The 69434-nt window shown below is 37.4% G+C and overlaps 6 protein-coding genes, 3 long non-coding RNA genes and 1 pseudogene across 13 annotated transcripts; 4 read left to right on the forward strand and 6 right to left on the reverse strand.

Moving 5' to 3' along the window:
• Positions 1-2006: 2006 nt before the first annotated feature.
• Positions 2007-4283, reverse strand: LOC137730229 (thylakoid lumenal protein (Mog1/PsbP/DUF1795-like photosystem II reaction center PsbP family protein)). 2 transcript variants are annotated; one of them, XM_068469297.2, is made up of 6 exons: positions 3887-4283; positions 3691-3794; positions 3394-3505; positions 3038-3265; positions 2834-2929; positions 2007-2573 (listed from the first exon to the last, which is right to left on the reverse strand). In XM_068469297.2, the coding sequence occupies exons 1-5, from the start codon at positions 4179-4181 to the stop codon at positions 2865-2867; spliced, it is 804 nt and encodes a 267-aa protein (XP_068325398.2). In that variant the 5' UTR covers positions 4182-4283; the 3' UTR covers positions 2007-2573; positions 2834-2864. The 2 variants fall into 2 exon arrangements, with proteins under 2 accessions (XP_068325398.2, XP_068325397.2); XM_068469296.2 differs by lacking the exon at positions 2007-2573 and having other exon boundaries at positions 2653-2929.
• A 226-nt stretch (positions 4284-4509) lies between these two features.
• On the reverse strand, positions 4510-8677 carry LOC137729331 (Exostosin family protein). Its single transcript, XM_068468251.2, has 8 exons — positions 8204-8677; positions 7813-7959; positions 7636-7700; positions 6962-7031; positions 6052-6270; positions 5297-5440; positions 5076-5211; positions 4510-4961 (listed from the first exon to the last, which is right to left on the reverse strand). Exons 1-8 carry the CDS (start codon positions 8645-8647, stop codon positions 4732-4734), a joined length of 1455 nt encoding a protein of 484 aa, XP_068324352.2. The 5' UTR covers positions 8648-8677; the 3' UTR covers positions 4510-4731.
• Positions 8678-10231: 1554 nt separating this feature from the next.
• On the reverse strand, positions 10232-12435 carry LOC137727534 (glutathione hydrolase 2 pseudogene; annotated as a pseudogene).
• Positions 12436-12771: 336 nt separating this feature from the next.
• LOC137729250 (putative transcription elongation factor SPT5 homolog 1) lies at positions 12772-21379 on the forward strand. Of its 2 annotated transcripts, none has more exons than XM_088677821.1 (22): positions 12772-13338; positions 14887-15122; positions 15206-15349; positions 15474-15632; positions 15701-15784; positions 16007-16077; positions 16168-16525; positions 16645-16800; positions 16910-17007; positions 17088-17136; positions 17248-17400; positions 17494-17637; positions 17736-17829; positions 17971-18129; positions 18205-18253; positions 18334-18428; positions 18586-18664; positions 19108-19162; positions 19251-19368; positions 19488-19631; positions 20561-20661; positions 21042-21379. In XM_088677821.1, the coding sequence occupies exons 1-22, from the start codon at positions 12984-12986 to the stop codon at positions 21285-21287; spliced, it is 3147 nt and encodes a 1048-aa protein (XP_088533947.1). In that variant the 5' UTR covers positions 12772-12983; the 3' UTR covers positions 21288-21379. The 2 variants fall into 2 exon arrangements, with proteins under 2 accessions (XP_088533947.1, XP_068324223.2); XM_068468122.2 differs by having other exon boundaries at positions 20564-20661.
• A 1248-nt stretch (positions 21380-22627) lies between these two features.
• On the reverse strand, positions 22628-38315 carry LOC137728840 (acetolactate synthase 1, chloroplastic-like). Of its 2 annotated transcripts, none has more exons than XM_088677823.1 (4): positions 37975-38315; positions 37743-37873; positions 37460-37506; positions 22628-25032 (listed from the first exon to the last, which is right to left on the reverse strand). In XM_088677823.1, the coding sequence occupies exon 4, from the start codon at positions 24791-24793 to the stop codon at positions 22799-22801; it is 1995 nt and encodes a 664-aa protein (XP_088533949.1). In that variant the 5' UTR covers positions 24794-25032; positions 37460-37506; positions 37743-37873; positions 37975-38315; the 3' UTR covers positions 22628-22798. The 2 variants fall into 2 exon arrangements, 1 of the variants encoding a protein (XP_088533949.1); XR_015952314.1 differs by lacking the exon at positions 22628-25032 and adding an exon at positions 35498-37342.
• A 1238-nt stretch (positions 38316-39553) lies between these two features.
• Positions 39554-43054, reverse strand: LOC137729167 (alcohol dehydrogenase). The gene is made up of 9 exons (XM_068468015.2): positions 42765-43054; positions 41606-41742; positions 41326-41372; positions 40883-41208; positions 40701-40783; positions 40538-40613; positions 40286-40443; positions 40013-40174; positions 39554-39863 (listed from the first exon to the last, which is right to left on the reverse strand). Exons 1-9 carry the CDS (start codon positions 42967-42969, stop codon positions 39747-39749), a joined length of 1311 nt encoding a protein of 436 aa, XP_068324116.2. The 5' UTR covers positions 42970-43054; the 3' UTR covers positions 39554-39746.
• A 1224-nt stretch (positions 43055-44278) lies between these two features.
• On the reverse strand, positions 44279-45387 carry LOC148693316 (uncharacterized). The gene is made up of 2 exons (XR_015952134.1): positions 44722-45387; positions 44279-44559 (listed from the first exon to the last, which is right to left on the reverse strand). It is a non-coding gene; the product is annotated as an uncharacterized LOC148693316 (long non-coding RNA).
• Positions 45388-46438: 1051 nt separating this feature from the next.
• Positions 46439-47119, forward strand: LOC148693317 (uncharacterized). The gene is made up of 3 exons (XR_015952166.1): positions 46439-46647; positions 46742-46885; positions 46986-47119. It is a non-coding gene; the product is annotated as an uncharacterized LOC148693317 (long non-coding RNA).
• A 5552-nt stretch (positions 47120-52671) lies between these two features.
• Positions 52672-55165, forward strand: LOC137727942 (alcohol dehydrogenase). The gene is made up of 9 exons (XM_068466807.2): positions 52672-52913; positions 53012-53148; positions 53407-53453; positions 53568-53893; positions 53992-54074; positions 54162-54237; positions 54375-54532; positions 54642-54803; positions 54905-55165. Exons 1-9 carry the CDS (start codon positions 52877-52879, stop codon positions 55019-55021), a joined length of 1143 nt encoding a protein of 380 aa, XP_068322908.2. The 5' UTR covers positions 52672-52876; the 3' UTR covers positions 55022-55165.
• Positions 55166-64203: 9038 nt separating this feature from the next.
• On the forward strand, positions 64204-69318 carry LOC148693318 (uncharacterized). Of its 2 annotated transcripts, none has more exons than XR_015951903.1 (2): positions 64204-64711; positions 68938-69318. It is a non-coding gene; the product is annotated as an uncharacterized LOC148693318 (long non-coding RNA). The 2 variants fall into 2 exon arrangements; XR_015951902.1 differs by having other exon boundaries at positions 68984-69318.
• The last annotated feature ends 116 nt before the right edge of the window (positions 69319-69434 follow it).

The raw sequence follows: 69434 nt of genomic DNA on the forward strand, positions 1-69434 counted from the left end.
AGGATTACATGATCCTGACTTCATTAAACATTGTACCAATCTTAAACTAGGAAGTCCTAGTTATGATTGATGGAAGATATTCGCTATAGATGACATGTACACTTGTGCCATATCATTATGTGCCACGTCATTAGAAGCTTACAAGTTAAGTTAAGCGGTTGTAAACAGAATGTATAAAAAGGGATTTTCCCTCTCTTGTAAAGTACTGTTGCTTTTTCTGAGAAATACAAGTTGTCTTCCTCTCTAAGTTTCTTCTTTCCGATCATCTTCATTTCTTCTTTCTACAATATTGATCTTAGTGTTAATAACGTGGAAATACTGGCATAAGCTAAAACCTAAGCTTTTTTTTCCCTTCACTTCATAAATACTAGCATATGCTACACATTTTGTGTGTATGAACACTTTTTATTTTTGTTTTTAAAATGGGAAGCAAGAGGGAGAAAGAGTGGGAGTGGGAATGAGAGATTTTTGTTTTATTTTTTTCGTTTTTTTTTTTAATATTAGATATATTTAACAGCACATGTAGGTGAGACTTTAAATAAAAACCAGTAAAGTTTGGATATGTAAAATTACATTATTGCCCATCATTTTTTTGGTATGATATAAGACAATATAGTCACCCTTTTTTAATTGACAAAAAAGATTCTATTATAGGTAGTTCTATACACACACATGATTATTTGTTTCTTTATATTTCGCCAGGATGAACTCTCGTAAGGGAAGCAAATTCTTCATTTTTGGCTAATTTCACGAATTCACGCAGTATTGAAATTAATTGAATTATTGGATTTGCTTGATAAACAACGTAGTATTATGTACGTAAATTTGTGTTAGAATACGACCTTATGCAAGTTACGTACGTAGTTTATCATCAATCTTCTTCAAGTCAAAACATGTTTTTTATTGGTCTCTAATAGTTTTATTATGGTGGTCTTTTTCGCACACTCATTTTACTTCTCACATACCATGTTAATTTCTATGATTTGATATTTTTCAATTCATTTTATCTCACGGCTGGAAAATTAAGAAAAATGTGGAGAAGGTAGAGACAATTTTATTCACGAAATGATACGAAAATAACTAGTTTCAAGTCAAGTTTTGTTAAATCACATGTTATTGACTCAATCCGTTAAGCACCCGTTAAACAACAAGTTAATATAAGTCAACATGCGAGTAACCAGTTTCAACCTATTTATAAATCACAATTGATTCTTGATAATATTTTTGGATTTTTGGTGTGAGATGAAAACAAAAATATGGATAGGAAAAGATTTATAGGAAGGAAAATAAAAAGATAATTTTTTTTTTTATTTTAATTTTACTCCATCAAAAATTTAGGGTTGTTGGATTAAATCATTGTTGGAATCGTACGACTAGACGCTTGCCACGTGTATTGGACTATTCGCTAGATTTGCAATTGACCATTGTGGCGTGCCCCACACAAGGATACTGGAGGCATTATTCTCTCTCCAGGCACGTGTGGTGCAAGTGCCTCATGCAAAAGAGAGCTTCCCTTTATTTTTTTAATAAACAATAGCGTTAGTTGGTTCACTCTTAATTGAAAGGGGACGGAATCAATGGGGATCTGGATCTCACACCATGGTGCAGCAAATGCATAATTACTTTCACTTACTGTGGAAAAACGTCATATGCACTGCCTTACTCCTTAAGCTCCTGCAAGTTTTTTTGTTGTAAGAGGAAAAAATTGATCAAGAATATTAGAAATGCAATTCAGATTGCCTCAAGGATTATGTTTGAGTGAGCAATTTTCAAGTTTCAAGGGATAGAAAACAAATTAGTAAGAACCGGACCACAAATTGTTGACTCACTTCATTTTAATTGCAAGTAGTGATATTTCTTCACTTGTAATTTAGAGGTTTTAAATTTGAATCTCGTAAATGACAAGTATTAAGTTCGAATTTCGTAAATAACGAGTTTGATACCAACTTATTCTTGTTCACTTGTATTAAAATGTTGTAAATATTTTGTTACTAAAAAATGTCCCATTTGACCGGAAGCCAATCTCCCTCCAAATTGCGTATCCCTTGTATTTTTTTCAGCCACTGCATTCTGATTCCAGTGGCAAAGTGGAAACAAAGTTCGAATCACAAACCATGCCACAAATCCCACATGAAAATCCCCACTACCCTCCTCAAAACAACCAAAACCAAATCCCCTCAAATCCAAAGTACCCCAAACAAATCCATGATTTCTGCACAACAAAGCAAAAACCAAATCCTACAAATTGGTCTCTTAAATTCTAAGGAATCACCTCTCTCAACTCTCAAGGATCACCCACGGAGGCGCTTCTCGTGTACACCCGAATTCGTCAAGGCCGTGCTTCTCTTCCGTGCATAGATCATGGGAAGGAATTGCACGCTGAGTCTATCAAGTCTGGAATGAATTCTGATGTCTTGGTTGGCACGTCACTGGTTGACATGTATGCGAAATGCGGGCAAGTTTTCAAGTCCTGAGAAGCATTTGAAAAAAAAATGCAAGCTGAAGGCTTTAAGCCAGATGAATTTACTTTTGTCAGCGTTTTATCTGCCTGTGCTCAGTCTGGGCTGTTGGACCTTGGCAAGGATATACATTCAATGTTAGGCCATAGAAGTATAAAGCTTAGTCAGATAGTTCTGAATGCACTTGTAGACATGTAAGCAATATGTGGCGATTTGATGTAAGCAATAGAAGTAAAAAGGGATTCTGCACATTCAACACAATTTGCCAATGTTCGTAACAACGAACTCATCTATGCTGCAGACACCTTCGTTCTTTTCCCCTTGTGTATATTACAAGTATGAAAATCAAAATGAAGAATTTCATCTGATGCTACCTCATGAGTCGTGTTACAAAAAAAAGATCACTTAGACGACACGAAAGGAGTCGGCTATTTTTTTCAAGTCCTTGTAATGCCTCTTCCACTGAAGACCTACAAAACCCAAAGCAAGTGTACGGTTACTTTGTCTTCAGGTATGGCTACTGAATCATTTATTTTTTCATAAACAGCAGCACGTCAAAGTGGAGTAAGTATCCTTACCGCTACCAGTTACGTTAAACAAGTACAGGCGGTTCCCAGCTGCGGTTGCTGTTATCAGAGCATGAGGTGGCTCCAACTCATACTGGTAATATGTTCTTCCAGAGTCTTGTACGACATTTATGCTCATAACCTTTCCTTCAACATTTTCGCCAATAACTTCCGGTCCAAATGCGTTGATCACTGTCTCTGGACGTCCAATTTTTTCAATTGTGGCATCTCCATCAAGATCTGCGCAACAACCAAAGTTTAGATTTCATGTTTAAGATTGATTCAACTAATAGAACTGCACTTGCGTCTAAGTTTTTAGGTCCTGTTGCTGAAAGAAACTGAGAAATGTTGATTGTTTCAAGACTCACTATCTGCAAATCTCAGAACGGGAGCAACAATGACAGAAATGCGTCCCTCCTTGGGGCTACCAAATCTCAAATCGATCTCTGTACCGCCTAGATCCGCTATTGATACTGGAACCTGTTGCACGGAATCGAAGACAAATACGTAAAATTGAGGCAGTTTTCAGACAGAAGGTAAAACACGATTTCTTGGGGGAGAAGATACAAGACAAGAAAACTCAAGCTTGAATCTTTCAGTGTTCTTTAGCAACACAAATATCATGTACAACGTAAGCTCTTGGCTTTAACGGATTGGATTATTACCTCTTCCCAGTCTTGAGGAACTGAAAAGAGATAAGGGATGATAGGGCTCCAACCAACGCCGTGCCCTCCGGACTTCTCATCCGGTCTCCGGTATGTCCTCCAACCTGTCTAAGCATATACTTCACAGTGAATGAGACTGCAGGATTTTGTTGCTAACTTGCTATGAGCAGTGTAAGATGAAGGAAAGGATACCAACCTTGCTCATCCGGTTCGGACAGACCGGGAATCCGGCCGGCCAGAAGACCTTGTTTCACCACTGCCAATCCCTCTCTCGGAAAACCAAACACTTGAGAAGAAAGCAAAGAAACTCCTGCGGACAGCAACACTGATCGTCTCTTCAAAATCCCGGAGAATTTATCAGCTTCTCCCTCAACGAAACCATTTTCTGTTGAACTTGAGGCAGCTTTTGTCCTGCAAGTTCCACGTTCAAATGCAGACTGCACAACCAAACTGTGCGAAAATCTGCAACTGGTAAGCAAGGCTGTTGTCATTTCCTCTACCACTTTACTAGCACAAGAAACAAGCGATAATTTCAGTAAATTTTTCAGCTTGCGACCAGATAAATTTAAGACCAATAGAACCGTGTGGAAGTTGAGGTTCTCGGTGCTTCTGATTTTTTGAGTATTTGTGGTGCACAAATCTTGGATTTTTCCAAAGAATACACGTGGAACTTTATATCATTTGTGATAAATTAATCTTCTTTTTTTTTTTTCTTTTTTTTTTAACAAAGAATAGCATTAATATGTCAAATTGTTAGTTATGAGCAGAGAAAGAGATCGATTAAAATTGAACTGACACTAAAATGCATAGACATGATTGTTTTCCGCAACTGCACTAAAATATCATCTGCAATAAATAAAGCCCATTGGCGATTACATTATTATTTTTTTTTTTTATACAAGGAGGGAAATTGAAAAGTATAAACACTTTTAACTATCAATACACAAAATACAATAAATTTAGATATGAAAAAAATGATATGAATTTTAGAACGACAGAGAAACTATAGAAAGAAGTTTTACAGATGATTCCATGCCATAGTCAAGGCAAAGGCATCGGCGGTCTCCAATCAGAAAATTCTACCAAGTTTCTATTTACAACAGATCCATTGTGCAACCAGAATGTTTCCGTCGACTGGTGAAACAGCCTCACTTTCCTCTGAAGCTCCCAAAGAATCCCATGCATTGCCGAACACGAAGCTGATTCTGAAGCATACGCCCATAAACATCGTACTTGTCTGCCCCGGCTTATCATCCCCTCTATATTTTTATCTGCAGGAGAGGTATAACGAAGAAGCAAAACATTAAAAACAGAAAGAAGAAAGCTTCGATATGCTGAAACAAAATTTAACCCAGTGTAAGATGTGATGGAGTGCTGCATTTGACCTGGTATTGACTCTAGGTACTGCAAAAGCTCGGGACCTATTAAAGTAGATGGCCATTTAATTGATATCTGGGTGTAGTCTACAACATTTTGGAAAGGCAGTTCCACTTGATCTGATAATATCACAGGGACACACTCCTGCAGCAGCAAGAAAAGCATTAAATCTATGACCAAAAGACTTATATGTAAAAAGCAGAGTGAGAGAGAGATAAGAGGGAGAGACCACAAAAAAAGCCTCGTAAAATCGAAGAGTCCATGATGACTCCCCGCGTGGGGCAAGACAGAACTTGGCATTGCGCAGGTGTTCAAAGTAATCTATCCTTCCCAATTTTTCAGGGCCACTGAACTTCAACTCCGGACATTCCAACTGTTTATAATATCAACAAGCATATTTGAATCTCTCCTTAATAACAGAGTAAAAGCTAAAGTACTAATTTACCAATTAAAGATAATGATGTCCAATGGTACAAATCAGGCACAAATTCCACCAAACCAAACAAAACAAATGCCTAAACTAAAGGAGAAGGTCTAGGTCTTTAACATAGCGAAAGTCTAGCGAATCAATTACAGCTCAAAGCCAACGTCCAAAGTCAAATGTTCAGTTCAAAGATTAAATTCCAAGGGCTTGCAGACCTGAAGGTTGGTGAAACATGAAGTTGGTACCTTTTTTGTGCCTTCACAATTTCTTCAATCCACATAAAAATATTTCAAAGATTATACACAAGCTATTTGTATTTAGTGTTCACAAGTTCCAACTAGTTATGTGCTTATCAAGTAAATGCACCAAATGTGCTTTCATTTGCTTAGTTCCACAAACTTTATAAGTGGATAACCATTTAACAGAATCAACAAATATCTGGAGGGTAAGTAGAATCCTACAAATATTTAAACTTCATATTTGAAATGAACACCGCATCAAAGCTGGAAGAACATCACATGCATAAAATTCCACAATTCATGTCATACAAGGAAATACACCTTATCTGGAAATTTCTTTGAAAGCTCTATCAACTTAAGACGGCCAGCCTTTCCTTGTGCACGGCCTAAATAGTTTGCTAGATACTTCCGCTTTGATATAGGCAAAGGGTGGACCAAGGTGGGCCCATTTGTAGTCAAAACGTCCTCAACATTTCCGGGAATTATGATATCTTTCCACGTATTAAAGGCACTTGTATCTTTCTTATCAGTCCGATCACCCTGCACTAACATATATATTAACCATCTTTAATGCAATGAAACAAATTACAACTAGCATAGCAATGCCATTACCAAACTGCTTGAAATGTGGAAACAACAGACACCAAAGAAACTTGTACATCTTATATATGTAACATGTTACATGTATGATCTATATATGAAAAACAAAGAAAAGAGTGACATTGAGACAAGTTGAATTTTATTTTCTTAACGATAACTTATTTCAGGCGGAATCTTCTAATATACGTCAAATATTGGATATGTAATACTACCGTATATTAAAGCCCTCTCAACATATTCTAAGTTAAACAGTTCAACCATGCCCTCTTTTTCTCTGGACTTTCATTGGGAATAGCAACATAGCTTGTGACATTCCAAACACATCTAGCACTAAATTTAATTTTGTTTTGTGCAATAGAACCATTTATTCAAACAAGGTAATGTTTAATATCAAATAGTGATAATACAAAAAGGCCCGAGGTTTGACAATCAAGGGTTAATAACACCACAACTGTGCCTCTGACATGTACAGATTCCTAACGTGGAAATTGATAACATCACCACCATGTTTGAGGTTAACTTGATTGATACAAAATAGTTATGTCCTTAATGATAATTTTAGCCAATCAGTAGCACTGCAAAATTTGCAGAATACCTTAAGCATAAAAGATAAGCTGGAATACGGAAATACCTCAGGGGTTAGAATAATGGAACGATTTATAAATGTTGCCCAAGATCTAAATAAGTGAGCTCCAGCACCACTGCAGTTGAGAAAGCAAGAAAGTGAGCATCATTGACAGAACAACTTGAAAAAGTTTGATATATTATTTTCAGAAGAACAAAATTTTCATAAGTAGTAACTTTTGACAAGTCCATCGCATTGTTATGATAAACTTTAAACAATTTTCTCAAAATTAAATATAGGGAAATATAATAAACTTATCACATTTTCCATGGAATCTTCATGCAATTGAAAGTCCGAAATCTTCTTTTCCATAAAAATGACAACAAAAATATAATGTTTAAGATCTGATTTCTTCCTTCTATCATAAAAGGATCTGCAGGATTTAAGCGTTTTACATCCCAAATCACACAAATAGGGCAATACCAGAACCACTCAGTTAATTCATTTTACTGACTGAGCTAAAGACTCATATTAGTTGTTTCTTTTTAGCCTTCTTCCAACATTTGTGCTCAATATTATGTCCCAAATATTGCTCTGATACATATACACAACAAAAAACAACTACCTGTATAGTTATGCTCATCCCCCAAATTAAAGATTTAACGCTGGCACAAGTTATGATTTCAGACCAAAACCAAAACGAAAAATCATTAATGACAATTAGGAAACAAGTTCTATACCTTGAAAATACAAATATGTGGTCACGGCCACCAGATCGCCTGAAATATGGCATTTGACTTAAGACCTGCAAGGAAAATTTTGACGGAATGAGCATCACATAACAAGATTTAAGCTTTAGCAAAGATACAAGAAACGCCTAGGCTTAAAGTTGTCGAAGGAAACGAAAAAGAATTTACCTTCACATATGTCTGGTCAATCTCCTTATCATTAAGACCCCCCATCATCCGAACGCATTTAGTATATGTAGGCACAAAAAAAAGGTCTGCTTCATCTTTCTTCCTTGTCCGGAATCTCGAATTTAGCAGTAGCCTGTGTATTTTAACCTACATTTCATAACTAACCACATTCAAGGCCACATATCTGATCACATACTTGCAATAAGAGTTTCAAAAAGTTTCCTTTTTTCATCAATTAGCAAGTTTTTCAGTGACAAAACACAAAATCCGTGACCAATAATTCTACAGAAATTAAATTCTCTTAGAAATTTAAGTTCATTAAACGACTAAAAAATTGAAGAAATTTAAATTTCAAGCAAAGCAAAAAACAGTGGGAAAAAATAGAAATTACTTGAGTGCCCCACTGGCCTTTCAAGCAAGCCTTGGGGTCGATGACACCATCGCGGCCGCGCATCAATGCCTTGAGGCCGTCGATCTCGCGGTCATCGTAGACGTAGATCTTGAGGTCGAGTTGGGGGCCGTACCCTCGTTGGGGCCACAAGAGATCTCGGCCGCCGGTGACTTGGACGGAGCTCCGTGAATTGGGGAGGAGATCTACGGCGGGGAAGTGAGAGGCGCAGGGGCGGAAGGAGCGGTTTAAGAGACTGGTGAAGAAGAAGGTGGCGGCGACCAAGAGGAGGGCTCCGATCTGGTGCGTGCGGGTGCAGAGAGGCTGCTGGTGGTGCTGCGCGCTGAATGGTCGGGCTTTGTTGTTTACGCTTCCCATTTTCGGAGTGGGGAAACGATTATCATCAGTGTTGGTCCTGCTGGATGGCAGTGGGGTTCTTCTGCTCATGGGGAAGAAGGGAACGAGTTGAACTCTTCTGTCACAGTTTTATCTGTCCCTCCCTGTCCCTGTCCTATTTGGCTGACACCTGTACACATTTTACAAAACCGCTTAACCCCGCTAAAAAACTTGCATAAGACGTCAGCTGCTGTTAAGCATGTTAAGCATAAAGACGCATCACCTTCAACGATATTGTTATGCTTGTTAATCGCAATTCAAGTTCAACTTTGATAACGACTTGCCAAATTTTAAATTGTATGGATGAAAAATGTATCAAATAATCAATTTTGGAAAGCGATCAATAAAATGCCATTTTTTATCTCATACCTCTGCATTGTAATTATAAGACAAATTCAAGTATACGCTGACAACGTTTTTCTTTTCATGAATGTTATTTTATTAAGGAACTGTTTGGATTATCACTTCCATAGCACCAGTTCAGAAACCAGCAGGAAACCACCTTTTTCTTGAATCACTCACTGCCACAATCTCCCGAGTGCCTTCAATTTCCTTCAAATTCTTCATGCGTTGAACTATAAACTGGCAAATAGCTTCATAAGGAAAAGGCTTAGGACATGGCCCTTGTTTCGCAGGGCTTTACTGATTTGAACAGGAACTTCAAAGTGATTGTCAGTCACAATAATGAACCACATTAGGTAGTAGCAGCTTAGACAGAAATGCTTCGGATTAGTAGGATTAACGAATAACTAGCACAGAAAGCTCAATGCAAGAAAAAGCTGAAGTGGGACTGTGGCAATAAGTTGCATATCAAGGATAACTACTATCTTGACCAATCACACTGAAATAAATAGAAAATAAAAAAGACAGCCCTCAAGTCCTAGTAATCAGCTGCTCTCCAAGACACTGTTGCCTATAAACATTGGTCGAGTTTTGAGTAGCATTATATGGTATGGTCGAGGTCATAAATCAACGAATTCTATGACGTTGCAGTCCTGCAAGGGACGTGCTATTTATTGAACACAGACGACATAAACTAACTAAGAAAAAGATGATTTAAACTGCATATTCAGAACGTTTAGAAACTCGACAGTACTCAAGAACTTTCGGTTTAAAGTCAAATAACATATCTCAAAACCAATGTGGTGTCTTCGGTTTAAAATGTCACTTCTCTACAACTCATTTCCTGATGGACCTTCAGTTTAACTAGACGAAAGTTCAGGTGTAATTGACAAATCTGACCTAGTAATGTGGAACACTTTCTTTTAAGCATTCTCGACCATTGATTCGCTAGCACATGATCAATCTAATTGTATGCCTAAAAACAAATTTTTTCATTGATATTTTCCATTGCCTTCATATATATAGTTCTTGTATCTTCCCGTCTCTCTCCCATCTACTATTTACATCGGTAATGCATTACCTTTAGGACTATAGCAGGTGTCATGGACGATAATGGCCTTTTTCCTGGCCTGATAAAATTGGTTGGTGCTGGTGGTTGTCTTGTAGAATCATTTCTAGGTATAGAGAAATCCATTTCATTGTTTAAGAGTATTCCAGTACTTGACGACAGTACATGTGCACCGAAGTATCCATTCACGGTACTAGTCATGGAGATGGCATTTTCCTGAGGATCTATGACAGACAAATGACTAGTGTCGTGATCATCGATCTGACTCCACCTAGTGTCTCAGCAGATACAGGCTTCCTCAACTTAGCTCTATAATTTTACAAATCCTTCATTGTTAGTATTCCTCCAAGCTTCTGAATATCACCAACCACTCTCAGTCTAATCGATCAATTATACAAGGCTATGGGACCAAACTTTGAAATTTGACCGAGTGTCTCTGCCAGTTTCATGTTACGGCATGTCTCACCTGTTTTCAAAAGAGTCCCATTTAATGTAAATATATGACGAAGTCCCTCGTCTGCAAAGGTTCCTGATTTCGTCTTAACCATTTGCATGTGGAGGTATGGTGAAATCATGAATCCTAAACGAGCAGACGAGCAGCAGGTTTACAAGTCTCTCCCACGGAACCCTTCCATCCACGTTTAATGTAAAATACAAACCTCAGAAGCAAGCAGGGGGCAGTTTCTCTTATATCAAAGGCTTGTGCTTCACCGCTGGCTAGCATTACAAGCATGAAAGCTCCGCTCCAAGCCCACTTGATGCTGGCACAACCTCCAAGCACAGAGCAGCAACTACTGATGCATCAACGGCGTTGCCACCTTCATGAAGAACATCCATCCCAATTCTAGAACATTGGCGATCATCAGTGGCGAGGTGCACTGAAATGACCCTCTCGCCTACTTTTGGTGAAACCGCTCGTAGCATCAAAGCTTGAGAGGAACACAAGTACAATGGTAAGCAACAACAACGGCATCAGATCTGCAAGTAAAGAATCAACAAGAGAAACATAATCCGATCGACAACTTTTGAGTCTCAAGTCTCAACCAAATGAAAATAAATTGGCAACAGCAGCAACATAAACACATTGTCGTGAATTCATGGTAATTAAAGATTCACTTCTCACATTTGACTCCTATTAGGGTAAGGCTTTGATTGTTACTCAAGCTATGATCAATTTATATATCATAGAAAGTCTGGTATTTTTTTTGGCGGTGCTATTCACGCATTTTTTTTTACCTTTTGCACGCCCCTTCCTAATTTTCAACCGTTGGATCGAATGAATTGAAAAAAATCAAATAATAGAAATGAAGAGAGATGCGTGGAAGATAAAAAGGGTGTGTGGCCACGTTATCCTTTACCAAAGTTTTCCCAATGTAGTTTGTACACAAATGAAATAGTTAAATGATGAAATGGAAAACACATGTACTAGATTGGCTGGCTTTGATGCTTTCTCTTCTTGTATTTTTTTTTTTATAGAAAAATGTTAGCAACCTTTGCACTAAATTTTATATTTGGACCTTTTCACCTTTTCAAATGATACGCGTAATTTTTTATATAAAAAAGGACCTTTAATGCTTTTCAAATTATATTTTCTATTTTTCATCATTAATTTCTAGTAAAAAACTTTTTGTGGAATAAAATGACACGTGTCATTAGAAAATGTAAAAAGTTAGTACAAAAATTGCTAACACTCTTTTTATACGCTCTTCCTATGTTTAGGCCATAACCATTGCTAAGTTAGCAACCGTTCTTATTCTCACAACGCTTATCATGTATAGAGTATGTGTAGTCGTTAGATTTCGTACGTAGACTAACATGTCATGATACCATGAACAAAATTGTAGTTACACGCTAAAATCAATTGCCATAACTTTATGAGCAAATACAAAATGCTCAAAAACGTAACAAATAAATGCTTCCGACTAGTGAGTGGGCGTAATTCAATCCATAAGCAATTAAGCATCCATTCATCGTAGGACCAAGGACCCGGGATTGATGTCAGTGTATAATCATTGCAGAAGAGGAACACTTATCTCTTGTTCTCCCCATTAATTGGAGGCTACTGCTCTCTCTGCCAAGCCGATGAACCTGATATGAATATGCACACCGAAAACAAGGTGCTCTTAAAATATTATGTATAATTTTGGATAGATCCGTCAATCAGTATAAATTGGATTGGAATCAGTGTGAATCAAATCGTATGATTTTAATAATAAATTTAAACGAAATCGTATCAAACCAAACCGTTGATATTTTTCGATTCCAATTTAAAAGTAAAACCAGGCTAAACTGAATTGTGCCCACTCCTAATCGTAAGAGAAGAAAACAAATGATGCAATAATTCATCAATCAACACCCAAATGTCCACGTTTGAATGAAACAAATCATGGAAACATATTTTAAATTACAAAAACTACCTACATGACATTTTTCTTTGATATATTTGATGAAATGTTGAAAGTATGTGGAATAGGATGGTTTCTTAGTTGAATTTGGATTTAGTTTTGAGTACTAATGGAAGGGAAAGTCAAACAAATTGAAAAATTTGAAGCGGATACTTATAGATACTATGGTTAGAAGATATAATTATGAAATAGAGATTCATGACAAAATAAGTACGAAAATATCTAATAAGACTTAGAAAAAAAACTTTAAAGAAAATATATAGAGTACTTTGAGCTAATAAAAAATTTAACGTAAAATTGTGCGCAATAACGTTTTATGATCCATACCACCCACCTCCCATAATAAGATTGGTTTTGTTGTTGGCGGTGTTATAAAATTAATTAGAAGCAAATTAGCCAATGTTCATGTAATTAGTTTACTATTTGATTTTGGATGTGGTTTTGGATTTAATGAATTTGATATGAAAGGGATGGTAATATAAACACATTTCTGGTATTCGCGCGATTGGCAACGCCACTCTCTCCTACCAAAACCCTAGACCCCCAAATTTGATCCGAATCCATCACAGCCATGGCTCGTCACAGAGACGAATATGACGACGAGATGGAGGAAGAGGAAGAATACGACCCGGACCAAGCTATAGACGAGGACGACGAGGAGGAAGAGGAGGAACGAGGAGGAGGAGGACGGCGGCCCAGTCAGAAGCGGAGGAGATCGGATTTCATAGACGATGTAGCAGAGGAGGACGATGACGAGGAGGAAGAGGAGTACGATGAGGATGACGAGGCTTATGGTGGTGGTGGTGGTGGTGGTGGTGGTGCGAGTCGTAAGAGGAAGAACAAGAGGCCCTCTGGGTCGCAGTTTCTCGACATTGAGGCCGAGGTCGATACCGACGAAGAAGAAGAAGACGAGGAGGGGGATGATGGTACGCTCTACTGTTCCTTTTTCTACTCTTGTTTTGTTTAGTTATTAACCTTTTTGTTGGTATTTTACAGAAATTTTGTTGCTTTTTTTTTTTTGAGATTTAGGGTTATGAATTTGGACTGGGCTGGAATTTAGGTTATAAGCTATTTTGGCATTAATGAATGTTATAGAAATTTTAGTCGACAAATGCTGGTAATGAATTGTAAGTGATTCGGGAACGGTAGTGTATTAGTATTGTGGGAATCCTTTGATTATGGTTGTACTTAGGTTCTTACAAGTTTCAGACTGATCAATGTCTTCTTTTTGTTCTCTTGATATTTCTTATATAAGTTTGAACTACGGTTGTTCCATACGAAAGTGAATTTTGGTGTTAATCACGTCTATTGATAGATTTGTTTTACTGGGATTTGTTTTCATTCATAGTTCTAGTTTCTTCTTTTTCTTTTGGTTAAGCTTTAAATGTTATATGGGTGTATTTGAAGTCTTTGGGCCTTATAAATAATCATCTGATTTTCCTTGTTCGTCGGATATCCAAGTAAAGGTGCAAAATGGTATCATTATGAGGAGAAATGAGTTTAGTACTATTCATGCCTCCTTTGCTGGAGTTATTTTTCGTGGTCCCTGTAATTGCGGACTTATATCCACTGAATAATCTTTGCGAGTTTTTATGAGTTATGTCTTGTAATATGGTTCTTTTTATAATTAAATGCCATATCGTTTGGGATGCTAAGAAATTTGACCTTCTAGAAGACTGGCTTGTAATGTCACTATCAAAATTATGAAAGATTAGGAATTATGATAAAAGAGGTCTACGAGAAGGACTATGGGAAGAACTCAATTCGTAGGAGGCATGTGAATTCTTCGTCCAATTTCCCTTCCTCTACACCGGGAGCTGAAGTATACACCAGTGGCCCTTAATCTGTTTAGAAACTCGTGTTCTCGATAGAATTAGGTTATAGGCCTTCATTTCAAAAATGTCTAGAGATTAAGTATGGCTAAAGGTCAACTTTGGCCGTTTCTTTAGTTTTTCGTTTTGGGGGGTTTGTTAACTTGGCAAGAAACCATGAGAAAACAAGCTTGTCCTTTTGCTAGGAAGTTCTTAAATAAGCTGTGTGGGGTGGTGACTTTCAGTTGAGTAATGGAGGGACAAGTGTCTCATCACAATGAATAATGCTATGTATGTTCCTGTTAGAATCAGAGATAAAATAAGAAAGTGCTGTTGAATTCAACCATTTTTTCTTGTTTTTTTCTTTCAGTTTTAAGTAATTTTCCATGGAATTCTTGTCTTCCGAACAGTTTATGTGGATATCTGTTCAAATTTAAATAATTAAATTATTTTATTAAATTGATTTCAATTGATTCTGTGTATGTTTTTTTTTCCCCTTCTAAGTAAGGTTTATAGAACGGCTGTAATTATCTCTTCATGCGTGTGTGCATGATGATTAATTTCCACCTGAGTTTGATGGGGATGTGGAGTAAATAAGAAATCATGGTGATTTTCTTTCCATTCCCATGTATTGGTGATGATTGTTAAATTGTCTTTGTGCAGACTTTATTGCTGATAATGCACCTGATCTACCTGAAGAAGAGGATGGTAGAAGGATGCGTCATCGGCCGTTGATGCAAGAAGATGAGCAAGAAGATCTTGAAGAGATTGAGAGAAATCTTCAAGAGCGGTATGGGAAGTCAAGTCATAGAGAGTATGATGAAGACACCACAGATGTGGATCAGCAAGCTCTTTTACCTTCTGTTAGGGACCCAAAGTTGTGGATGGTGAAATGTGCGGTATGGTTATTTCTCTTGCATCATAAGGTCATAGTTCCAATTTTTGAGGGAACGCTAATGATTTATTTGCTAATGCTTACCAGATCGGTCGTGAGCGGGAGGTAGCTGTTTGCTTAATGCAAAAGTATATCGATAAACCTGAACTGCAGATCAGATCTGTTATTGCTCTTGACCACCTTAAAAACTATGTATACGTTGAAGCGGACAAAGAAGCCCATGTGAGGGAGGTATGCTTTTGTTGGCATATGCATAAATTTGTGATGGTTTATGTATCCACATAAGGCTAAATTTGACATTTGCACCATATGGAAATTCTTATGTCTTTGATTATTGTATTTGTTTTGGTTTCAGGCTTGCAAAGGTCTGCGCAATATATTTGGCCAGAAAATAATGCTTGTTCCAATTAGAGAAATGACTGATGTTCTTTCGGTTGAAAGCAAGGCTATTGATCTTTCTAGGGATACGTGGGTCAGAATGAAGAGTGGGACATATAAAGGAGACCTTGCCCAGGTAGGGATGGTATTTTTCTTACAGTGTCCTGTGATACTTTGTCTAACTGCTACACTTATTTTCTATAGGTTGCGGATGTGGACAATGTGCGGCAGAGAGTTACAGTTAAATTAATTCCAAGGATTGATTTACAAGCTCTTGCAAATAAAATGGTAAAGTTCGTCTTATATTTTTTGTTGTGTCTGTCCAAGTCTTCTCTGTGTACATGTGTAATCTTTTTATTTTCATTCCTATTTTATCCATTTATTGAAGTATGCTTTCATCAAATTGATTCTTGGAATTATCATTTTTTGTAATATTTCCGCCTCCCCATAAGCATGTATTATCCAATCACATTGATCAGGGTAATTTGAGATGACTTGTTTATGACACAGGATGGCAGAGAAGTTGTGAGAACAAAAGCATTTGTTCCTCCTCCACGTTTATTAAATATTGAGGAAGCAAGGTAATACTGTAAAACTTTCTTACAATGGTGTCTCCAGTCAATGTATTGTTAGATTAACTTCTTACACTGCCCCTTGTAAACTTTTTTCAGGGAACTGCATATTCTTGGAGATCGTAAACAAGATCGGATGACTGGTGATTATTATCAGACGATTAATGGCATGATGTTTAAAGATGGTTTCCTGTATAAAGCAGTATCAATCAAATCAATTAGTACTCAGAACATACATCCCACGTTTGACGAACTTGAAAAATTTCGGAAGCCCAGCGAGAATGGTGATGGAGATGTTGCAAGTCTGTCAACTTTATTTGCAAACAGAAAGAAGGGACACTTTCTGAAGGGCGATGCAGTTATTGTTGTCAAGGGAGATCTAAAAAATTTGAAAGGATGGGTTGAGAAAGTTGAGGAGGAGACTGTTCATATCAGACCTGAAATGAAAGAACTCCCAGTAAGAAGTACTTATTGTGGTGTTTTTTGATGTGATATCTGAATTAATTTTCAATATTCCTATTGATCTATTGATTTAGTGGTGTGGCTACTTGTTCTTACTGGGATTTGATTTTCCAGAAAACACTTGCCATCAATGAAAAAGAGCTTTGCAAATACTTCGAACCTGGGAATCATGTGAAAGTTGTATCTGGCACTCAGGAAGGTGCAACTGGTATGGTTGTTAAGGTTGAGCAGCATGTTCTCATCATCTTGTCTGATGTAACGAAAGAACATGTGAGTATTGTTTTCCTCTGTCCTTTTAGGAGCAAAGTCATGGACTTCAGGAATAGTTTTCTTGTAAAATAGTAATGTGGAATTTAAATGATGTTTTTCTTGTTTGAAGATCCGTGTGTTTGCTGATGATGTTGTGGAGAGCTCTGAGGTGACATCTGGTATTACCAGAATTGGGGCGTATGAGCTTCATGATCTCGTGCTACTGGAGTGAGTTGCTATTCCATGGTGACCAGTCATCTGTATCATGCTTAATTATTTAACTTTAATTTGTCTTTGATGTGATGCAGTAATAATAGCTTCGGTGTAATCATACGCGTAGAAAGTGAAGCATTCCAGGTATGCACTCAGTTTATTTTTTATTTTTGACAAACATTTCAGGTCTTTAATCTCAATATACAGTCTATCTCGTGCTCTTTTGTGCGTTTCATTATTATTACCTGTTTCCAGGTTCTTAAGGGAGTTCCTGATAGACCTGAGGTTGCCCTTGTCAAGTTAAGAGAGGTCAAATGCAAGATTGAGAAGAGTTTTCCTGTGGAAGTTAAGTATAAACACAAGGTATCTGTGAAGGATGTTGTGAGGGTCATTGATGGCCCTTGTGAGGTGAGATGAGATCTATATTGCTTGTTTGGTTTACCTCATTTTTATATTTTGTTCATCTCAGGCTATATATAACCACCACTTTTGGCATGATAGGGGAAACAGGGTCCTGTGCAACACATATACAGAGGAGTCTTGTTCATCTTTGATCGCCATCACCTGGAGCATGCAGGCTTTATCTGTGTTAAGTCTCATAATTGTGCTCTTGTGGGAGGTTCACGTGCTAATGGCGATAGAAATGTAAACCCTGTGTGCTCTTTTTCTGTAGATGTGAACTCTGTATTCTTTTTAGTTAGTTTTGATTCTTGATACTTTTATCCCACTCCTATGATCTACAGGGTAACTCCAATTCACGATATGACCACCTCAGAACTCCTCCTCGTATTCCTCAGTCCCCGAATAGGTTTTCTAGAGGAGGACCTCCATCTAACTGTATGTTCCAGATGTTCAATGCTCACTGCTCTCTAATTTTTTTCATATTATGCTTAAACTTTCCTTGTCCTTCTAACGACATTTTCTATATATATATTGGGCTATATTTTATTGAAAAAAGTTATTACTTCTATGGTCCAGATGGAGGAAGGAATAGAGGTGGACGAGGGCATGATGGCTTGGTTGGGACTACAGTAAAGATTCGCCAGGGTGCCTATAAGGGTTATCGTGGACGTGTTGTTGAGGTTAAGGGACCAAATGTACGGGTTGAGTTGGAGTCCCAAATGAAGGTTGTTACAGGCAAGTCTAGGATTTCTTGTCTCCTTGGTTATTTGTGTATCTTTCTGGGCCATAACACTTCTGTTATGCTTGCAGTTGATCGTAATTGTATTTCTGATAATGTGGCTGTTACCACACCTTATCGGTAATTATACATTTCACTTTAGTTCTTTTTTCCCGGTATTTAGCATGCTTTTTGTCAACTCTAATATAGCTGTTTTCCAGTGATACATCTCGCTACGGTATGGGAAGTGAGACTCCCATGCATCCTTCTCGAACTCCTCTCCATCCATATATGACTCCTATGAGGGATGCTGCAGGTTTGTTATTTAATTGCTGTGGTTGACATTTTTTTTTATAATTAAAATGTAATCTCTGGTTTGAGTTCTGGTATTTACTTCATTATTTGGACCATATCTTATTTGGCAGTGACATTATTGGACTGATATACTTATTCATCTTATGTACTCCTTGCAGCAACACCTATACATGATGGCATGAGGACTCCTATGCGTGACCGAGCATGGAATCCATATGCACCTATGAGTCCAGCTAGGTTTGCGCCTGAATAACTATTTTTCTTTATTTATTTTGAAATTTAGTTGAAGTAATAAGCTCTGCCAAACGTAGTTCATAAGGTTGGGGTAGCAAATAGACAAGACTAGTAAGGAGGAAAACAGAGGAGAATAAAGAAACGGCATGCACTCAATTTCTTTAACCCTCAAAGGCGAAACAGAGAAACTTTATTCATGTTGATTATACACCACTTTATTTCATTAATTAAACTCTATTATCTAGTGCTCATAAGAATCGGATTTGGATTAGGACTCTAAAATGGATAAGTATGTTTCCAACCAACCACTTTTCATTGCATAATCATTATATCTTCAACAACTCAAGGTTTTTTTTTTTTTTTTTATATTTAGTCAACAAGTGCCTTGTGGCCAAGTCTTTGGTTGCCACTGATGTTTCTTTGATATTTGATGGTGAGTAAATCAGGGATAACTGGGAGGAAGGAAACCCTGCTTCTTGGGGTGCTAGCCCACAGTATCAGGTCAGTATGAATGCATGTGTTCTCATTTTGGGTAGGGATGTCTGTATCCTTTTTTCTGCTTAAGTAGCTGTAATTTGTTGGATTTCAGCCAGGAAGTCCTCCTTCGCGGGCGTATGAAGCACCAACTCCTGGTTCAGGTTGGGCAAACACTCCTGGTGGAAATTATAGTGAAGCTGGTACACCGAGGGACAGTAGTTCCGCTTATGGTACGTTTAGTTTTCGTTTCTTTGAAACAAATTTTGTTAAGACGTGTTTTTCATTGCATAGATCCCTTTACTTTCTCTTATATTTATTCTAAGTGGTTTATTTTATATCCCTCTTGCAGCAAATGCTCCGAGCCCTTACTTGCCATCAACTCCAGGTGGCCAGCCTATGACACCAAATTCGGCATCCTACCTTCCTGGAACCCCTGGAGGGCAGCCAATGACACCAGGCACTGGTGGTCTGGATATGTTGTCTCCTGTTATAGGTTTGAAGCTCAGTTCTTCTATTTTAATTATATTGTAGTGCTGAATTAAACTGTTATTTCCCGTGTTGTGTACTGGTTGCTAAGGTGTAAGCCTAGGTGGTAATGGTATCCCTACAACAATAACGACATCAGAAACTGTCGTTATCTATTTATGGGTACAATCACATGGGGGTTCTGGAGTATTTGGCATCCTAGAGCTCTTTAGGAGGCTGTTGTAGGAGTTGTAACTGTTCATTGGATAATCTGTCGGAAGATTTTATTTAAACTAATAACAAATTGCTTGGCCCTCATTTGTTTGCTCAAGTTACTCTTTGATCAACTGTCCTTTTTGTCTTAAATCAATGAAAATAATAGATGATAACATGTCACCAGGGATAAATGACTGGGCTTGGCCATTCAGCCATGGTGCTGTGAAAGTGTTTGTTACAGAGGCTATGCTTAGCAATTGCCTAGTTGGACAAGATTGTTAGTGGCTAGGGTGAGGATGACAGGAGAGGGCTGGACAAGTTTGTCGAACTTAGTGCTTAAACGAAACCACATAAATCTGTAGTAAGGAATAGTATTATCATGGTATGTATTACAGTGGAGGAGCTAAAGTAAACAAGAAATAAAATCTTTAGAGAGAGAAACTAAAAACAAAATGTTATCGAACTTGCCCTAAATTTTGATTGCCTGAGAATTTTTAATGCCTAAAACTGTCAATCAGAATGAGGAAGTGGCCTATTTATCGAGCTTGTACAAACGTTGAAAAAAAATTCCTATGTCCTCACATGGTTTTTGAAATGGGTTGTTTGGGAATGTAATTCGCTGAACAATCTTGGGGGACGGGAATGTTTGGGAATATATTTATCACACACGTGTATATGTATGTTCTTGGCTTTGCTAGAGTTCTATACTCCACATTTGAGTTCTAATCTTACATCTTCTAGCAGGTGGGGACAGTGAAGGACCATGGTTCCTCCCAGACATATTGGTCAGTGTACACAGTTCTGGAGAGGAAACTACTGGGGTTGTGAGAGAAGTGCTTCCGGTATGTCATTAAACTATGTTCCGAAATTTTGAAATTTTGAAATTTTTGTGATATTTACCAAGTAAAATGATATTTTGACCTGTAAAGGAATGGACATAATGGATTTGGTGAGTTTTACAAATTATAATCTACAAGTGAATGTGCATTCACTTACGACTAGTTGAGATATGAACTAGGTAGGACAAGAGATAAAGAGTAGGCTATGAAACTGTTTTGGATTTTTGTTTCGGATGCCCTTCGTATGTTATCTATTAACTGCCTGAGTTTTGTCGGAGAATGATCTTGTTCGATGTTTATCATTGAAATAGATACTAAAAGAAATACTGTTTAAGTACCTACGTAATTATTGGAGATACTGAGTACGATGTTTCGTGGTACAGGATGGCTCCTGTAGGGTAGCTATTGGGTCGGGTGGCAACGGGGAAACTATAATAGCACTTCCTAATGAAATGGAGGCGGTGGTACCGAAGAAAAGTGATAAGATAAAGATCATGGGTGGGTCACTACGAGGTGCGACCGGTAAGCTGATTGGTGTTGATGGCACAGACGGAATTGTGAAGGTAGATGACACTCTTGATGTTAAGATTTTGGACTTGGCTATTTTGTCAAAACTAGCCCAATCGTAATTCCGTGGGATCGAATAAAATTTCAATATGTAAATCATCATTGATTTTTTGTAGTATTTTTCTTTTTGGGAAGCAAAAGGCCTTGATTGTTCTGTGTGTGTGTGTGTGTGTGTGTTAGGTTTGGTTTCTGGTGGTTGATTCTATTTGTGGTGGGTTTAGATAGTAAACCTCTCAGATAAGAGTATGGATTTAAATAGAAAAAATTATTCAAATTAAGGAAAGATGGAGGTCAAATTAAGGGATGGAAATACTGCATGCAGACGGAGACTAAAATTACTATTTTCATCCGGGAAAATTGATACCTGTTTCTTGGAGTCCAAAATGTTTGGGCTCATTGTGGTTTATTCCCAAACCTAAACTCACTTCTCAATTCAATTGTCTAATTTGTCTTTTCCTATTCATGTACTCATTTTTATTGCTTTCTCTTTTCAATTTTTAACCGTCGGATCCAATGAATTCAATGATAAAAAATTTACAATGATTTGTGGGAGCTAAAATTACGTGTTACTAAATCGTGTATGTAGTGTTCAAATAGAAAAATATTGCAAAATATTTCTTTGTTAGGTTAAACCTCATCCCATTCTGTCATGTCTACGTACCAATAGCTCCTTAAGACCATCTTCATTTCTTGAGTTAAAACCTAAATTTTAGAAGCAGGTTTTCTGCTTCAACATTTTAAAAATATTTTAGTCCGAGATTATTAAATAATGAATTTAAAATAATTTTTTTTCTTAAAAGTAACTTAAAAAATAAAAAATAAAAATTTTATGAACCTTTTATCCTAAAAATATTTAGATTTTGATAAATATTGAAAAATCACTAAACCAACACTATGAAACTCGTGGAACACCATCCAAAAATATGAAACACATGAAATTTTTTTTTAATAATTATTTTCGCCATTAGATTTAAATTTAGATTATTCGATTTTTTTTTTTAACGGTTGGATTTAATCATATTTGATCTTAACCGTTGAGTCTAATGAATTTATAAATATAGAACAAAAAAAATACACATATATGATGGGCATCTCACTAACCTAAGGAGAATTCTAGCCTAAATTTGCTCTAAAAATGAGTTTTAAGTTAAAACTCATATTGACCCCAAGAGTTGGAACAAGTTGGGACGAGTTTAAAACCTAAAGTTTGAGTCTTACTGCAAGGGTTGAAATAGATCTAAGCCTTGCGTTTTGTTGACTGGCCGTCCCTCCGAACCCACCTGACTCTGAGTTGCACAACTCAACTCTCTAAATTTTTTGGATTTTGAATGATTTTCAATTGTTGGCATATGCTTCCTTGTAGACGTGTGTGTGTGTGTGTGTGTGTCGAGTACAACCTACATTTGCAGGTACTGAAACAAATCATAGAAACGATAATTCAAAGTACAACTTGTTCAAGCTAATTCAGACAATTACATAGTAAGCAACTCAAACACTTTAAAAAGAAAGCACATCTCAAAACTGTGTACATAGAAAGGATGGAGACCTGTCCTGGCCTGCGCTGCCATCGAAATCAATAAGACGATCTTCCATCACCTTCGGTGATCACATCTTTGAAGGCACCGCCGCTGGGGATCATAGGCAACACATGCTCTTGATGGGGTACTATTACATCCAACAAGTACGGACCAGGAGTGTCCAGCATTTTCTGAATTGCCTCCTTTAGATGTTCTTTCCTCGTCACCCGGGCAGCTGGTATCCCGCAAGCCTCTGCAAACTTCAGCATATTAGGGAATATCTCCGATTCATTTGACGGGTTCCCTAAGTAAGTGTGAGCCCGGTTTGCCTTATAGAACCGATCCTCCCACTGAACCACCATTCCCAAATGCTGATTATTCAACAGCATTATCTTCACTGGCAGATTCTCCACTCTTATGGTTGCCAATTCCTGGACATTCATCATGAAACTTCCATCACCATCAATGTCAACAACAATTTCATCTGGATTTGCAACCGCAGCCCCAATAGCAGCAGGCAATCCAAAACCCATGGCACCTAATCCCGCGGATGTCAACCACTGGCGAGGCCTCTTGTATTTGTAAAACTGAGCCGCCCACATTTGATGCTGCCCAACACCGGTGCTTATAATTGCATTCCCCTCAGTTAATTCGTCGAGAACCTGAATTGCATACTGTGGAGGAATGGCTTCCCCAAAAGTCTTAAAACTCAACGGATACTTCACTTTCTGCTCATTCAGCTCCTCCCTCCAAGCCGAGAAATCAAGTTTAAGCTTGCTTCCTTTGTTTTCCAATGTCCGGTTCATCCCTGCCAGTGCCAATTTCACATCCGCACAAACCGAGACATGAGGCTGCTTGTTCTTTCCAATCTCTGCAGAGTCAATGTCAATGTGGACAATCTTTGCTCGGCTAGCAAAAGCTTCGAGCTTGCCCGTGACACGATCATCGAACCTCACCCCAAAGGCAAGCAACAAGTCAGACTTATCCACAGAATAATTAGCGGACACAGTGCCGTGCATTCCAAGCATTTGGAGGGACAGTTCGTTGGAGCTCGGAAAGGCACCGAGACCCATCAAAGTACTGGCAACCGGGATCCCGGTAAGCTCCACAAAGCGCCTCAGCTCCTCGCTAGAGTTCAAACAGCCGCCGCCAACATACAAAACGGGCCTCTTGGACTCAGAGACCAACCTAACAATCTGGTCCAGGTGGGAGTTGGAGGGGGACTTGGGCAACCTAGACATGTAGCCAGGCAAACTCATGGGTTGGTTCCAATTGGGAACCACAAGCTGTTGCTGTATATCTTTCGGGATGTCTATCAAAACCGGCCCGGGCCGACCCGAGCTGGCCAAGAAAAATGCCTCGCTGACAATCCTTGGGATATCTTCTACATCAAGAACAAGATAATTGTGCTTGGTGATGGATCTCGTTACCTCTACAATCGGGGTCTCTTGAAATGCGTCGGTGCCGATCATGCGGCGGGGGACCTGTCCCGTGATTGCCACCAACGGCACGCTGTCGAGGAGCGCATCGGCGAGGCCACTGACCAAGTTGGTGGCGCCGGGGCCGGAGGTGGCGATGCAGACGCCGGGGAGGCCGGAGGCGCGCGCATATCCCTCGGCAGCAAAGATGCCGCCTTGCTCGTGGCGGGGGAGGACGTTGCGGATGACGGAGGAGCGGGTGAGGGCCTGGTGGATCTCCATGGAAGCTCCTCCAGGATAGGCGAATACATCGGTGACGCCTTGGCGTTCGAGGGCCTCCACGAGGACATCAGCGCCTTTTCTGGGCTCGTCAGGGGCATATCGGGAAGTGAAAGTTTGGGGGTCGGAGGAGGTAGTGGCGGTAGCGGCGGCGGCAGCGGTCGGCTTGGGTGTGGGTTTAGGTTTGAGGGAATTGGAGATGCGGAGAGGGCGGAAGGGACTGGATCTGTGAGGAATGGAAGAAAAGGGTAGGGTAAATCCGGAAATGGTATTTTGGGAAGAAGGCAAAGGAGGAGGAGAGGGTCTGGAGAAGGAGGAGGAAGGGGATGGAGAGATGGCCGCCATTTTTGACATGGTGAGGGAGATTGAATTGAGTTGAATAAAAAAGGTTGTCTTCCTTTCTTCCTTTATTGCAAGCCGCCCCGTTAGTGACTTATTCAAAGATTGGGTTTGTGCCTGTTTGATGGGCTTACAGGCCCATTCGTTGAGCTAGTTTTCCACTTGGCTATTTCTGTTGTTTCCTTGAGGCACTGAGAACCACAAATCGGAGGTAAAATGTCTGTTTTGTGTGGCCTCAAGTTCCTTCAAACTGTCTGCCAGATTTGCAGATTTGTTTGGGGTTCGGGATGGTAAATTCGATCCATAATAATTAACGAAGGAAAGTTATTAACACTTTAAAAATTTTATTCTACATTTTTTAAAAATGTATTTTTTTTCTTTCTAATTATAAAATGTTTAAAGTGCTAAATTAGATTTTTATAGTGCCAATAATAATTCTCTTACTAAACCTCAAAATTAACTGAAACACTCTTCATAAGCACATTATGCTTCATATTATGCCCTTGCTTAATTTGTGTTATTATAGATCAACCATGTTTTTTCGGTTTAGCGTTTGCTGCTTTAGATCAACTCCAATCTTTGTACCCTCAAAATCTCAATTGAATGTACTCTCCTAAATTCCATCAAAATTCATATATTTATAAATTCATTACAATCCCTCAAAATTTTAATTGAATACTCCTCTCAATCTTCCCTATGCGTATCCAATTCTCGCAAATGAACCTTTCTTTCTGATTTGTTGTGTTAATTGCTCATATGCTGTGACGCAATTCTCTGTTAAGCAAATAGAACCCATATAATATAAAGCTGCAAGTTTATTATTTTTTTTCCAGTAATATAATTGTTTTCTTTTCAATCTGGTAGCTTGGTGAAGTGGGTATTCTCCTAAAATTTACTGTAATATTTAAAATTTTAGTTGTTGTTAGGATTCTGGATGAGTTTTGGTGGGTTGTGATTTATTTGAATCAATTAGATGGCTTTTTGAGCAATGATGGATTAAATTGGTTTTTTCTGGTTTTTGTGTTTAGTGTATCTTTCTTGAGTTTGAAGTTGTATTCTTTCTAAGCAAGGATGGAGCTAGTATAGGCCTAGGGGGCGGGTTGCTCCACCTAGTGTAGCGGTCCTCTGCAAAATGTTTGTATGGTTTTGCGTTCCAACTAACCCTAACTAAACTATAAATAAAAAAAAATAGGTAGACAACTAAAATAAGTCTAGCTTTTTGCATCCCCAATGTCCCCCACGTGATGTGACGTAGAACTTTTAGCGTAGGAATTTGAAGCACAACTTGATAGGGGCAAGGTGAAGATGAATAGGCCATGATTTAAATGGCATTCAATATGTATAATTAATCATGCGAATTACAAGTAGAATAAATAGGCAATGTAAGCGTTGCCTTAAGGATCAACTTTTGTATTCCTGAGTAATCAATATAGTCTTTTGAGAATTCTCTCATTTTGCTGGTGGACTCCAATTGAATCATTAAGGGTGAAGGTGAGGATCCTCTGTATATCTTCTTGCTGCATCATGATGACAATTAAACAAACAATTAATTTTACTTAAAGGGGTTATGCATTTTGGGCAAGACAGAGGGAAGGAGTGGCGGGTTTTTGGAGAGGGTGAAGTTAACGAAGTGAAAATCTTGGAGGGGGTTAAAAAAAAGGACTGATGAACTAGCTGTCCGTGACTATCTAGCCTTCAACGTTCAATGTAAAAGCTCCGTTTTCAACATAGATCAGCGTCTGCTTGTCCGAACTTGCGCGGTGGAGTCACTGACAGAGGAGATAAGAGGACTCAAACAGGAAATAAGGAGTTGCATAGACTTGTGGCAAGTTACTCAACATCCATGAGAAGGAAGCTTGACCAATTGCAGGGATTCGAAAGTCGGATTCAGAATGATCACCAAAGGTTTGTGGCAATATTCCGAAGGCAACTGGTACCTACCTCTTCTGGAGCCACGAATGGAGCTGGTGGTGAGGCATAACCGCCGCAGTTTGTTGTTTGATGATGCCATCATTCATTCAAACCTCTGGCTCTGTCCCTATTTCTCGGCCATCAATCCCAGCACAGCAGATAACATCATAGCACCCCGTTATCCTATTTGGCAGTTAGATTGGTTGGATGATGCTCTCAGAGGACAAATTGTCAACTAGATGGGCAAGTATCCTTGCCTACCTCTTTTGCAATGTCTTCTTTGTGGTGTGTTTCTGATCTTGTTCCTTAATTCATCCTTCCCTCATGGTTATATGTATTTGTTGTTGGTTGGTTTTAGTAGTTGCTATCCTTATTCCCTAAGTAATTCATGGTTGAGTATTCAAGTACTCATGTTATCTTGCTTATCTTACACAGTTTAGTTGCGTTTGAAATTGAAGTGAATTTAGTTGATATTTATGTTCATAGTTCTTCTTTAAAATACATGTTTTGGAGAATAGATGTGTGTCGCAATTAGAACTATAAGAGTGGTGTGTTTCTGAAGTTTTACCACATTATATATATATGTACATGTATATGTATATGTATATAATATTATATATCACCAATATTGAGAGGGATTCCTCATTTGATTATATATCACGAAAGACATCTGCTGATACAAGTAGGCTTTTTGTAAAGCATGTGTAGTTAGTTTTCTTTTAATGGTTCTAATACAAACAGAGTTCCAACTACTTTTTTGTAAAGCATTTGTACTGGTTATTTTTATAAAGCAATCGTACATTGTTTTAACAGACATTGCGACTTGGCATTCATGTCGTGTTTCCTGTGTTCGTGTCGTTTTTGTGTTATACCCGATATCTTAACGGATCGTGTCGTGTAATGACACACCCCGTCCCGAAGGAGGGCATGCTGGCCGTCACGTGAGAGTGACGTAACCATTTACACAGTTCGGAAGCTTTAAAATATACAACTTCTAAAATGAAACACCCGAAGGTGAGTCCTTATTTGGTCCATTCTGTCAGAACACCGTTGAATTTCCTCGTAGTCACCACACCTTTGCAATTCTTGAACCTGGAGGGGCGCAAAACAAAGTTGAGTGGGTCAGCAAAACAATTCTTTTCCAAATCCAAACACTTCTCAAAACTTTGTAACCCCTCGCCGTAAAACAAGTATAATTTCCCAGAAAATAAACATATATACGTATGTACAAATATGTCAAACATGCTCCAAAATATGCCATTCATGCTTGAGAATATGCCATTCATGCTTGAGAATATGCCACATTAGAATCTCATAATAAATGTAAGTGCTCAAGCATAACTCATAACAATAACATATAATCTGGCAGCCGGGAGTCACCTAACGTGACCTGTACGGCTGCAGATAGAGCTCAAATCTCAACTCAATATCTGAATCTGCACACAAGTCGGAACCACCTAACGTGGTCTGTACGACAGGCTGGGTGTAATATATATATGTATGCTCTAGTGCTACGATCACGTGAAGCTGTGCGATAAATCGCGGGTCACCTACAAGTCGGAACCACCTAATGTGGTCTGTACGACAGGCTTGCACCTAACTTGGATCCAAGGCGAGCATGCGGTGCTGGTGAACATACACGTGAAGGCTGTGCCCTGGCCTCGGGCGGGAGCACTAACACCGGGGGTGCAGATTATGAGCTCTCTAAACATCTCAAACTACTACTGCATACAAACATGAATACCACTTACCTGGCACTTACCTGTGCGTCCACAGCACCAAATACACATATATAAATGTATGCCACTACTAATGCATGTGATGATAGTATTTCAAAGGTAGCTTACCTGGGCCTCCTCAGCACCATGCAACAGTATGCATAATTATGGTAATGCACATATTAAAATATGATGCATATATGACAGGATAATTAATTCGTATTTCTTTTAAAATACGTTTATGGGAAATATGTCAAGCATACGTATATATATATATATATATACTGAAAAATAACTGCCCACTCATTGATCACATCGACGTCTCGTAGGTCCCTGAACCTCTGTATAATTTTCACCTATACAAAAAGTAACCAAATTGACGTTATTTAACGCACATACACCAAACATTCGTCCATAACTTTCTCATACGTTGCTCAATTTGGGTGTATGAATATACCACGGTGATCTACACGACGTCCGATCACGACGTCACGAACGCGTGACAATTTTCAGAACTCAATTTGGAGATCTCACGCGCCCCCACGCGCACTGTTCACGCGCTGCCCACGCGCGCGTCTTCTTCCTCGCGTCGCCGGACTGGTTTCGCCGGCGGTGGGTGTTTTGCCGGAATTTCTGGGTAAACTTTAAAGTGTCATAACTTCTTCATTTCTTAACCATTTTCGACGTACAATATATCAAAATGAAGGTATTGACGAGACGAACACATCCATACCTATCTCGATCCCTGACTCGCCGTGGTTTCGCCGGAAAACCCCTCGAAAGTTCCGGCCAACTTTGAACCAAGCTTTCCCGACGTCCAAATTTGTCCAACGAAGCACTCCGAGCTTCCTTAGGACCTCACCAAGCTTCCTACAAGCTTCAAAATCCCAAAAACACGCTATTTTAAGTTTGCATGAACAGTACCTAAATCGGATTACTTCGAATCGACATGAAAACGAAGGATTTCTCACCTGAAAATGGTATGGTTGCACTCGTACGAGCTTCACGAGTTCGATGGTGTCCTTAGTTCCTTCGATCCATCAAGGTTTGGGTGATTTGGGTGTCGTCCGTACGTTTTCAGAAGGAAGAAGAAGAAAAGGGAGCTCGGGAGAGAAAGAGAGAGAAGTGACAGAAAAGAGACAGAGAGAGAGGAAAAGAGGAAGGGAATCCCGGGAGAGAAAGAGAGTGTATGAGTGTGTGTGGTCTTACAACACCACACAACACAAAACTACATGTAAAGTAACGAACTAGGGGTAAAATTGTAATTTCAAATGTACGTTTCGATATTTCCGGGACGGGATGTCACATGTAACATCCGTTAAAATAAACTGGTAAAATGACCCGACCCGTTACTTGTTAAGGAAAATACATTTTAAACCAATAAATAATCAAATGAAAAACATAATACTAAATAAGTATATACATACTATATTATCACATTCAAAACATAAAAACACATTTGTCTTTCAAGTATTACATATTTACATACCCAAAATAAGAGCATAATAAATAAATAAATAAAACATTAGAATATTACAAAATATCAAATGTTCAAAAGATTTGCAAAATTAAGAGAGTTATGTTTCAAAGTTTGGAACCTTGCACATTTTCTTACAATCAAACTCTTCAATTTTCATCAATCACCTTGGGAAATGGTATTGGAATTTTGGCTTGATATATTATCTTCAAGAGTTATTTTGATGATATTTTCAGTGAGGCTTTCTACATTAGCACTCTCTTCTCATTTATCTTATGGCTATTATTTATGTAAAGTCTTTAATAGTTTTTTTAATTAATGTAGAAGTGTGAAAAATATAGAAAAAATATATAAACGCTCGTAATGACAAGCTTTACAACCTTCGTGAAGGACTTAACTTTGAAATGTGCCACTATAATTGTATAAACCATAGATCAAAATTTAACCATCAATTGTTGTTTATATTTATACTTCATTTTTCTCACAATTTTTTTTTTTTTTTTTCAGATTTTGTTTTTTGAAAACATGATCTATTAGAGGATATAGGAAGATGAATGGTTCGGATCGTTGATATTATGTTCAGAGTTTTACCATTAGTGAAAATATTGCTTGGTGTTTATAAAGTCTCTACAAACTGTATAACATCGATTCATATTTCAATTAACCGTAAATATCGGGACATGATATCAAAGATCCGAACCATTCATCTTCCTACATCCCCCAGAAGATCATGTTTTCAAAAAAGAAAATTTTAAAAAGGAAATTCAATATAAAGAATAAAGCCTAAACGACAATCGACGGTTAAATACAAATTTAAGGTTTATGGATTATAGTGTCGGATTTCGAAGTTGACCCCTTCACGAAAGTTGTAAAGCTTATCACTACGAGTGATTGTATATATATTTTTTTTTTACATTTCTTACACTTCTACAATAATTATTATTAATTTTATTACTTTTACACTCAAATAAAAAAATTATTCATGACAATTAGGAGGGTTTTAAAAATCTAAACGATAATGTAAGTGTAACCATCGTCTACTCGTGGAGGAATGATGAATCACAAGTGTTAATATATTCTTTCACATTTTTCATACTTGTAGGGATGTCTTATTGCCTATACTAATACAATACTAGTTGATTTTAATTTTGGACAACAACATGTTAAGTAAAATTTATCCTATTAATGATAATAAGAAACTCTCATAATAAAAATAAATAAATGAATAAAACTTAATTTTTTTAACTTATATAGAATAATAATACAAAAAAATATATTTAATATAAAATATACCAATATATACAATATAGCTATTGTATTTTATAATAATTTTTTTAGTAATTAAACTTTAAAATTAAAATTTATTTTTTTAACGGGTCAAAACGGGTTACTCATGTGTTACCCGTGTGTATACCCGTTAAGAGCCCATTATTAACGGGTCACCCGATAATGATCCGAATAACTATCGTGTTGACTTGAAACCCGTTATTTTCGTGTCGTTTTCTTGTCATGTCATCGTATCGTGTAAGAAACTGCCGGGTCTAGACATTGGGCCATGCTTGTCCAGTACACGTTTGATGTTGAAAATTAGTCTACCTTTCTGGCTGGAGGGTTCTGCAAAAGCAGTAGAGGTGCTATTTCTTCGTGTATATATCTAATTAACATTGGTATATGTGATACTCTTATGTTTGATCTTGCTATGTATTTCGACATACTTTACTAGTTTTGACATTGTTGGTTCCTTAAGGATTATTGGTATAATTTGAGTCTGTTGTCCGTAATTATATCTTAAGCATTATTTTATGCCGAGTATAATTGGATGTATATCTGTACTTCTTTCATTTAGTTTTGAAATGCAGCCATCTATTATTCAGTTACTTAGAAACTTAGATTGCCGTCTAGGTGATATGCAGACCTTTCCTTCCTCATTAGGTGGGGAATACGCAGACTTGTGGAGTTTATCCAATGTATGTAAACTTGTGTGAGTTTTGTTGGAGGGTAAAGGAACTATCAGGATCATGAATGTTGGTGTTGGGCCAATGTGCTGCTATATCTATTGTATTCTAGTTGATGTTTTAGATTCTCAAATGCCTTTGCACTAACCCATGATTTCGAATAAACCTTTATTCTCCGAGCTTCCAGAATTCCCAGATTTTCCAGAACTCCCTTGCCTTCGTAGTTCTACCTTGCACTTCACCCTCGACTTTCTCTCAATCCCTACCCAGAAATCAAACTATGGCCCCCAAAACTCGTCCTGCATGTGAGTCTGGTAAGGGCATCTTCATTATGCGCCATCGTCTCAACGACCTTCATCGCCTTTGGGCAGGCCTAAATTCCTCACTTTTCTTCGAGGAAGGAGGTGTCCATTCTTTGGGACAGGCCTGGACTGCCCAAGTCCCAATTGTTATGGAGAACAACATGCCATTTGCTGCCTGGTTCACCCTAAATCCTGACTCAGCCGAGGCTGGCATCTAGGCCTCCAAGTGGTCCACTCATCTAAGGGGATTTCCATTGATGAAAGATGAAGCTTGGTCACAGTGGGTGGACGAGCTTGAGCCCATTTGGAAGCAAAAATGGATGGCCAATGGGATCTACGAGCTTATTATGCTTTCTAAGGTCATTGTCATTGCCAAGCCCAAGCTTCTAACCACAACTTTTATTTTTTGGAACAATGGGACCAATACATTTGATTCCCATGTCCCCTACTATCTTGGATATGGCCCAAGTCTTTGGGCTCAGGCTCTCGGGCTGGTGAGTGGATATCACCCATGACTGGTCTTCTCTTTCTTGTTTAACTACTGAAGGCTCAGGCACTTCGGACTCCATTATTCGACTGGAGTATACTCCCTCGACCTTCAAGAGTTATGAGACGTCCTTCACGAGTTTTATCTCCTTTGTAAAAAGTACCTTTAGCCTGCCTTCTGCCATTGCAAATAGGGACCACGAGCATATGTATTTCCTTCCGTATTGGCTTAACAAGCACGTTTTCCCCAAAAAATCCAAAGGAGTGAAGTTGGAGTGGATCCCGCTGGTAGAGGCCCTTCATTCTTTTGACAATGTGGCCATGAGGCATTTTCTCTTTGCACACCTCTTTCATCTTCTGTATGAGATGATATGAGGTGAACTCTTCGAGAGTAACCTCAATGGGCCAACTTGGATGGTTCAGTTGTGGCTCCAATGGTACTTCCCCGAGTTTCAGGCGCCTAACTTGGAGTTCCCCGAAGGAGTAGATTCAACATGCATTTTGGCCGATGCATCTCCTACCAACCACTCAACATTTGCTTGCCTGTATTTCTTCAGAGTTTGTCTAACTCGGGCAGACTTGGAGTGAAATGCCTTTTGCTGAAAAAGTATCCTTGGTTTTCAGACCAGATATTCCAAGACGCATTTGGGGATGATGCCAGTCCACTATGTAAGGAGAAGTTCGTGAGCTATATCCAGTAACGAGACTTGGCATGAGGAGTGTGGAATGATCGCTCGGGCTACGAGCACGGGCTGAAGTCTACTACCGTAATTTCTGTGGTAGGCAGCTAGGCTTCAGGCAAGCCATACCAGTGTCATTCTTTGATTCGATGCACTGCGGAACCTCTTATCGCCTCCACTCCCTCGCTGACGTGTCTAAACATGAAATTACCAATTTGTCCTCAATGTTTCGTAAAATTTTAACTGTAGCTTCGATCTTGTGCCTACATGTTTGTATAATCAAGTACTTTGAGAATACGGTAAAATAAAAGCTCGTACACTTCATCATTCTAAAATTTATAAAATCGAAAAATTAGGGACGGGTTGTCACATTCAGTACAAACACAGAGCTTGCATTGAGTACAAGTGTACAAAAATGTGCAAAGATGTGGCACAAGAGATTTGATCACTTAAACTTCAGGAGTCTCAAGCTATTACACAGGGAATGGTATTAGGGCTGCCTGAAATCCAAGATAGTGATGATGTGTGCTAATGGTGTGTATTTGGGAAGCATCACAAGGAGTCATTTCCTAAGGAAACTACTTGGAGAGCACAAAAACCACTAGAGTTGGTGCATTCTGATGTTTATGGACCTATTCAAGAAGTTTAGAGCTATGCTTGAACTGCAATGTGGTTATTCACTAAAGAAACAGAGATCTGATAGGGGTGGAGAATTCACTTCCACTGAGTTTAATGCATTTTGTGAATCACATGGCATGGAAAGACAACTCACTATGTCCTATACTCCACAGCAAAATAGAGTGGCAGAAAGGAAGAATAAGACAACAGTGGAGATGGCTAAAAGTATGCTGCATGAGAAGGGGCTACCCTACAAGTTATGGGGAGAGGTAGTCAACATTGCAGTTTACCTATTAAGTAGATGCCCTACAAGTGCATTAGGCAATGTTACACCATTTGAAGCCTATAATGGAAGAAAACCTGAGATTGAACATCTCAAGGTATTTGGTGTTGTGTGCTATTCACTAATACCTAGAAATTTGAGACACAAGTTGGAAGCATCAAGTGCAAAAGGAATCTTTATTGGATATGGATCTTGTGAGAAGGGATACATAATTCACAATCCAACCACAATGAAGGTGACTGTGTCCAGAGATGTGCTATTTGATGAGAATGAGAAATGGAACTAGGTAGAAAACAAAGTGAAAGAAATATGTGTTTCTCTAATCTCACCCGAGTATAAAAAGACAGATGAAATTGAAGATGAAGCTAAAAGCTCTATCAGGTCAACATCTTCCATTTCTTGTGAAAGATTAAGTGCTAAGAGTGCAGGTGTGCAAATGCATTCTATGGATACACAAGCTTTCGATTTAACTCCCTTGAAATGGAGAAATGTGAATGAAGTGTATGAACACTACAATCTGTGCATTGTTAAACCTGAGTGTTTTGATGATGCGGCACAAGATGAAGCTTGAAAAGTTGCAATGCAAGAAGAGATCAACATGATTGAAAAGAATAAGACCTAGAATTTGGTGAATATACCACTTGATAAGCCAATAATTAGGGTGAAGTGGGTATACAAGACTAAGATGAACCTAGATGGATCTGTGCAGAAAAACAAAGCAAGATTAGTGGCAAAAAGGTATGCACAAAAACCTGGTGTGGATTACAATGAGACATTTGCACCTATTGCAAGGCTAGATACCATAAGAACACTGATTGCTCTTACTGCAAATAATAATTGGCAATTGTTTCAATTAGATGTTAAGTCTGCATTCTTGAATGGAGTACTTCAAGAAGAGGTGTATGCGGATCAGCCAAAGGGTTTTATTGTCAAATGAGAAGAAGACAAGGTGTACAAGTTACACAAAGCACTCTATAAGCTGAAACAAGCACCAAGGGCTTGGTATGGGGAAACTGATTCCTACTTTGAAGAATGTGGATTCAAGAAGAGTGACAGTAAAGCAACCTTGTACACAAAAGGGAAAGAGGGTGCATGAATACTCATTGTGGATACAAATTTCTTCCTCCTTATTCTTGGACAAAATTGCACCTACAAAACACATGATTTCTTCTTCCAAAAGCCTCATGCGCCCACAATGATTTTTTTTGGGGGGGGGGGGGGGGGCGGCTTTGGCCGAAGAACCTCCAATGCCAAAGTTAGAATTTTGAGGGAAAAGTGTTTGAAGAATCTTTTGAGTGTTTAGCAAGAGTGAAAACTTAGCTCTTTAAAGAAAATGAGGTAGAATATATAAGGCATGGCTGGTTCCCTTGGGAGAGAAGGTAACGGGCCTCTTGTGTGTTTTTTGGGTGTAATTGGTAGTTTAATTGGTCATTAATAGATTAATTAGGTAATAAATCCATTAATTAGCCAATTAACATAATTTGAAAAGGAATGTTTTGGGGGTTACCTTGTGGAGAAGATGGATGAAATAGGTTTTGAATAAATACCTATTTTGGGCACTTTTGACTTGGTTGAGGGATGCTTGCCTACTGCTCGTGCGTAGGAATCCCGGTATGCCTCGAGGGTAATTTTGTCTTTTTCACCCAAAAATTCATGTGTCACCTCTTGATTATTTTTGGCTCCACACTCATTGTCTCAATTTATGTGGATGATATAATCTACACTGGAAGTAATGTTGAGTTGATGGAGTAATTCAAAGCTAACATGATGAATAAGTATGAGATGACAAATTTGGGCTTGTTGCATCACTTTCTGGGAATGAGAGTTATGCAAACTGAAACTAGCATCTTCATTCATCAGAAGTATGCTACCTCTTTACTCAAAAAGTTTAGGTTGCAGGATTGTAAACCTGTTAGTATTCCACTTGTTCTAAGTGACAAGTTAAGGAAAGATGATGATAGCGGAGCTGCAGATAAAGCACAGTTCAGAAAAGTAGTTGGGAGTTTGTTCTATCTTACTACAACTAGGCCAGACATTATGTATGCTTCTTGTTTACTAGCAAGATTCATGCAGTGTCCAAGTAATAAGCATTATGGAACTGCTAAGAGGGTGCTGAGGTACATACAAGGTACCTTGGATTATGGCTTGGAGTACAAGGAAGGTCAAGAAGCAATGATGTTTGGATTATGTGACAATGATTGGAGTGGATCTGAAAATGATATAAGGAGCACTTTAGGGTATGCATTCACCTTTGGAAGTGGAGTATTCTCTTGGTCCTCAGTAAAGCAACATTGTGATTCATTATCCACAGCTGAGGCAAAGTACATTAGTGCAGCAGAAGCCACTACACAAGCAACCTGGTTAAGATTTGTGTTGGAGGATTTTGGTGAAACACAAACCATTGCAACCCCACTAAACTGTGATAACACTTCTACTATTGCAATCACCAAGAATCCTATCTTTCACTAGAAGACTAAACACATGAACATGAGATATCATTTTATCAAGGAGGCTTTGCAGAATGAGATCATTGACTTGGTGTATTGCCCAACCAAAGAACAAATAGCAGATATATTCACAAAGGCTCTTGCCAAAGATCAATTCTGTTATCTCAGAGATCTGAGAGTGATATTAGTTCACAATTTAGGGGGAGTGTTAGTGAGTAAATTAGTGAACTGATATGAAGAAGGTTGCAAGCTTTGATTGGTGTAATGCTTCAGCTCATAGGCTGAGCTTATGTGTTTAAAATTTAATGTGTTAGTCAAGTCTCATAGGACTTGATATGTGACAAGTGTTCTAATCTCAATGTAGGATAGAATGAATGGCTGAGATTGAATTTTGAGTTGTATCTCTCTCTCTCCTCTCCCAACGGTTATATTAGTTGTTTTGTATGAGCTCATATGCTCAGAGTGTGCCCCAAAATATATGGAAGAATTTGCAGAGGTATATTCTCTGTGATTTTTTTATCGGAATTTGCTTCTTCTTCTTTCTCAAGAAGCCTGAGTGTTCTTCCCTAATCACCATCAACATTGTGTTTAATCTAATTCACTAACATGCATTCCCCAATGAATACCGGCAGGACATGATCGCCGGCTTTTAGATCTGTCACCCCTTCACCAACACTCTCCACAATCCTAAAAGTATTAACCAGCAATCCACATAAATTTTAATTCACGATCAATGATTCAGTTGCATATCATTTGCCTATATGTTCTATTAATTCAGTAACAAGATGATAGAAATGTACATACCCTCCAGCCTCATGACCATAAATTCTAGGAAATAAAGGGTTTTATCCCTGCAATATTGAAAATCCATTTTAGATTAGGTGTTGTAAATATGTGAATCTTGAATCAATAAAATGAAATATAATTAAGAGTTAGAAGAAAAAAAAAAGAGCTATCGACCATTTTTCAAATCCAAATTACTGAAATGATCAGTTTTTGTTATATTGTCGATATTTGATTTTGATCAGATCAATAATTGAAATTCAAAAGCAATTATTCTGACAAATTTCTCAAAACAATGTCATACCTTGGCTTCCCAGAAGTAGACATCAGTGTGACACAAAGAGGTAAAAATGATCTTCAAGCGAACTTCATTTGTTTGTGGTGGTGCCACCTCAACTTCTTCAACCCCCAGTGGCTTCCCTGCTTCCCAAGCTACTGCAGCCACAGAAACCAGAAATAATAATAGAATTAATAAACCAAAAATTAATTAAGAAATTTACTTAATAAACAATATCAGAAACAAAAAGGAAATTTACCTCTGCAGCGTATGACCTGACCTGACCAGCAGTATCATACATTCTTGCTTTGAATCCAATAAAAAACTTGATGAAACTGAAACTCTTAAAGCTCTTTGTAACAACGGTTTGAAGTGTTTTATTTTTTTTGTGTGGTCAGAAATAAAGTCAACTTGTGTGGATATTTTCGTATGGATAAGTGCAAGTGGAGACCGAGGCAAAACCCAAACCAATCTTTGATTTCAATTGATAGGAGTTTAGTCCCTGGTTCTACATGCTGCAGCTTGCTACTAGGTACTGTTGGCCTCCAATTAATTCATTTTCTTTTCTGGCCTTTTTTTGAGAATTTGTGGGTTTTGTTTGTGCGAAATTTATAAACGGCCCTTCTATAAGATGGTTTTTTTTTTTTTTTTAAATAAAAAAAAAGTAGGACAATTTATTAATATTTAAAAACAATAACTTAAGTTAAAACACACTTTAGGATTGATTGGTTGTAATTCAGTTTAGGTTTTTTAGCTAAAATGGTTATGAGATTTGTATAACTTCTCACTTTGGTCTTTGAGATTTGAGATAAATATAAGTGGTTCCTAAATTTGTCCACTATCAATCATTTTGGTCATTCCGTGAAAAATTATGTTAAATAAAAACCAAAATGATAAAAATACCCTCACTTTAATAAACAATGATCCAAAATGATTTGACAAAAATTTAAGGGTATTTTTGTTCTTTCCATGAAGCACAGACAGTTGGAGGGAAATGAGAACCACAAATTGGAGGTAAAATGTCTGTTTTGTGTGGCCTCAAGTTCCTTCATACTGTCTGCCAGATTTGCACATTTGCTTACGGTTAGGGATGGTAATGGTATAGCCTCCGTAGCCTCCGTCAAAACTGTAGGGATTCAGAAGAGGGATGCATATTGAATCTATACTAAAACCCAAAACCAACTGAAACATTGTTTATAAGCACAGTGTGCTTCATGCTTTGTCCTTTGCTTAATTTGTGTTATTACAGGTCAACTATGTCTTTTTGGTTTAGTATGCGTGTTGTTTCTTTAGACCAACTTCAATCTTTGGACCCAACCCAAATACTTAGGTCCACTGAAAGACAAAATTTAACTTTATGAATAGTAGATGTCACCCAACCATCCAGACCTAAGTTGCACGAACTAAAATGTATTAATTGTTGTGGAGTGGTTTTAACTTAATTATTTCTTTGGTAAGGATTGTTATTATAACTTTAAGTTATGTTATCTTGGTTTAATTTTACGAATGTTTTAACCAACCAAACTTCAATACACACACCAACCAAACTTTAAAACACATTCTAACCAAACTTCAACATCTACCGGTCGAAACTACCTAACAATCACCAAACAACAATAAAATTTCATTCCTCCCTTTCCCTATATAAGGAAAATTTAAACACAAATCACAAAACATATTATCTTTCATATCTATTCAGAGTGATACGTTTTCTCATTTCAACGGCTTCAAGACGTAGTTTGGTGATAAAACTGTTGCAACAACCTCAATGTTGGCTGATCAAGCTAACAGACCGATATATCAGGGTTCGGACATTGGTCATAATCCACAAACTGAAGTTACAATTTTATATTCACTTATATTCTTTATTTATTGATATGTATGTTCATAGAAACTGTCCAACAGAAGCAAACAGATTCATATTGATTACATGCACATCAAACTTAGAGAAAACAAAGAAAACCGAAAGACGAAATCGAAAATTTAGGATTTAAGAACACAGAACATCAAAAGATGAAGCTTTTTCAGTTTTCATTCCTCCATGTGTATTAGGCAACGAAGACCTTCCCCTTTAAGCATGTACTCAAAAGCCTTGTTGATTTCTGAGAAGGGGACTTCGTGGGTGATGAATTTTTCTAGCTCCAGTTCCTGCAACATTAATTTAATTATTGAGTGTTCACTTAAAACATTAATTTAATTTCTAGTGTTCACTTAAAACATTAATTTAATTATCAAGTGTTCACTTAAAATTTGGGAAAAAGATGGAAACAAAGCATGAATCGAAATTAGCCTTTTACCTTGTTCATGTACTTCTCCACAACAGAGGGAATGTCCGTTCGAGGCTTGTAGTTTCCGTAGAATGTACCCTTGAGAGTCCTCTCGGTCAGAAAGTTAACTGGATGTGTCTTGAAGACGGCTTCTTTGTGTGGTACTCCCACAAGAACAGCAACACCCCAACCCTAAAATTAATAGCAGTTTAATTATGTGTTTACTTGTTAATAATAAGATCACGCTGAAATTTGAAAAAGAGAATTTAGAAAATGGAGGCAGAGAAGAAGCTATAGCATTACATCATGGACACATTCAAATGCAGATATCATGGCTTCGACACTTCCTGTACATTCAATGCTTCTGTCCACTCCTCCATTTGTCAGCTCAGCAATCACCTCTTGAACTGGTTTTTTGTGCTCTTTTGGGTTCACGAATTCTGTCACACCAAACTTTTTTGCTGCAAACAACCAAGTTCAAACGAGAGAGGTCTTGAGAATATTTGTCAATGCAAAAAAATGATAAATGAGACATTATAGAATTGTGTATTTTACCTTCTTCAAATTTGCTCGAATTCAAATCAACACCGATAATTCTTGAAGCACCAGACAACCTGGCTCCTTCGGCAGCCTAAAAACAGAAGGATCGACTTAGACAAGCATGTTTCATCATACATATACAAGTGAGCAAGCAAGTGAAAGTGATTAAGAGACTTACTGCAAGGCCTACAGCTCCCAATCCGAAAACAGCCACGGTTGATCCCTTTTTCGGTTTTGCAACATTTAGAGTAGCTCCGAGACCTAAACAACACACATTCAAAAAATAGATAAGAAAATGATGTCAGTTACACAACTTGTATCTGTTTGAACAATTTGGCTCTATGCTAATAAACAATTTACCTGTGGAGATTCCACAACTGAGGAGACAGACTTTGTCTAGAGGCGCCGAGGGATTGATCTTGGCAACGCAGCCAACATGAACAACAGTGTACTCACTGAAGGTGGATGTGCCAACAAAGTGGTAGATAGGCTTGCCTTTGATTGAAAATCTTGATTTTCCATCACCGAGCATCACTCCCCTGTCAGTGTTTATCCTGAGGAGGTCACACATGTTGCTCTCTTCTGATTTGCAGTGAGCGCAGTCCTTGCATTCCCCCATGAATACCGGTAGGACATGGTCGCCGGCTTTCAGATCCGTCACGCCCTCACCAACACTCTCCACAATCCTAAAAGTATTAACCAGCAATCCGCATAAATTTTAATTCACGATCAATGATTCAGTTGCACATCATTTGCCTATATGTTCTATTAATTTAGTAACAAGATGATAGAAATGTACATACCCTCCTGCCTCATGACCATAAATTCTAGGAAATAAAGGGTTTTGTCCCTGCAATATAGAAAATCCATTTTAGATTAGGTGTTGTAAATATGTGAATCTTGAATCAATAAAATGAAATATGCTTAAGAGTTAGGAAAAAAAAAGAGCAGTGGACCATTTTTCAAATCCAATTTACTGAAATGATTAGTTTTTATTATTTTGCCGATATTTGATTTTGATTAGTTCAATAACTGAAATTCAGAAACAATTATTCTGACAAATTTCTCAAAACAATATCATACCTTGGCTTCCCAGAAGTAGACATCAGTGTGGCACAAAGACGTAAAAAGGATCTTCAAGCGAACTTCATTTGCTTGCGGTGGTGCCACCTCAACTTCTTCAACCACCAGTGGCTTCCCTGCTTCCCAAGCTACAGCAGCTACAGAAACCAGAAATAATAATAGAATTAAGGATAAATTAGAATTAGATATCTTATTTTAGATTTTTTTTTTAAATTAAATATCTGTTACTTTTCAACTTTTGATTAAAGTGCTTTTATTTTTAATTAAACTTTATATTCCAGGTATATTCTTAATTTAAGTATTTTATAAATTCTTTTAAATCCATTTCTATTTAAAAAAAAATGCACTCAATAATATTCATTAATTTATTGTTATTTTTATGGAATCTCATCCCTTCCTCAATTTAAGGACTCAATTATATCTACTAGGGTTTAAGATTAATTGGATGAAATATAGTTTTCCAATTTCCAACTCAACATTTTATATAGATTATAAAAAAACAAGAGTCGTTTATAATTAAAATTGAGATGTAGTTTTTTGGGTTACACAACTTACACATAACGTATCATAAGTTTTGTACGTACCAAAATAAGGATAATACAACGTACTAATAACTTGGTACGTACTAAATAAAAAATTGCATAACGTACCAAAAGCAATATTTTATAACATACCAAAATACTAATACGTACCCAGATTAAATTTATATAACGTACCAATAACGCACCAGATGATTGGTACGTTATATTTAATATTTCTGTTTGGTACGTTATATTTAATATATGTGCATGTTATATTTCATAATTGTATGTTAATACGATGTTTATGTGTTTTTAGAATTTAAAACAACAAATTATTTGAATAAGAAAAATTCATTTTGAACGAATTATGATAAGATAAGATAAGATGTTTGTGGTGATTTTAAAATATTTGTGATATTATTTTCTGAACTAGTTGGTTAATTAAATACAATAAAATCATAATTTTTAATTAAAAATTAGTAGAAGAATGTTTGATCAAAAGTTTAAAAGTTATAGATGTTTGATTAAAAAAATTCAAATTTGAGGCATCCATATCAAAATGCCCTTAGAATTAATAAACCAAAAATTAATGAAGGAATTTATTAATAAACAATCTCAGAAACAAAAAGGAAATTTACCTCTGCAGCGTATGACCTGACCAGCAATATCACACATTCTTGCTTTGAATCCAATAAAAACTTGATGAAACTGAAACTCTTCAAGCTCTTTATTACAACAGTTTGAAGTTTTTAATTTTTTTGGGTGGTGAGAAATAAAAGTCAACTTGTGCGGATATTTCCATATGGATAAGTGCAAGTGGAGACCGGGAGAAACCAAAACCATTCCTTGATTTCAATTGATAGGAGTTTAGTCCCTGGTTCTACATGCTGCAGCTTGCTACTAGGTACTGTTGGCCGATATTTGGTATCAACTATTTAGACACAAATACCTTCAAATTTAACAATCAAACAAATTAAAGGCTTTTTAGCCAAAATGATTTTTGACATTGACATAACTCCTTAATCTAGTCCTTAATAATTAATGATAGCCAATAGTAGTGTTCTTGAATTTGTCTATCGTGAATCATTTTAGTCTTTCTTTAAATTTGTCAATCGTGATCATTTTAGTTTTTTCGTGAAAAATATGTTAATTGATCTGTTAGTGTGATGATATGGCACCACGTGAGTCTCACAAATACAATCATATAACGACATGTGAATCAACTTTAAAAACTATTTTTATATTTAAAACTAAAAATGATATTAGTAAGAAAAAAGGTGTTGAAGGCATGATTGAAATTCTGCTGCTCTACTTGCAATAACCGCGGCGCCGCTCAATGTCGGTGATAAGAGGGTCAAAGGGGATAGGGTTATGGCGGTGGAGTAGTGTAGAAGCGAAGGTGAAGTTGGACTGGAACTTGAGGCGACAGTAGGTACAAAACATTTAATTTATTTAATTGTTAAATTTGAGGGTATTTGTGTCTATTTAAGTGAAATTTTAGATATATTTGAAAGTTTATATAAAAAGTGACATTTTTGAAATTTAGTGTTAATTTTTTGCTATATTTGATAAATAGAAACCTTGTTTTAGGAAATCAATTATCTTTTACCATTCTTCTCATTAAAGGACGAACATAACTTCTAAATTCACGTGTGTCCTTTTAATGAAGAGTAACCAAAGTTAGGATTTGGACCTTAATTGCTAACAGAGATGACCATAGAAGTTTGCTTAATAATTTTTTGGCCTAAGAGTATTTATGCCTACATCGAGCTCTAAAATTTGTATTCCCTTCACTAAAGTTCGTATGTCCTTTAATCTTCTTAAATTTATTCGATTTGACAATCAAAAATTAAAAATATGTGTGAAAAGTAAAATGTGATATGTAAATAGCACTACGCCACCACCTTTTTTTATCAAGAAATTTATCCTAAAGGGAGTTATAAAAAAAAATCCGCAGTACTGTTCACTGTAACGAAAAACCACATTTTTAAACTAAAAAAATTAAATCTAATACTATTCACCCTACTTTTTATTTTTTCTTTATCGTTAGGATATAACCAGTTTTTGTCTCCTGCGCATGGATTGCGCGATCAGTTTTTTAAATGAATCTCGTTCTTTCATACTTTTCGAATGAAAAGGAGTAGCTGCGATGAAGTTTCAGAAAAATAGTTGCTTGGCATCCTGTACAGAGAACCCACGTAAACGACGTCACTTGACATCCTGTATCCCTCGGTCTCTTCGTCCCACGCCAGCGGCGCCATATCACCGGAGAACGGTGAGATACATAAAAATCCCATCGATTTCTCACCGGGATCTGAGAATCTAGCAGAGTTACGTTCTCTGCGTGTGATTGTTCCATTCTTCTTCTTCATCATCCTTTCTGTCGAGAAATTTTTCCAGATGACGGGTACAGTTGCTGAGCTGGAGTACCACCTATTAACATCTGACGCCTAAGATGACTTATGACACTTATCATTTATTTTTTAAAATACAATTCAAATTAATTAAATAAAGAACCCAAATTCATCTTTTTCTTGATAAATAAAAGAAGAACCCAGATTCCTCCAATCATCTTCTGTTACGGCCCATTCCAACCTTTTCCATCATCTCTTCGTGTTTTGTTTTTCTTTCTGAGATAAAACTTATGATTTTGTTGGTTAGAAAATGCAGCGGGTCGTGAAGCCCGGGACTCTGCAAATGCAGCAGGTCGTGAAGCTTGGGACTCTCTGGCTGCTGAAAATTGCAGCTTTCATGGGTTGAAGTTTGTGGGTTGCAGAAGCTTGAGAAGTGGGTGAAGGTTCAGAGACTCCAACATCGCCATCTTCATAGCCTCCATCGCCTAATCAACGACAAGATCTTGTCGTCCATCAACTTCCCCACCCTCCTCACCAGCCTAAAACGGACAGCACCGGAACGCCTTGCCCTTCACCGCCTTCATCTTGCTCGCCTGCTCTCTGTCAAGTCCTCGGTCGAGTTGTCCACCATGCGCAACACCAGCAAGGGCTTGAACCCGGCAAAGAAAAAAGATTTTGTATGTTTAGGAGTTGGGCGAATCTGCAATCTACCAAGAAAGAAGATGAACAGATTGAGAAATTAAAACTTTTTTTTCTTTTTTCCACAAATGAAATGTTTTATTAATGAACTTATCTCGAACAAAACAAAAACGCAGGCATGAAACTTTAATAGAAAACAGATTTGCCACCTGTCAGACATTTATTGAATGGGTACTCCAGCTGTCTCATCTGCCGGGTACTCTGAAAAATATCTCCTTTCTGTCCGTGCTCCCAGATAGCAGATAATCCAATAGCTTGATTCTCTTGTGCCTGTTATTGACACCTGGCCATGAAGAACGCAAGCAGACCGTTTAGCAAAATCCTCAAATCATACACTTTTCTTTTTCCTTTTGGTTGCTTCACTCTTGGCTGCGCCTATTTTTCTGAAAATTCATCATAACCGCTCGTTTTAATTTATATTAAAAAAAAAAAAAAAAAAACTGAAAGGCCGATATTCATTTGAAAAAACCATGCGCATGGGGTCATGCTCAGGAGAGAAACACATACAAGTGAAGCCAAGTTGGAGCTGGCTAGCATAATAATTAAGCATTTTTCGGGAAAATTCTTCCATGATACGATTCACCTAATTTAATTGGATTTTTTTTTTCTCTTGGAGTTTTGTGAATCCAGATCATGCTACGAGCATTGGAGAATAATATCCCTTTTTATTGGTTGTTCAATTTCTTTTGATATTTCCAGCCAAACCCGGGATTGTGGTCCAATATCACTAATCCTCCTGATTTTTGATAGATTCTTTAGTGTAATCGATACACAGAATAGTACACCACGTGTCATTATATAAATGGTGGGATATGTATGTTAAAAAGTTAATAATTTAAAAAATTAAATTTCTTATCACTTATTTTAAAACACGTGATGTACTTCTTGTGTTCCCGTCACAATAAAAAATTTCTTCTTAGTCAGTAACTATGTTTCAAAGTTATTTTATTAATAAAGAATGATGACAAATGCCACCAGTCCTCTTGTATTAATGGTAATTTTATCTTTATATCTTCTCTTTTGATTAAGAAAGATTACGAGAGAACCAAAAGAAGAAATATGAGTGTTTAGAATATTGAAACATGTATGTGGAAAAAAAAAAAATAATACTTTATAAATTAATTTGAGCTTCAAAGCAAAACTGTCACAACCCGTCCCGGAATTTTAATTCCGAGGACGTGAAGTTATGAAAATGCCCTTAAACGGGACTAAGGGGCGTAAAATACGTTGTAACTTGATGATTTGGGGATTGGGTAGGATCCCACCTCCCTCAAATCTCTCCCTCATTCTCGTACCTTGTCTCTCTCTCTCTCCTCCCTCACAAATCTCTCATTCTCTGTCAGTTCTCTCTCTCTCCTTCGAACTCACACAGACCACCCACAAACCACCCTAAAACTATACCAACAAAGGATCTAAGACCACCATCGTACTCCTGAAGACCACACGAACACGATGGTACCAATTTCAGGTGAGTTTCACTTCGGAAAACATGGATTTCAATTTCACTGTGCATGTGTACTGTTCATGCAAGATTAATCTAGTTAGTTTTTGGACTTTTGAAGCTTGTAGATGTGTTAGTGAGGTCCCAAGGAGCCTCGGAGTACTTCGTTGGAGAAGTTTGGACGTCGGGATCATCGTGGTCAAAGTTGGCCGGAGCTTTCGAGGGGTTTTCCGGCGAAACCACGGCGAGTCAGGGGTCGAGATAGGTATGGATGTGTTCGTCTCGTCAATACCTTCATTTTGATATATTGTACGTCGAAAATGGTTAAGAAATGAAGAAGTTATGACACTTTGAAGTTTACCCAGAAATTCCGGCAAAACACCCACCGCCGGCGAAACCAGTCCGGCGACGCGAGGAAGAAGACGCGCGAGTGGGCAGCGCGTGAACAGGGCGCGTGGGGGCGCGTGAAAACTCCAAATTGAGTTCTGAAAATTGTCACGCGTTCGTAACGTCGTGTAGATCACCGTGGTATATTCATACACCCAAATTGAGCAACGTATGAGAAAGTTATGGACGAATGTTTGGTGTATGTGCGTTAAATAACGTTAAGTTGGTTACTGTTTGTATAGGTGAAAATTATACAGAAGAAGAATGTAACCAATCTAGGAGAGGCTCAGGGACCTATGAGACGTCGATGTGATCAGTGAGTGGGCAGTTACTTTTCAGTATATATATATACGTATGCTTGACGTATTTCCCAGAAAACGTATTTTAAAAGAAATACGAATTTAATATTCTGTCATATATGCATCATATTTTAATATGTGCATTATCATAATTATGCATACTGTTGCATGGTGCTGAGGAGGCCCAGGTAAGCTACCTTTGAAATACATTTGATATACGTACGAAATACATTTGGAATACGATTGAAATACTGTCATCACATGCATTAGTAGTGGCATGCATTTATATATGTGTATTTGGTGCTGTGGACGCACAGGTAAGTGCCAGGTAAGTGGTATTCATGTTTGTATGCAGTAGTAGTTTGAGAGGATTAGAGAGCTCATAATCTGCACCCCCGGTGTTAGTGCTCCCGCCCGAGGCCAGGGCACAGCCTTCACGTGTATGTTCACCAGCACCGCATGCTCGCCTTGGATCCAAGTTAGGTGCAAGCCTGTCGTACAGACCACATTAGGTGGTTCCGACTTGTAGGTGACCCGCGATTTATCGCACAGCTTCACGTGATCGTAGCACTAGAGCATATATATATTACACCCAGCCTGTCGTACAGACCACGTTAGGTGGTTCCGACTCATGTGCAGATTCAGTTATTGAGTTGAGAGTGGAGCTCTAGATGCAGCCGTACAGGTCACGTTAGGTGACTCCCGGCTGCCAGATTATATGTTATTGATATGAGTTATGCTTGAGCATTTACATTTGATTATGAGATTCCGTTGTGGCATATTCTCGAGCATGAATGGCATATTTATGAGCATGAATGATATATCTTTGAGCATGACTGGCATATCTATACATACGTATATATGTTATTTTTCTGGGAAACTATACTTGTTTTACAGCGAGGGGTTAGTATATGCAAAAGAGAAAAGAAGGTTTTGAATACGTTCGTTTTGCTGACCCACTCAATTTTGTTTTGCGCCCCTCCAGGTTCAAGAAATGCAAAGGTGTGGTGACTATGAGGAAATTCAACGGTGTTCTGACAGAATGGACAAAAATTAGGACTCACCTTTGGGGGTTTCATCTAGTATTTGTATCTTTAAAGCTTTCGTACTGTGTAAATGGTTATGTCACTCTCACGTGACGGCCAGCATGCCCTCCTTCGGGATGGGGTGTGTCAAAAACGCATACAAGATTTATTCAAGGAATGTTCCTCAAAACTCTTTTTTTTTTTTTTTTTTTTTTTCTTTGTCGAATACATTTAAAGGACTGTTTTGAGGGGAAAAAAAACTCATTGATCAAATTATAATTAGGGGTTTTTGAACATTAGTGTCACATCCCGACCCGGGGCGGATTACTTCCCAGACCCGTTCCACTACCGTAGCACGATATTGTCCGCTTTGGGCTTACCATTCCCTCACGGTTTTGTTTTTGGGAACTCACGAGCAACTTCCCAGTGGGTCACCCATCATGGGATTGCTCTAGCCCCCTTCTCGCTTAACTTCGGAATTCCTACGGAACCCGAAGCCAGTGAGCTCCCAAAAGGCCTCGTGCTAGGTAGGGATGAGAATATACATTTAAGGATCACTCCCCTGGGCGATGTGGGATGTCACAATCCACCCCCCTTAGGGGCCCGACGTCCTCGTCGGCACATACGCGGCCAGGGTTAGGCTCTGATACCAATTTGTTACATCCTGACCCGGGGCGGATTACTTCCCAAGCCCGCTCCACTACCGTAGCACGATATTGTCCGCTTTGGGCTTACCATTCCCTCACGGTTTTGTTTTTGGAAACTCACGAGCAACTTCCCAGTGGGTCACCCATCATGGGATTGCTCTAGCCCCCTTCTCGCTTAACTTCGGAGTTCCTAAGGAACCCGAAGCCAGTGAGCTCCCAAAAGGCCTCGTGCTAGGTAGGGATGGGAATATACATTTAAGGATCACTCCGCTGGGCGATGTGGGATGTCACATTAGTCCATGTAAAAGATTAAAATAAAAATAAAAAAAACATGGTGCTAGATTACATATTCAAATTAATCCCTTGAAGTGTACTTTTATCAAAATTTATATTCAATTTTTGTTATTTAATGCGTATTTTTATTTAATCTCTCCACATTATTTAATTTTATTAATATGCACATATTTAGTTCTTTAATTATAAATGAACATAAATGAGAAAATATTAAAAGAAATTTGTGATACAAAAATATATAAATACATAAGTGTACAGAAATGATTGTGCCGAAATATATAAAATTGACTTTTTTTGTACCAAAATATTTTGTACCTACATGATTGTACCGAAATATATTATAATAAACCTAAATATATGTACTGAAATGTATTATATTGAATTAAAGTACCAAAATGTATGTACCGAAATATAGTATATGGAATTAATGTACCTAAAAGTAAATACTCAAATGTGTGTACCAAAATATACGTACCGAAATGCATTATATTGAATTAATGTGCCTATATGTTTGTATCGATGGATATACCGAAATATTCAAAATGTATTAATGTTGTGACAACCCGTCCCGAATTATAATATATTTTGTCCTCGATAGCGTGGAAATGACTTTTATGCCCTTGAACGTTGAGTGTGTTGTGTGAATGAGCTTGGGATTTGGACCAATGCATTTTCTTCCTAAGTGGTCGGACCCAATTAGAACTTAAGAGTTTTGTTTTATTTTGTTTGGTTGGCCAAACCTGGACCACACACACACACACCCACTGGCCTCTCTCTTTCTCCTTCTCAGATTTTCTTCCATTTTCTGTACAACCCGTACGGTCACTCTCTCAAACCACTTCATCACTCACGGATTGAAGTTGTGGAAGTCGTTTTCATGCTCCTTGCAAGCTCAGGAGTCGAACTATAGCTTTGGTTGGACGTGAGGAATTCGAAAACTCGAGAACCAGGTAGCTCCGACGAGGTGCACTGTTACTTCGTCATGATCGCAAATGTTTCGTTGAGTTTTAGGGTCCTAGGGAGTCTTAATACTTCTTCGTGAAACTCATAAAAGAATTTTGGAAGGTTTTGGACATCGGGACACTCGAGTTCGTCGAGTTGCAAGGGTGGCTAGACTATCGAGATTTTTCCGGCCAAATTCTGTTGGTTTTAGGTCTTAAAAGTGGTAAGGATGTGTTCCTTTTGTCCTAAGCTTCATTTTGGTACAAATTTCATGAATTTTGGTTGAGAAATGGATGAGATATTAAGGTTTGAAATTTTCCAAGAATCTAGCGATAGTAGTGGTGGCCGGCGTCGGACTCCGGCGAACCAAGGAAGAGGAAGGAGAATATTCTGTCAAAGTTGACGGAATATGCGAACGGCGTTAGGTATATTTAACGGTATATTCCATTATTTAACAGAATATTCCCTAACACCGTTAGAGATTCTATCCAGTGTGCCAGACACGTGCCTGCGCGTGGCCGCGCATGTGGCCGTGCCTTGGCTGGCGCGTGGGACATAGGATTTTTTTTCCTAAAATATGGGGATGTTCATGGGGTTGAGTAGATCATGTTGATATATTTAAGAACCCCAATTGAGCAACATACGAGAAGTTATTACCTAGTTATGTATATGTGCTTAAAAACATCGTTAAAATAGTTGTTTTGCATATAGGTGAGACTTTTCCAGAGGACGAGCACAATCAAGCGAGACTCGAGGGCTACGACCCTTCCACATATCAGTGAGTGGGCTTTTGGTTTTTAATATATATATATATATATATATATATATATATATATTGAAAACGTGTTTAAATGGACTTGTGTTTTAAAATGGCATGCCAAATGTTTTATATTTAGAATATGCATTTAGTAGTTGCACATATTTATATTTGACACCGTGGACGCTTAGGTAAGTGCCAGGTGAGTTTATAGATTGTGGATGTGAGTTGTATGCTTATGTTGAGATATATTATAGCTCATAAACCTGCACCCCGGTGTTAGTGCTCCCGCCCGTGGTCAGGGCACAGTCTTTCACATGATGTTTACCTCCTGCACCATACGCTCACCTTGGATCCAAGTTAGGTGCACAGTCCTGTCGTACAGACCACTATAGGTGGTTCCAACTTGTAGGTGACTCGTGATCATTCACAGTCTTCACGTGATCGTAGCACTTGAGCGTATTTATTTACGCTCAGTCCTGTCGTACATACCACTTTAAGTGGTTCCGACTCGTGTGCAGGCATAATTGTTGAGCTATTGATTGAGCCGTACAGGTCATATCAGGTGACTCTGGCTAGATGTATGAGCTATAGATTCAGCCGTACAAGTCATATTAAGTGACTTCGGCTGACATTTCATTTGTATTGATTTATATCACCTGGCTTACATATTTTATTCTGAGATATTTGACATGGCATATATGTGGATTTTGCTATTCCGAGCATGGTTTTGATATACTTATGTATTCTATTTTCTGGGAAATTATACAAGTTTTACAGCGAGGAGTTATTACATTTGACAAGTGAAATGGTTTTGAAAAGCTTTATTTTTGCCCACTCACACTTTCTGTTTTGCACCCCTCCAGGTTTTAGGTAGGAGTGCTTGTTGGTGGCTTACGAGGAATTGACGGCGGTTTTGACAGATTATCACTAATGTAGGACCACCTCTGATATTGTATAATTAGTACTTGTCTTGTTGGACTGCACTTAGGCTACCTATGCTCTGATTACGGTGTATCACACTTAAATATCGGGATTTGCACTTATATTTGCTTAGTGTAAATTAGCTAGCTTGGTTCTTAGTTATTCACATTTCTTTATATCATTATCATTTCTGCACTGTGTGTATAGTTATGTCACCCTCATATGACAGCCAACACGCCTTGATTTTGGTCGGGATGTGTCAAATGTACCTAAATGAAGAACATACAAAATTGTTATCGGAATATATATATATATATATATATATATATATTTATTAAAATATATGATGATGAATGAAATAAAAATTAAATTTAAATGTAATTAATACATTAAAATAAAAAGATAAATAAAACATCAAAATATAACTAATAAATGAGATGATTAAATGTACCCGGAACTAAAATTGAATTTTAATCTTACACAAGGTTATGGTCTAAAACTCATCTTTTTTAAGGATTAAATGAAGTTTTCTATTATTATCAACATTGCTAGCTAATACACTAGCTTTTTTTTATTACTTTTGTAATTTGATTTTAAAGTGCTTCTTCATAACATTAACAGTTGTCTTGAAGCTATAGTAATTATATATTTAACCAAAACATTAAAGAAAATGAATTAATCGGGGAGTATAGTCTTATACCAAGTATTGGCCAACAGTACCTAGTATCAAGCTGCAGCATGTAAAACCAGGGAATGGTTTTGGTTTTGCGTCTGGGATCATATAATGTAGTTGCAAATTAAAAAGTCCAATCAACAGTTATTTAATAAAGTAATTCGACCTCCACTTGCCCTTATGCATATATAAATACCCACACAAGGTGCCTTTATTTCTCACCACAAAAAGTTAAACACTTCAAACTGTTCTTACAAAAAGCTTTAAGATTTCAATTTCATCAAGTTTTTATTGGATTCTAAGCAAGAATGTCTAATACTGCTGGCCAGGTCATACGCTGCAGAGGTCAATTTCCTTTTTGTTTCTGAGATTATTTATTAAGTGAAGGGTTTCTTATTTAATTTTTGGTTTATTAATTCTATTATTATTTCTGGTTTGTGTAGCTGCTGTAGCTTGGGAAGCAGGGAAGCCACTGGTGATTGAAGAAGTTGAGGTGGCACCACCACAAGCAAATGAAGTTCGCATAAAGATCCTTTTTACCTCTTTGTGCCACACTGATGTCTACTTCTGGGAAGCCAAGGTATGACATTGTTTTGAGAAATTCGTTGGAATGATCATTTTTGAATTTCCATTTTTGAAATTCGATTAAGAACTAATCAAAATAAAAAAATTGACGATATAGTGCGGTCGAATATCGATGACATAATTGATCATTTAAGTAATTTGGATTTGAAAATGATCATTGCTTTTCATTTTACTCCCAAGCATATTTCATTTTTTTGATTCGAAATTCACATATTTTCAACACCAAATCTAAAATGGGTTTTCTATATTGCAGGGACAAAACCCTTTGTTTCCTAGAATTTATGGTCATGAGGCAGGAGGGTATGTACATTTCTATAATCTTGTTACTAAATTAATAGAACACAGAGTTCTATGTACAATTGAATCCTTGATCATGAATTATAACTCATGTGGATTGCTGGTTAATACTTTTAGGATTGTGGAGAGTGTTGGTGAGGGCGTGACGGATCTGAAGGCCGGCGATCATGTCCTGCCAGTGTTCACAGGGGAATGCAAGGACTGCGCTCACTGCAAATCAGAAGAGAGCAACATGTGTGACCTCCTCAGGATAAACACTGACAGGGGAGTGATGCTCAGTGATGGAAAATCAAGATTTTCAATCAAAGGCAAGCCTATCTACCATTTTGTTGGGACTTCCACCTTCAGCGAGTACACTGTTGTTCACGTTGGCTGCCTTGCCAAGATCAATCCCTTGGCGCCTCTAGACAAAGTCTGTCTCCTCAGTTGTGGAATATCCACAGGTAAATTGTTTATTACTGTAGAGCCAAATTGTTCAAGGATAGAAGTTGTGTAATTGATATCATTTTCTTATTTTATTTTTGGAATGTGTGTTGTTTAGGTCTCGGAGCTACTCTAAATGTTGCAAAACCGAAAAAGGGATCAACTGTGGCTGTTTTTGGATTGGGAGCAGTAGGCCTTGCAGTGAGTCTTTCAGTCACTTTCATATGCTTGCTCACTTGTATATGTATGATGACAAATGCGTGTCTAAGTCGATCCTTCTGTTTTTAGGCTGCTGAAGGAGCCAGGTTATCTGGCGCTTCAAGAATTATCGGTGTTGATTTGCATTCGGGCAGATTTGAAGAGGGTAACATACGCAATTCCTATAATCTCTCAAAAAGAGAACAATGGAGAGGAATATGTTTTTCTTCAGTTCAGTAATCACTTTTTTCAGTTGACAAATATTCTCGAGACCTCTCTTAATTTTAACTTGGTTGTTTGCAGCAAAAAAGTTTGGCGTGACAGAATTTGTGAACCCAAAAGAGCACAAAAAACCAGTTCAAGAGGTGATTGCTGAGTTGACGAATGGAGGAGTGGACAGAAGCATTGAATGTACAGGAAGCGTTGAAGCCATGATATCTGCATTTGAATGTGTCCATGATGTAATACTATAGCTTCTTCTCTGCCTCCATTTTCTAAAAAATCTCTCTTTCAAATTTCAACGGGATATTATTTATTAAAAGTAAACACATAATTAAACTGCTATTTCAGGGTTGGGGTGTTGCTGTTCTTGTGGGAGTACCACACAAAGAAGCCGTCTTCAAGACGCATCCGGTTAACTTTCTGAACGAGAGGACTCTCAAGGGTACATTCTTCGGAAACTACAAGCCTCGAACGGACATTCCCTCTGTCGTGGAGAAGTACATGAACAAGGTAGAAGGCTAACTTTGATTCATGTTTTGTTTCCATGTTTTCCCAAATTTTAATTTATTAGTTAATTAAGTGATCACTGAATAATTAAATTAATGTTGCAGGAACTGCAGCTAGAGAAATTCATCACCCACAAAGTCCCATTCTCAGAAATCAACAAGGCATTTGAGTACATGCTTAAAGGGGAAGGTCTTCGTTGCATAATCCACATGGAGGAATGAAAACTGAAAAGGCTTCATCTTTGATGTTCAGATTTCGATTTCATCCAAGTTTGATCTGCTTATAATGCATATGAAAATCTGTTTGCTTCTGTTGGACAGTTTCTATGGACATTTATATCAATAAATAAAGAACACAAGTCAATCTGTTTCTGTTTCTGCAAAATATATGCAGTTTTAAACCTCTTTGCCCTTGTATTTCATAAACTTACTGTTTAATTTGTAGTGTTTTGAAAAATTAGAACAGCCATATATTCAAGTGATATTTTAAATTTAGAGTTTTTGTACCTTTTTTTTTTACTTGTTTGGTTGTTTAAGATTGAATTGCTTTTGATTATATAGTGAATGTTATGTTTGTAGCTCTTTATAATTAATATTTAATAACATTTGTAAAATTAAGAGTTTTTAGCCAAAATGGTATCTTGAATTGACATAACTCCTCACTTTTTGGTCATTGAGATTTGAAATCGATAGAAGTGGTCCTTGAGTTTATCCACCATCAATCATTTTGATCATTCTATGAAAAATCTCCATTAAATAAGGATAATGACAAAAATACCCTCAAATTTTTGTCAAATCATTTTGGACCATTGTTTATTAAAGCGAGGGTAATTTTATCATTTTGGTCTTGATTTAACAGAATTTTTCACGGAATAGCCAAAATGATTGATGGTGGACAAACTCAGAAACCACTTATATTTGTTTCAAATCTCAAGGATCAAAGTGAGGAGTTATACAAATCTCATGACCATTTTGGCTAAAAAGCCTAAATTGAATTACAACCCGTGAATCCTAAAGTGGAATTTGACTTAAGTTGTTTTTTACCATTAACAAATTGTCCTACTTTTTTTTTTTTGAAAAAAAAACCCTGTTATGGAAGGGCCGTTTATAAATTTTTCACAAAAACCCACAAATTCTCAAAAACGGCCAGAAAAGAAAATGAATTAATTGGAGAGTATAATCTTATACCAAATATTGGCCAACAGTACCTAGTAGGTGCAATTTTGGATATATTTGAAAGATTTTATAAATAATGACATTTTTGAAATTAAGGATTAATTTTTGGCTATATTTAATAAATACTCCTGTAGCTAGTGGGTTAAAAGATTATTGAGTTAATACATTTTTAATGATGGAATCTGACTTTTGTTTAAGCATATTAAACTTGGAAATATAATTGTCAATTTTATCACGTCCATCCTAATTTTTTTTATCAATTGTGTTACTCTAATAAGTTGTCAAATATGTTGGTTTTAGAGAAAGTGGTTTTATCTTTCCCAATCGGGAGAGAGTGGCTTTAGAGGACTGTTACGTAGTTGAATCCTGTTTTAGTGATGAAACAAATTTTTTTTTTCTTACAATTTCAGTGTTGATTTTGGATTTTGTCTAAATTTGCCAGCCAACGATTGACTACGCAATTTTTTCTTGAATAGACAGTTAGGAACTTAAGATCATAATTCTGAAATCTTATCCATAAGAATCAGATATGTGAGATACTAGATAGTGATAACAACATACTTTTCCTCTTATATTTTTTTTTCTTTTCTTTTTTGTCAAACCTCGTGTCTTTTTTCTTAAATCAACAAGGAGTGAGAAAAATGGACTTGAAATACAAGAAATGAATTGCAAGTGTTGCAACAAGAGGTTTATCTTGTGCACATGGTTTCACAAAGCCTCCTTTTAATCTTTCATGATTGGTTTATTCCATACTAAAAATAACATGAATTCAGAATTCTTACTTCTCAATGAATTCTTACTTGTGGTTAATACTACCTCTCATCCTATGGTAATAGCTACTACAAAATAAATTTGCGTGACGAAATAAGTTTTGTTGTGCAAAGTATGATTTTGTCACTCAAAACCTTGCGTGGCGAAATTTTTGTCGTGCAGGGTTCATTGTTCAAAGCTTGTGAAGGTAGGTTTTGCATGACGAAAATTAGTCTTCATCGAGCGAAAGTACTTTGAGTGACAAAATATTTAGCAATTTAAAATATAAATAAAAAAGGAAATAATTTTATTTTGCAATTTAAAATATAAATAAAATAAGGTTTGGGCAACAAAATGTTAATTCGTTGTGCAAAGAAAATAATAAAGAAAATAATTTAGTTCAACAATATAAAATACAAAATTAAATAAATAGGGTTTAGGCGATGAAAAGTTGATTCAACGCACAAAAAAGTCACATCCCGACTCGGGCGGGACCACTTTCCGGGCCCGCTCCACCACTGTAGCACGATATTATCTGCTTTGGGCCCTGACTACGCCCTCCCGGTTTTGTTTCTGGGAACTCACACGAGAACTTCCCAATGGGTCACCCATCCTGGGAATACTCTAGCCCCCTTCTCGCTTAACTTCGAAGTTCCGAAGGAACCCGAAGCCAGTGAGCTCCCAAAAGGCCTCGTGCTAGGTAGGGATGAAAACATACATATAAGAATCACTCCCTTGGGCGATGTGGTATGTTACAAAAATAGTAATAAAAAATAAAGAAAATAATTTAGTTTAACAGTATGAAAGGTAAAATTAAATAATAAATAAATTGAGTTTAGACGATGAAATACTTGTATTTCGTCGCACAAAATTTTTTAAAAATAATAAAAAAGTATGAAAATAATTTTGTTTTACAATTTAAAATATAAAATAAACAAGAAAATAAATTGAATTTAGGTGACAAAATATTTGGATTTTGCCATGCAAAGGTTTTAAAAAATAATTTTTATATAAATACATTGAGCGACAATTTTTAAAATTTCGTCGCACAAAGTGGATTTGCGCGACGATGTGTGTTTTGTCACACAAAATTTCGTCGCACAAGGGTTTTTTTATTTTTTACTAATCCACAATATGCTAATATTCTTACTATTACCATGGTTGTTTATTAGCCTAATCCAAAGTATGCTATAATATTCTTACTATTACCAATTTGGTTGATCCCACATGCGAAATCCCGTTCCTGGATTTCACTGTTATAATCTACGTATTTGTATTATTGAGATTATATATTATTTTTGGGAATTTATGTCACATCCCGGCCTCGGCCCCCACTACATCCCAAGCCCGACTTCATTGTAACATGATATTGTCCGCTTTGGGCCCCTACCACACCCCCACTGTTTTGTTTCTGGGAACTTACACGAGAACTTCCCAGTGGGTTAACATGATATTGTCCGCTTTGGGCCCCTACCACACCCCCACTGTTTTGTTTCTGGGAACTTACACGAGAACTTCCTAGTGGGTCACCGATCCTAGGATTGCTCTCGAACGCTATTCGCTTAACTTCAGAGTTCCTACGGAACTCGAAGCCAGTGAGCTCCCAAAAGGCCTCGTGCTAGGTAGGGATGAAAACATACATATAAGAATCACTCCCCTGGACGATGTGGGATGTTACAAAAATAGTAATAAAAAATAAAGAAAATAATTTAGTTTAACAGTATGAAAGGTAAAATTAAATAATAAATAAATTGAGTTTAGACGATGAAATAATTGTATTTCGTCGCGCAAATTTTTTTTTAAAATAATAAAAAAGTATGAAAATAATTTTGTTTTATAATTTAAAATATAAAATTAAATAAACAAGAAAATAAATTGAATTTAGGTGACAAAATATTTGGATTTTGCCGTGCAAAGGTTTTAAAAAATAATTTTTATATAAATACATTGAGCGACGATTTTTAAAATTTCGTCGTACAAAGTGGCTTTGAGCGACGATGTGTGTTTTGTCACAAAAAATTTCGTCGCGCAAGGGTTTTTTTTTTTTTTTTTTTTTTTTACTAATCCACAATATGCTAATATTCTTACTATTACCATGGTTGTTTATTAGCCTAATCCAAAGTATGCTATAATATTCTTACTATTACCAATTTGGTTGATCCCATATGTGAAATCCCGTTCCTGGATTTCACTGTTATAATCTACGTATTTGTATTATTGAAATTATATATTATTTTTGGGAATTTATGTCACATCCCGGCCTAGGCCCCCACTACATCCCAAGCCCGACTCCATTGTAACATGATATTGTCCGCTTTGGGCCCCTACCACACCCTTACTGTTTTGTTTTTGGGAACTTACACGAGAACTTCTCAGTGGGTTAACATGATATTGTCCGCTTTGGGCCCTTACCACACCCTCATTGTTTTGTTTCTGGGAACTTACACGAGAACTTCCCAGTGGATTAGCATGATATTGTCCGCTTTGGGCCCCTACCACACCCCCACTGTTTTGATTATGGGAACTTACACGAGAACTTCCCAGTGGGTCACCGATCCTAGGATTGCTCTCGCGCGCTATTCGCTTAACTTCAGAGTTCCTACGGAACTCGAAGCCAGTGAGCTCCCAAAAGGCCTCGTGCTAGGTAGAGATGAGAATATACATATAAGGCTTACAGGATCCACTCCCCTGGGCGATGTGGGATGTTACAATATATATTAATTTATTTGAATTGAGATTTTAATTAAACTAGTTATGAAGGTTGAGGTTTCAAAATTAATGATATAAAATTCGTAGACCTTTCGAGGTCAAGATCTATATTTTTGGATAGAGCTTGATCCTATGAGCACGTAGGTAAAAACCGTTCGCAAAACGAAATTATAATGGAAAAGTTACGGGCATTCAAAATCATTTCCTTCATTTTATTAAAACTTAAATTTATATATTAATTGAATTCCCACCAGGTGGGAATTCAGCCCAATTAGATGGGAGGTAAAATGGACCAATTTGAGGAAATGAGGGAGGAGGACCAATCAGAAAGAGGGAAAGGAGGGGAAATGAGAGAATAAGAAAATAGGGGGAATCGGGTAGCAGCCGACCTAACCCGACGGCTTGCAAACTTGACGCCATTCACAATGTTCCATGACAAATAAATGCAAATTGCCACCTGGAAACAACTCCCTAGCCTTCCCTCTTCCTTTTCCAACCAAATTGTATTGGGTTTGAACACGGATTCAATAAGAACGAAACCCGTGGGTTCCAAGGGTGTCACGGTGGAATCTGACGATCGTGTAGGTTATGTCGAGCACCACCACCATCAAACCACTCCCCTTGAGGCCAGGAACAAAGCCCAAACAGTGTTAGAGGCGGTGGTGTTGCGGATTGGTCGTATTGAAGAACAACCAAAATCTAGGGTTCCAACCATTCCTGGGAAAATTCAGGCGTATCTCGGCCAAATTGGCCTTCGTCACAGGTATGAAAATTGTTACCCTCACTGAGATCTACATGCCTATTAAATTTGGTAATTTTTAGAAATAGTCGAATTTTTCGACGAGTAGGGGCGGCCAACCGCCACCCACGGCAACGCATGCGGCGGCGCATGGCCAATGGGCCGATGATGTCTTTCTAAGTTCAATTAGATGCCCTAATTCCCTAATTGATGTCTGTATGACATAATTTGATTGTTGAAATTAGTTTCATTATGATACATTACTTGATCAAAATATGAATCAACAATCCGACCGTTAGATCGTCACCAAAACTTAGTGTGTTATAGAAATTAATATTTGAGGATAACTGGAATTGACATATCAGTAATCCGACTTACGGATCTTCCCGATTTAGATTTCTAAATTAGTTAAATTAATTGTTAATTTGCCACCTAATTCTAGCAATTGGCGGAGATCCGACCATTAGATCGTGATGAGATTTTAGTATGTTGTTATTTAAGCATAATGTGGACCTTAGAAAGTTACGGATCTAGATTGTGATGTACGGATCTTCTGGATTAAATTGCTAGGGTGTGGACCCCACCGTTGACTTTTGGACAACAAGTAGTGAACCATTTGAATTACTAAAATTAGTATTACTAGAGACTCAGTGAAGCTTTGTGGACTTGTCTCGGTGAGCAACTTTAATATATGTGATATGGTGATTACCCAATTCCTTATATTAATATCCTTTGTGGATATGATTTGATTTTATAAATGTGTTTCTGTTAAGATGTGATTCTTTTATAATTGGCCATCAATCTATTTTTATTAAATGTGATTTGATTCATGAATTGGTAATATTTGTGAAAAAGTTATTTGAATTGCATAGTGAAATGTTTGTTAAATTGAGGGCTAGTAGGGGACTATGACCCTGCTTGGTTAATCCGCAATGGGGGGATCACTAGTGGTCCTACTTGGTTAATCCGTGATAGGGGACCATATTATTTATGAATCGCACTTGGTTAATCCGCGATGGGTGATCCTTATGGCCATGTATACTTAGGAGTGATCATGCTTGGTTAATCCGCGATGGGTGATCACTGCCTAACAGTTATGTAGGTGTGACTTTGCTTGGTTAATTCGTGATGTGGGGTCACTACCTACTTGGTTATCTTGAGCTTGCTTGGTTAATCCGCGATGGGGGGTCACTAGTGGTCCTGCTTGTTTAATCCACGATGGGGGACCATATTGTTTTTGGATCGTGCTTGGTTAATCTGCGATGGGCGATCCTTATGGCCATACGTACTTAGGGGTGATCATGTTTGGTTAATCCGTGATGGGTGATCACTGCCTAACAGATTTATGGGAGTGACTCTGCTTGATTAATCCGCGATGGGGGTCACTACCTACATGGTTACTCAAGGGTGGCTCTACTTGGTTAAACCGCTATTGGGGGCCACTTCCTGTTTGGTTACTTATGTAGGCTTCAGCCGAACTGCGTCTCTCTAGCCCTAGTTTTTAATGTACATATGAACAATGGTTTTTTAAGAATCTTGTGGTTTTGAATTAGGAAAACCGTTGGATATCTGGGTGACTCCTTCGGAGTTTCAGAAACTTGAATATGTTTTCATAATTATAAACGCATATTTGAGGTTTATAAACTGTGATCGATGATCTTTCTTTTTATTGAATATCACATACTTGTATTATTGTCAGTCACCCAAGCTTCGCAGTTTATCCGAGTTTTGGTTGGCCTGTGCACCGTTTCCATGATGAAGGCACTGATTATACATGTGATAGGTCTGGGTAGATTACGAGAAACTGCTTCATATTTTGGATTCCGTTGAGCGGTCCGGAATCCTTGCTCTTGCTCATTTCCATAAGGTTAGTCTAAAACCCTAGATTCGAGTGAATGAGAATTAACCCTAATAGACGTTGTGAATATAAATTAGAATTACCATGTTTATTACTCATAATCCGAGTATGGAATTATATAAAGTTCCTTGGTTAAATTCGTCAAATGATATGTTATTGAATTGATTGATTAACGTAATTAAATACTAAGATGGTGCATCTTTGATTCATGAATTGATTAATTGATTGGATTGTGGAATGACGCTGGATATGATTGTTTTAGTTGATCGATGTGGCTAGAAAATAATATTGTGCTTTGTTGATTCTTTAATATGTTTCATGCTATGTATTGTGATTTTATGTGGAGAAACATGATGATTTATGCAATGGATGAAGTGGAAATAGTAATGGTCATGTGGGATTGTTACGTAACCTTGAACCTAGAAATTTCTAGCATGTCAAGTTCTATTAATTGATTGATGAGTGCTATGATTTTCCACTTAAAAGTACTATGATAAAAGTTGAGGATAATGTTTGGGCAAAATACGAATGACTTGATCCCTATTGAGGGTACGTAAGCAGTCTAGGTTAGATGCTGCCATAAAGTGTATGAAAAATTACTATGCAATATGAGGCTTGGGATGTGCTCGGTACATATTCCGGAGACGGGTATGTTAGATATACGGTTATTTGATGATGTCACGTGTCGATCCTGGACGTATGTTGGGATCGGGGCATGACACCACATGTTTAGTCAATGCTCAAAAGCGTGATGAATGGCGAACATCAAAGTTTGGATCATGGAGAAACGTTCAGTGATGTGATAATTCGCTTAGTTTAGTTTGTTGCAGTTCATTTTTCATGGCCATGGCATCAAGGGCGAAGCTAGAATAACGTTTATGGTGGGCAACTAAGCAATGACAGATGTAGGTCATCATAGAATTCCAAAAAGAGTGATTGCAATGTCAAATTTTTTTTCAATTTTAAGTGAGACATTTTGTTGAGCACTTAGTTAACTCATACCCACTATGTTTCTTAGTGTACATCCTCACCATTTCTGCCATTTTAATTGTATCTTAGGGTCAATATTGTTGTAATGAACATTAATAGATAAGTTACATATGCATAGGGTTGGAAGGTCAAATTTATTAGACATATGAGATGAGGGAATTCTTCTTCGTGAGCTGGCAGAATCAGATCTACAACTAAACTTTGTATCCGCCTTCTGGTGGTTTTGAATGGGGAGTGAGTAATATAATTTGTGGTGATGCTGAGTTGAATATCATTTGCCGTAGTGTAATTCGACTTCATATTGAGCAACGAAGACATGTGCGATTTAAGACAAGGCTGATTCCTGCTCAAACTACCACTTCTAAGGCCGAAAGCTTGAGGGGAACGTGCCCTCTCTGGCCCTTAATATAATTCGCCTCTGCATGACACAATTGAACTTGCAAAGCTTTCACTTAAAAATTTAATGGATGAAGTTTATATGAAGCAAAGCATCCACAGGGTTTATTAACCCCCAACGCCAATCATATATTTTCAAGCCTTGCCGCTCACCTTTAGGCTTACACACAAAAACGTCGGGTTAATTTGGTTCCCATACTTTTCTAATCACCTCGAGCATTTGGGCTTTGAGGCTTCTAGAGTAATTATTCTCTATTTACATTTCAAACTCCGCATTTGTCTGCTTTTTTATATCCATCAACAAGTTAATTCAGGAAATAGCCCTTTATTTTCGATAATGATTTTCGAACTTTACTTTTTGGGCATGAAGGTCAAAACATATTGTTATGAATGAGCTCCCCCTTGTCTCAATCCAAATACATATTGGACCTAGTGTAAAAGATAAATGATGGATTGCAAGGACCAGTTTCTACTATCTTCCGGTGTACGAAAAAACCAAGTCTTTAATTATGGAGAAATGTCAAGAGAATTCTCTTAAATGGAACTCTCAAACTTTTTGACATCTCACAATTTAACGATGGTTGATTTGTCAACATTATAAAACATTCTGTGAAAAATATGAGATGACAGATAATCCCCCTTTAACATTTCTTAGGGTGAATTGTACGTTGCCAGATATTACTATGTGTTGAAATGTTGTTGGAGTCCTTTCTCAATCAAGTAGGACAATTCATACATAAGACTGCCATCACACATTGGATTGATGTCAGTCGTGTTCCACGCTAATTAAAATCAAACTCATGACCATGGTCTTGAAAATAAACATAGTCCCTCCATACAATTTATATGTTGATGCAGATTGTGCGAGTGATTCAAATGATAGATGTTTTATTGGTGAGGCCACAATACTTGGTTTAGATTTTGAGGGTAATCTGGATGATAAACACTTACACTTGCAAGATGGAAAAGAAAAAAAAGAGAAAGTTAAGAGGAAGGAACTGCTTCCAATCGGGCCTGGAAGCTTCTGATTTTTTTCTCTTCTGATCTCCCCGAGTAGGGGAATGGGGGGAAGGCTTTCTGATGGGTGTTCTCTATTGGATTGACCACTCTGCTCTCTAGCATAGAGTACTTCAACTGCTAGTATATCAATCCACAAGTCTGTTTAACTCATTTGCTCTCAGTAGGGATTACGCCTAAAAAATTTCGAATCACTGGTCTCCCGATTATCGATTCTTATAAACACCCAGTCTTGCGAATTCTTTTGGATTAGTGTCCACTCATGTCGATCTTCATGGTAAGCCTTCAATCTTCACCTGTTGCAAACTATTTAGTTTTCATTGTAAATATATCAGTTTTCATGGAATTATAATAGGATGTGTGGCTAGCCAATTAATATTCTTTCTTGTAATGATATGTTTGACCGCTGATGTTGTTGAAACTCATTCAGTATTATAATTTCTCATTTATATATTGGAAAGGATGAATGGTCATATGTGCTTTTGACGAATTGGCATGTGTGCATATATCTGTATTCATATGCTTTAATTTGTACTATTTACTTGGATGAAAAATATATGTAAGACTTTGGCTATTTTCTGGATTTAGTTTTGTGTATATATACAAGGTTTTGAACATTACAAGGCTAAAGTAGTAATTGAAATTCTTATTACTTTCAATTCTTTTATGGGTGTGTTGATCAAATATCACGTCCTTGGGTTTGGGTTAAAAGATCAATTCTTGCTAATTGTTTAGTAGGATATAAATAGAGGTTAGAAACATGATTTATGGATTGTTTGGAAGTGTTTTGAAGTTGCAAATTGAATTAAATGAGTATTGGTTCTAAAATTGCATAAAACTTAACTATGTTTTCAAGTAGCTTACTTTAGCTCTTGTTTTCCCGGGCTTTGTGATTCTGTTTGGTCCAATTTTACGTATTTTAAAACTAGGCATGTCCATGATTAAACTCATCTGATTTCACTAAATTCCATTGAGTTTTGAATCTTTTGATTGATCAAAACCAAGTCCAAAGTTGAGTTGCAGAGCTGCCAGACAGCAGCAAGTTCTGCATTTCCAGTTTTGGGACCCCACTTTATATCTGGCATAAGTTTCAATTTAGAGCTCTGTTTCCTACAAATCTTTAAAGTACATAAAACGAGCTTCAAAACTCTATTAAGTTTGTACCATTTGGTCTAGTTTTGAGTGTTTAAAAGTGAGCGTTAACTTGGTGATCAAAATAGTTGTTTCTACAGCTTTTGTGGAGAGGTGAGTATTGTTTCTACCTTACTCAACTCTTCCACAAATTTCTTTTAAATTACTATTGCCTTATATCAGTGTTGATATTTGAATTATAAGTTGTACTGAAATAATGTCTCTGCTAGGCATGTTTATAATTTGTAATTAGTCACTTCATTGCTTAGTAATATTCATGATTGTTGTGTGTTACTATTCGTTCATGCTTTTATAAATTGGATTGGGTTCGGGTGTTCCTAGAAACTTTGGAGGGCATGAGTTAACAAAACTAGTTGATACGTGGAACCGGAATATATGTGCTTATGTTGTAAGCCATAGGGGTTGAAGTAGGGGTAGGTTGTGTGTTGGTCTAACTACACCATGTAGTAGTGGTACATTGATGGTCCTGCTTGGAGAATCCGCGATAGAGGACCATATGTATTTCAAGGGTGATCATGCTTGGTATATCCGTGATAGGTGATCATTGCCTGCACAATTAGACTATGTTGTTCTGCTTGGTTTATCCACAATGGGGGACCACACGCATTCTAGGAGTAATCATGTTTGGTATATCCTCGATAGGTGATCACTACCTAGAGTTAGGATGTGGTCTTGCTTAGTATATCCGCGATGGGGGGACCATACGTATTGAGGGTTGATCATGCTTAGTATTTCCGTGATGGGTGATCACTGCCTGCACGATGAGATTATGCTTATGGTTCTATTTGGTATACCTACAATGGGGGGACCATACGCATTCTAGAGGTGATGAGGATTAGTTGTACTTGGTACATTTCGATAGGCGATCATATTTTAGTTGGATATCATTTGATTATATAATGTGAATCTATTGAAATGTAATTAGTGATCTATGTTTATTAGTCGTGATTTGACTTGTGTATTGATGATACTTGTGAAATGTGATTTGAAGTGCTTGTTGAATTGTTGGATGAAAAGTAATTTGATGTGCATATTTGAAATGAGATTTGATTTGCAGGATTGGTATGATGTTATGGAATGTGAGGGCTAGTAGTGGACTGTTAATCCATTGTCATGGGATTTGTTGCTTCGAAGCTTATTTCATAACCCATTTCATTGTTTCATTCCTCGCTTTGTTGACCCGTTCTAAATTTAGTACTTGTACTTTGTTTCATTTCATTGGGCCTTTGCAAATTGAGCACTTGGTTCATGTTTTGTTTCTTCGAGCTATTGATATGTTCCTTGGCCTTCCGCTCGGTTCCGTTGAGTGATCTGGAACTGGGTATCTGCTGGGGTTCCGTTGATGTCTAGATTCCGTTAAGAGTTCTGGAATCCCTCGTGCTCCGCGATTTTGTTGAGTGATTCGGAATTGTATCATGTCTTGTATTTCATTGAGTGTTCCGATCCATTATACTCGGCTATTCCGTTGAGTGGTCCGAAATCATATCCACTCGAATTCTATTGAGAGGTCTAGAATCCCTTATACTCTGCGATTTCGTTGAGTGGTCCGGAATTGTATCATGGTTTGGATTCCGTTGAGTGGTCCAAAATCCCATTTGGTATTTTGGTTCGGTTTAGTGGTTTAGAACCTGATGTTGTTGGATTTCGTTGAGTGGTTCGAAATCCCATTCTCCAAAGATATAGGCTTCCGTCAAACTGTGTCGCTCTAGCCCTGCATTTTGGTGCATTGTAAATGTTATTGATTGATATGATAGTGGAATAGTGTTGGAAAGCATATGTGTGTGAATGGCATACTTGTGTGCGTTGCAAGATCACAATTGTTGTTTGGCTTATGGTTGATGTATAGTGTGGTACTTTATATTTTCTGCTATAAGTGTTTTACGGAAAGTTTAGAGTTCATAAATGACAAACTACGAATGGCTTGATCCTTGTTTAGGGTACGTAGGCAGTCTAACGAGGATGTTAGATGCAACCATAAAGCATATGAAAAATTACCATGTGATTCGATTCTTGAGTTGTGCTTTGCCTATATCTCGGAGGCAGGATATGTTAGATACAGATTTTTGAAGATGTCACGTGTTGATTCTAGACGTATGTCGGGATCGGGGCGTGATAAGTAAGGAGGGTGTAGTCAATTTGGGTTTCATAGGATTTTAATGGATTATTTTAAGTGGCAGATTTTACAGGATTTTAATGGACTTTATAATTCTGTATAAATCTTGGAAGATTTGTATGGATTTATATTATAAATTTCTATGGATTTGTATGAATTTTTTTCAGGGATTTCATAGGATTTTTATTTGACTTCTACAACATAAAATGAATTTCTTTCTCATTACACAATCTAAAACATATATGATATCAAAATACAAACCAATACAATATATTTTTACTTTTCTCATTTGAATTATAATTTTTTTATGAAATTCCAAGCATACAAAATTAAATCTTTGCTCCAGTAGCTAACAATTCCAAGTACAAGGCAAAAATACTATTGAATCCTAAGGCTCATCTTTTTGTTGTTGTGGCTTCCAAAACTGAAAAACTCGCAACCCAATTCACCATTTTTCACTTCAGCACCCAAGTTACTCAAAACCCCAACATCCCATACTCCAATCCCTCCAACCCCTCCATTTTCCCACAGTTTCTGGCATTTTCTAGGCTACCAAACAGAGTTAAAACACACAACTAAACAAATAGCGAAAAAAAAAAAAAAGGTAGGGAAGTAATATACACATAGCAGACTAGGGAATGGAGATTTTTTTGGGGGTTGAATTTGTGGTGACATTTCGGATTTGGTGGATGCATAAGAAATAAAGGAACTTTGTATGTCGTCTTCTTTTCTTGAGAGATGATTCGTCCTCTTCTTTTTCTGAGAGATGGTTCGTCTTCCTCTCCAGAGAGAAGAAAAGAAATCCTAGGGGTGGAGGTTGGATTGTTTAAGGTGTTTGGTATTTATACCATCCACTCTCATATCCATCAAAATCCTAGTTCATTAAAATCCTAGAAAATCTTTGATATTTTCACTACACTTAGATTCTTGTGGACATTTTAAAATCTTAATCGACTACCAATAGATTTGGATATATTCTTTAAAATCCTAATTTGACTACACCATGATTTCAAAATCTTTTAAAATTCAATTGACTACATCTAGATTTTAAAGTCCATTAAAATACTATCAAGTCCTATCAAATCCTAATTTGACTACACCCTCCTAAATTGCATGTATTTTTAAACTGAAGCATTTAGGTGATGTAGCTGTGAAAATAAAATGATTGATTTTTCGTTTTTATTGTCTGGGAACGAAATTTTTTTGTTACTTTATGAAAAATGTTTTTGCGTGCATAGACTATCTTCTCGGTACTCTCTCTCATACTCAACTCGTCCAAAAAAGAAAACAGAGTCAATTGGTGTTGTTAGAGCACGGGGTCAAGCAAAGAGCCAAACTGAGAAAAACAGGAGCCGGTGCAGACGGAGCATGCTCAGGTGGGTGCTTGCCTTTTGGAGAGAGCCCACATCCGGCCATTAGTCATTTCATTGTCAGGTCTGAAACAACCAAATGCGACAAAACCATTGCCGCCTATTTACAGACACTGCAAGCCCCCCTCACTCTCCCATTCCATGTATACATTCATGACCCCAACAACTCCACACCTTCATAATGAATCCTTTCTGAACTTCACTTAATAATAATATCCATACTTGTAGTGTTAATATATTTTCTTCAAACTCTATTTGTGTTGAGATATTTTCTAATGATTCATGATGTACGCAATTAAAGAAATATCAATTTCTTTAATGCATTTTTATTTGAAGAAAGACTTTTCAGAAAAGGGTTTATTCTT

Source organism: Pyrus communis, chromosome 10 (genome assembly GCF_041283825.1).
Source record: "Pyrus communis isolate YQ-2024b chromosome 10, ASM4128382v1, whole genome shotgun sequence".
NCBI classification, from domain to species: domain Eukaryota; kingdom Viridiplantae; phylum Streptophyta; class Magnoliopsida; order Rosales; family Rosaceae; genus Pyrus; species Pyrus communis.

Excerpts from the sequence above, each read along its gene's own strand:
- LOC137730229 (XM_068469297.2), bottom strand. The coding sequence starts at position 4,181 with ATGACAACAGCCTTGCTTACCAGTTGCAGATTTTCGCACAGTTTGGTT. Across the intron at positions 3,795-3,886 it reads GTCCGAACCGGATGAGCAAG|GTTGGAGGACATACCGGAGA; the intron begins GTTGGTATCCTT and ends ATGCTTAGACAG. Across the intron at positions 2,930-3,037 it reads GTTTAACGTAACTGGTAGCG|GTCTTCAGTGGAAGAGGCAT; the intron begins GTAAGGATACTT and ends TGGGTTTTGTAG.
- LOC137729331 (XM_068468251.2), bottom strand. The coding sequence starts at position 8,647 with ATGAGCAGAAGAACCCCACTGCCATCCAGCAGGACCAACACTGATGAT. Across the intron at positions 7,701-7,812 it reads TTGACCAGACATATGTGAAG|GTCTTAAGTCAAATGCCATA; the intron begins GTAAATTCTTTT and ends TTTTCCTTGCAG. Across the intron at positions 4,962-5,075 it reads GTACCTAGAGTCAATACCAG|ATAAAAATATAGAGGGGATG; the intron begins GTCAAATGCAGC and ends CCTCTCCTGCAG.
- LOC137729250 (XM_088677821.1), top strand. The coding sequence starts at position 12,984 with ATGGCTCGTCACAGAGACGAATATGACGACGAGATGGAGGAAGAGGAA. Across the intron at positions 16,078-16,167 it reads TTAAATATTGAGGAAGCAAG|GGAACTGCATATTCTTGGAG; the intron begins GTAATACTGTAA and ends AACTTTTTTCAG. Across the intron at positions 18,429-18,585 it reads TCCTATGAGGGATGCTGCAG|CAACACCTATACATGATGGC; the intron begins GTTTGTTATTTA and ends TACTCCTTGCAG.
- LOC137728840 (XM_088677823.1), bottom strand. The coding sequence starts at position 24,793 with ATGTCAAAAATGGCGGCCATCTCTCCATCCCCTTCCTCCTCCTTCTCC.
- LOC137729167 (XM_068468015.2), bottom strand. The coding sequence starts at position 42,969 with ATGGTTTTGGTTTCTCCCGGTCTCCACTTGCACTTATCCATATGGAAA. Across the intron at positions 41,209-41,325 it reads TATGGTCATGAGGCAGGAGG|GATTGTGGAGAGTGTTGGTG; the intron begins GTATGTACATTT and ends TAATACTTTTAG. Across the intron at positions 39,864-40,012 it reads TGGAGAAGTACATGAACAAG|GAACTGGAGCTAGAAAAATT; the intron begins GTAAAAGGCTAA and ends TTAATGTTGCAG.
- LOC137727942 (XM_068466807.2), top strand. The coding sequence starts at position 52,877 with ATGTCTAATACTGCTGGCCAGGTCATACGCTGCAGAG. Across the intron at positions 54,238-54,374 it reads TTCGGGCAGATTTGAAGAGG|CAAAAAAGTTTGGCGTGACA; the intron begins GTAACATACGCA and ends GGTTGTTTGCAG. Across the intron at positions 54,533-54,641 it reads CATTTGAATGTGTCCATGAT|GGTTGGGGTGTTGCTGTTCT; the intron begins GTAATACTATAG and ends CTGCTATTTCAG.